Source organism: Oryctolagus cuniculus, chromosome 18 (assembly GCF_964237555.1).
Source record: "Oryctolagus cuniculus chromosome 18, mOryCun1.1, whole genome shotgun sequence".
Classification (NCBI taxonomy): domain Eukaryota; kingdom Metazoa; phylum Chordata; class Mammalia; order Lagomorpha; family Leporidae; genus Oryctolagus; species Oryctolagus cuniculus.
The window spans coordinates 33,005,839-33,076,023 of NC_091449.1; the positions used below are offsets into that span (position 1 = coordinate 33,005,839).

Genomic DNA, 70,185 nt, shown 5'->3' on the forward strand with positions numbered 1-70,185 from the left:
CAGCCCATTCTTGCCAGAGCGCTTGGCGTTCTAGAACCTAGGCCCCCAAACGTGTCTCTCGTTTTCCCCTCTAACTTTCTCATCCACCAAGAATCACTGCAGCTTTGCCAGTGATCCCCTAGGTGTGCCTGTGCCTGGTGTGGGAAAGCGTGATTGATGATGTGGTGCCCTCCCTCTCCCCCTCCTCCTCTCACTCCTCCCCTCCCCCTCCTCCTCAGCGGAGGAGCCTGGCCAGCCCTGCTCAGCAGCGAGGGAGCAGGTGTCCTTGAGCCCAGCAAGGGCAGAGCCCACTTCTGTCCATCGACATCACGGCCGCCCTCCTCCAAGCTGACTTAACGCTTGCTGGGAAAAGGTAGCAGCCCTTCACCTGGCCCCAGAGGCTTCTCCCCTCCTCCATTCAGCAGCCAGGGGTCCCAGGCCACACCCGCACCCTCCAACCTGATCCCTTCAGTAGTGCTCCCCACCTGGGAATACGAGGCTGCTTCCAAAAGTTCAAGGAAAATGAAATTTAAAGATAAGCTTATTTTGGTGCAAAAAAACCCCAAACTCTGAAATGCATAGTTTTTGTTTTTTGTTTTTAGGGGCTGGCGCTGTGGCTTAGTGGGTAAAGCCACTGCCTGCAGCGCCGGCATCCCACATGGGTGCCGTTTCTAGTCCCAGCTGCTCCTCTTCTGATCCAGCTCCCTGCTAATATGCCAGGGAAAGCAGGAGAGGATGGCCCAAGTCCTTGGGCCCCTGCATCCGCGTGGGAGACCCAGAAGAAGCTCCTGGCTCCTGTCTTCAGATTGGCACAGCACCGGCCATTGTAGCCATTTGGGGAGTGAACCAACGGATGGAAGACTGTCTCTGCTTCTGCCTCTGTGTCTGCCTCTGGCTCTCTGTAACTTGGCCTTTCAAATAAATAAATAAATCTTTTTTAAAAAAGATTTTTTTATTTGACAAGCAGAATGACATAGAGATGGAGGCAGAGAAGGAGGGAGAGAGAGAGAGATCTCCCATCCATGGTTCACTCCATAAATGACCTCAACAGCTGGGGCTGGGCCAGGCTGAAGCCAGGAGCTCCAACCAGGTCTCCCCGATGGGTGCCAGGGCCCCAAGTATTTGGGCCATCTGCTGCTTTCCCAGGCATATTAGCAGGGAGCTGGATCAGAAGCGAAGCAGCCAGGACTTGAACCAGGGCCCATATGTGATGCTGGCATTGCAGGCTGCTGTTTAACCCTCTGTGCCACAAGGCCATCTCCCAGGCACAGTGTTTTTCCTAATACACATTTTTCAGAGTTTTCTGAAGACCCATCATAAAGCACAAGCCCTCTGCCCTGTCTGCTGTGGCCTCTGCAGCCGGCCCACCTCCATCCCTGCTGACCTCGCCGCCTCTTCATGCCGTGCTCCCCGCCCTACCCCAAGGTCGAGCCATCCCTGCCTCATTTTCTGCAATCCTGCCCAGCTCCTCCTCCAGGCCTCTAGACCTGCCTCCTTCTCCACCTGCCATGCTCTCTCCCCCAATTCCACCCTGCATGCATCCTTCAGCCTCAGCTCAGGGACCAAATCCTGGGCCCTGGGCAGACCCCATAGACCCTCACCCCTGCCCTGTCTCCACGCCGCCCTCAGCATCTACACCTGGGTGCTCCTGGGTGGGGGCTTCCTCATCAGTCCCCTCCTGCTTCCTCTTTAGGAGCAAGGAGGGGCCCCAGCCCCTGCCACCATCCCAAGGCACGACCCTCCAGAGAGGGTGTGAAGCCCAGTGTAACCTTCTCCCCGCACCTGCTCTCACTGCACGCGGCCCTCCGTCCACCCACTCGCGGCTTTCCCGATTACCATCAATTCCATCATCAAATATTTATCGAGCATAATTCCCCACGTGGCATTTTGCTGCTCACAGGTATACCGTGGTGAGCAGATTGCTGTCCTCGGGGAAGTTACCCGCAGGGCGGGAGAGGCCGAATCTCACGGGCAGACAGATACATGAATGTCGGGCTGTAGCCCGGGGGACAGAGCTACAGAGGACACCGAGAAGCCGGGATGATGGAGGAAGTGGGGGCAGAGTTCCCAGCCCAGCACCAACCTCCCTCTCCCTGCTGGAAGAATCCCAGCTGCTGCGTCTTCCCTCCCGGCTCACACACGCGGAATCTCAGAAGAAATTTCCCTCACCCCCAGCTCAGGGCTGGCTCCAGCCCACGCAAGTGCAGTGCTGCCCCCTTGCCAGGAGGTGCAGGAGACAGCAGGGGCCCGAGTCAGGTCAGAGAGACCCAGGAGGGCCCCCAGGAGCAGACCTGGAGACAGGGCTTCCCGTGCTGGGGTTCCTAAGGGGATGCCCCGGGGACCAACGAGCTTCATGCGGTTTGTCCCCTAAGGTCGTGTGCTGGAACCTTGATCCTCCGTGGTGGTGCTGAGAGGTGAGGGGACCTCTCAGAGTCGGGGCCTGGGGTTGGGGGGATCCGTGAGTCACAGGGGACCCTGCCCTTGGAAGAGGTTAAGGTGAGTGCTTGTGGGGCCTGCATCGGTTCTCAGAGTGAGCTGTTCCAAGAGACCCCGACCCCGAGGCCGCACTGGGCCTGTCCATCCTGAGAAGTGACCTCCTCGTCCCACTCATTCTCCTGCCGTTGGGATGCCGTCCCCCATGAGGCCAAGCCAGAGGCAGCCCTCAGTCTCAAACTGAACCTCCGGGACTGTGGGCTACATACACCTCTCCTTACCACAGTAACAACATGAGCTACCCCAGCGCGCTCCGAGGGTAGCAGAGGTAGAACCCGGGAGGGGCTGGGGAGCCCAGCGCAGGAGCGGGGCAGCTGCCTACTCCCTGGTTGGGGGCTGCCCCAGGGGACATGAACACCAGGCACCCCCTGCCCCAGGATTAGCACCTGCTGACGCCTGAAGCTGGCTGGAGGCTGCACTGGAGGAATGGGATGGGGGCAGGGGGACCCCATCAGTGTGGGGCACTGAGAGTGTCCACTGACGTCGTTAACCCTCAGGCAAACAGCAGAGCCTGGGCCACCTCCTGGTCCAGAGACTGCCCGCACGCGCAGCCTTCCACAGCCGGAAGTGCCTCTTTCTGCTGCCTGCACAGAAAGGCCACGGAGCACCCCCATGCTTATTGAAACGGGGGGGAAAAGGCTTTTGCATTTCAAAACTATTATTGTACTTCACTAGGCTCCCCGGGGCCTCTTGGCCAACATTGAAAGCCAGAGCCTAACCTGATTAATCAACTCTTGATCGCGCAGCCGTGCACCGTGTGGAGAGGAAGACCACCCATACCATCTCCTGTTTACGTCCCTGGGAAGACGGAGGCTCCCCCAGCAAGTGTGGACAGAAAGCTTGTGTCGGCACAGAAGGCAGCAAAGCCAGTACTTCTGGGATTGGGCTGCTGCTCCTCCATTGAGTGGCTGACTCCGAGAGGGGCTCCCGGCCACTCTGCGCATATCCGCATTTACAGCATGTAAGCGGGACATGTGAGGGGGTAGTGGAGCGGCTGTGGGCGCCCTGCTCCCACTCTGTCGCTCCCCCTCTTCGTGGAGGAACGACACAGGACCCTGCGCTGTTCTTTCATCTGCTCGGCCCTCCCCGGGTTTGCTGCTGGTTCTTCCCGGGTTGGCTACCATCCCTTCCACCTCCGTGGAAGGGCAGTTCCCCCTGGCCACATTCCCCACTTCCGCAGGGGAGCGGCACACCGCCGGCCGGCTCTCTGGGGGCTGCACAGGTGTTCCCCTTAGATGTTCCCCTTAGATGTTCCTGGTGCATGCCGTCTCTCTCCTCCTTTATAGTCCTCCTCTGCCAATCCCAACTCGGCTGCCCACACGCCGAGTACGCTGCTCTCCTCCAATCAGGAGCAAGTCCTACAGTTTATTGGCTGAACTGGAGGCAGCTGTGTAGAAGCTGTTTTCTCCTCTCCCAGCGCCATATTGTGGGAGAGCAGATGCATAGAATAAGTCTTAATTCCAGTAACTTAGTCTAGTCCGAGTTGCTCCCCACACCACTCCCCGACTGGGAAGGGAATGCAAAAGAAAACAAATCTGGGAGAAGCGTCAGTGCCGTCAGGAGTCTGGTGCTAGCCCTTGCCTGCTTCCTTTTTCCGTTGGTTCACCCCCTAAATGGCCGCTACGGCCAGCACCCCGCACTTATCCGAAGCCAGGAGCCGGGTGCTTCCTCCTGGTCTCCCATGCAGGTGCAGGGCCCAAGCACTTGGGCCATCCTCCACTGCCTTCCCGGGCCACAGCAGAGAGCTGAACTGGAAGAGGAGCAACCAGGACAGAATCCAGTGCCCCAACGAGGACTAGAACACAGGGTGCCGGCATCGCAGGTGGAGGATTAGCCTAGTGAGCCATGGTGCCGGCCTGAGTATGTCTTTAAAAGGGCGGGGGCACAGTAGGCTGAGCTTCTGCCCATGGAACCAGCATCCCATGTGGGCACCAGTTCGTGTCCCAGCTGCTGCTCTTTCAATCCAGCTCTCTGCTATGGCCTGGGAAAGCAGCGGAGGATGGCCCAAGTGCTTGGACCCCTGCACCCATGTGGCAGACCTAGATGAAGCTCCTGGCTCCTGGCTTCAGATGGCCCTGCTCTGGCTGTTGCAGCCATTTGGGGAGTGAACCAGCAGATGCAAGATATCTCTCTCTAACTCTGCCTTTCAAATAAATAAATCTTTTTTAAAAAGGATTTTATTTATTTATTTGAGAGGTAGAATTACAGAGAGATGGCCACAAGAGCCAGGACTGGGCCAGGCCAAAACCAGAAGCCTGCAACTCCATCTGGGTCTCCCACATGAGTGCAGAGACCCAGGCACTTGGGCCAGCCTCTGCTACTTTCTCCAGCGCATCAGCAGAGAGCTGGGTCGGAAGCCGAGCAGCCAGGACTCAAACTGGCGCTCTAATATGGGCTGCCGGCGTCACAAGCGTAACCTGCTGTGCCACGATGCCTGCCCCCTAACTTCTGTTTCTGGTTCGTGTATGCTTACAGCAAGTTGAGATGTCAACACAGCTCCACGAGGCTCCCGTGGCACATCCATGAACAGGGCAGGCGTTCTAGTGGGCGCTGGGGCAGTAGAGGGAGTCAGTCAGTGGCATACGGTGGAAGACAGAAGGCAAGAATCACCGTGCGAGGAAGCCTCCCCTGGGAAGGTGGCTTTGAGCAAAGCCTTGTCCAGGACGGGGCATGAGATACATAGCTAGGGAGGGAGGAGCGGTTTCCATGCGCTTGGGGTAGCCTCTGCGAACCCACCGATGCTACAGAAACAAGTGGCTGATATGCAGTGAGTGGAAGGTTTGGATGATGAAATGGATGAGGCTGAGGCTTCCAGGAGCCACCTTGCCCCCCAAAAGCCACCACATGGTACATGGGGAGAGCCCAGAATAGAATAAAATAAGCAAAGACAAACAGAGGCCCCTGGATCTAGCCATGCCTGAAGCAGCATCCACCCACACTGTTTCAGTGCTGAGATGACACAGTCCCTGTTTAGGTCACTTGTAACTGGAAGAGTCCTGGACCCCAAGTGCCTAGGGCACCTGAGCTGCTGTGCCCACCGTGGGATTCCCAGGGCACCTGCTGGCCGGTCCTAGGCAAGGGGAACTCCAGCCTCCGAGGGTGAGGCCTGGCATCCATGCCTGCAGAGGTTGCCTGGACAGCTGACAGGTGAGAAGGAACCTCTCAGATTTGCAATTTTCAAGTGTCAGAAGGATATGGTGCCGCTCCTGTGACACCTGGCGTCTCAGACGGACTTGCCCCGTTTCCCATCAACACGTCTGCTGTGGGAGGCGTGGCCTTTGCACTCCTGTGATCTGGAACCCACAGCTGAGAATGAGCTCCAGGCACCCGCTACCGCAGCAAGTCACATCCACGGGACAGACCCTTCTTCAATTACCGCAGCTGTCCACCCGCCCGTTCCACTCGGCAAGTGCTTGGAACAGCTGCGCCGGAAGATGCTGTGGAGACAGAGAAGCACACGCGCCAGCCCCTGAAAGAGTGGATAAGCCAGTGGGCGCGTGGCCCTCCAGCTCTGCTCATTTCTCTGGGTCCCTTGCTAAATGCAAGACAGCAGGTGCCGGGGCCAGAGACCCAAACAAGAGAGAGGGGTAGGAGCCTGTGTCCTACCTGGGTGTGCCCGCTCAACCACCTGAAGACACAGCAGGACCCCAGTTCTTGGAGAGCTTGTGTTCTGCTAGAGGACAAACATAATAAAGAGAAATTATTTTCTTCAAGGATGATTCCTGACGGCAGGTGTTTCACTAGCTGTTAAGACAATGCTTGGGGGCCGGCGCCGTGGCTCACTAGGCTAATCCTCTGCCTTGCGGCACCAGCACACCGGGTTCTAGTCCCGGTCGGGCGCCAGATTCTGTCCCAGTTGCCCCTCTTCCAGGCCAGCTCTCTGCTGTGGCCAGGGAGTGCATGGAGGATGGCCCGGGTCCTTGGGCCCTGCACCCCATGGGAGACCAGGATGGGTACCTGGCTCCTGCCATTGGATCGGCACGGTGCGCCAGCTGCAGCATGCCGGCCGTGGCAGCCATTGGAGGGTGAACCAATGGCAAAGGAAGACCTTTCTCTCTGTCTCTCTCTCTCACTGTCCACTCTGCCCGTCAAAAAAAAAAAAAGACAATGCTTGGGACAGCACATGTAAATGTCTGGATTCAAGTCCCAGCTCTGCTCCCTGTTCCAGCCTCCTGCTGATGCACACCCTGGGAGGCAGCTGGTGATGACTCAAGTACCTGGGTCCCTGCCACCCATGCAGGGACCTGGATGGAGTCCTCAGCTCCTGACTTCAGCCTGGCCCAGCCCCAGCTATTGTGGGCACTTGAGGAGTGAACCAGCAGATGAAAGACAAAAACATCTCTCTCTCCTCTCCTCTCCTCTCCTCTCCTCTCCTCTCCTCTCCTCTCCTCTCCTCCCCTCCCCTCCCCTCCCCTCTGCTGCCCAGGTCTGGAGCAGCAGCCAGCGTGACACCTCTGAGAGCCAGGGTCCCTGCTATGTGGCTGGCACTCATGAGTGACACGAGGAGCGAGCACAGGCGAGGGCAGGTGGGCGGGGCCTGTTCCCGCAGGGCTCAGGGTGGCAAGCTGCCACCTGTGTCTCATCATGTGACACTGCCGTACCAGATTCCCCCTTGGACCCACAACCTTAGCAGACCCCTGAGCAGAGTGATGGACCCAGCCGAGCCCAGGGAAGGGGAGGAGACTGTGCGATTTCTCCAGATAGGAGCAGCGACACTTTTATAAGTAGAAAGCCCGCGAATAAACGCAGTCCAGGGCCGGAAATAAAGAGGCCCGCACATAGGTTGGGGCACAGTGCAGCCGTGAGGGCTGGAGGGGGCATGGTCCTGCAAAGGTGAGGAGCCACGGGGGTGCAGTAGGTGCCTGGGAGGACGGGGGCAGGGGAGGTGGAGGGTCTGGAGATTTAAAGGCAAATGGCGTCCGTGGGGCCCACGAGCCCCAGGAGGTCCTCGGCCCTGAGCCCAGGAGGGGTCTTACCTGGTCTCGGGGGTGCAGCAGCCGTGAGGCCACAGCAAGGGTCCAGTCCCAGGCCTCAGTGGTGCTGCCAGGGGACGGCTGGGAGCACACGAAGGGGGCTCGCTCTCTGCAGCAGCTTCAGGGAAGAGGGTGGAGAAGAACCAGAAAGGCAGGCGTGCCCTTCACCTGCCCAGCTCAGGGTGGATCACGGGAGGAGCTGAGCCCTGCACCTCCTCGGAGGAGAGGAAATCCTGAGCTGCTCGGAGGCCTGCAGAGCCAGGGTCAGGGCCACCCGGGCTGGGGACGCAGCCCCTGCTGCTGCAGCTCCAGGGCCGTCTGGCTGAGCTTTCTGAGCAGGGGGAGGCCGAGGAGGAGCTGGCCGGAGAGTTCAGGGAAAGGCACCTTGGAGAGGCGGTGCAGGGCTGCAGTTAAGAGAACGGGCTGTGCTCTCATAAAGACATCAGCTCCAATCGAGACCCTACCGCTTGCTGTGTGACTATGGGCCGTGCACACAGCCCCTCTGAGCCTGTGTTACCTCACCTGTGTCGTAAGGCTTTTCACAGTACCCAAGCCAAAAATTAAGAGAAATCGATGAGGGTCATACAAGCAAAAGAGAGCAGTGTGTACTGGCTATAGTTATTTTGTTTTAAAGATTTATTTATGTATTTGAAAGAAATGCAGAGAGAAGGAGAGACAGAGAAAATGATCTTCCATCTGCTGGTTCACTCCCCAGATGGCCACAATAGCCAGAATTGGGCCAATCCGGAGCCAGGAGTTTCTTCCAGGTCTCCCACATAGATGCAGGGGCCCAAGAGACTTGGACTTTCCCAGGCACATTAGCAGAGAGCTGGATCCAAAGCGGAGCAGTTGGGACTTGAACTGCTGCCCATATGGGATGTCGGCACTGCAGGCCGTGGCTTAACCCACTGCACCACCGTGTCGGCTCCAGCTATAGTTATTTTTATCATTTTTAAAAAAGATTTATTTATGTGCTTCCTTTGACTCTCCGTCCTTTCATTATGATCAATTGTGAACTGAAATTGATCACTTGGACTGGTGAGATGGCATTGGTACATGCCACCTTGATGGGATTGAATTGGAGTCCCCTGGTATGTTTCTAACTCTACCATTTGGGGCTTGAGCATGTCCCAAATTGTACATCTCTAACCTCTCTTATTCCTACTCTTATGTTTAACAGGGATCACATTTCAGTTAAATTTCAACACTTAAGAATAACTGTGTATTAATTACAGAATTAAACCAGTCATATTAAGTAGAACAGACAAAAAAACTACTAAGAGGGATAATGTATTAAGTTGTTCATTAACAGTCAGGGCTATGCTGATCAAGTCACCATTTCTCATAGTGTCCATTTCACTTCAACAGGTTTCCTTTTTTGTGTTCAGTCAGTTGTCACCGATCAGGGAGAACATATGGTATTTGTCCCTTTGGGATTGGCTTATTTCACTCAGCATGATGTGTTCCAGATTCCTCCATTTTGTTGCAAATGACTGGATTTCACATAAACAAGTCTAGTACCTGCTAATACTAACTGATAGAATAAACAAAGGGGAGAGTGATCCAACATGGGAAGCGAGATACTCAGCAGACTCATAGAATGGTGGATGTCCTAAACAGCACTCTGGCCTCAGAATCAGCCCTAAAGGCATTCTGATCTGGCTGAAAAGCCCATGAGAGTATTTCAGGCATGGAAAGCCAAGACACTCTGGCAAAAAAAAAAAAAAAAAAAAAAAAAAAAAAAAAAAAAAACTAAATGAAAGATCTCTGTGAGTGAGATCCCAGTGGAAAGAACAGGTCTTCAAAGAAGGAGGTACCTTTCTCTGAAGGGAGGAGAGAACCTCCACTTTGACTATGACCTTGTCTAAACAAGATAAGAGTCGGTGAACTCAAAAGGCTTCCATAGCCTTGGAAACTCATGACTGGTGCATAGGGAGATTACTGATGCCATAAACAGGAGTGTCAATTTGTAAAGTCAACAACAGGAGTCACTGTGCACTTACTCCTCATGTAGGATCTCTGTCCTTAATGTGCTGTACATTGAGACTTAATGCTATAATGAGTACTCAAACAGCATATTTCGCTTTGTGTTTCTATGGGGGTGCAAACTGTTGAAATCTTTACTTAATGTATGCTAAACTGATCTTCTGTATATAAAGAGAATGGAAAATGAATCCTCATGTGAATGGAAGGGGAGAGGGAGTGGGAAAGGGGAGGGATGCGGGTGGGAGAGACGATATGGGGGGGAAGCCATTGTAATCCATAAGCCGTACTTTGGAAATTTATATTCATTAAATAAAAAAAAAAGATTTATTTATTTATTTGAAAGGCAGAGTTACAGAGAGGCAGAGGCAGAGAGAAAGAGAGAGAGAGAGACGTCTCCCATCTGCTGGTTTACTCCCCAAATAGCTGCAATGGCCAGAACTGCACTGATCCCAAGCCAGGAGCCAGGAGCCTCTTCTGGGTCTCCCACATGGGTTCAGGGGCCCAAGCACTTGGGCCATCCATCTTCGACTGCTTTCCCAGGCCATAGCAGAGAGCTGGATCAGAAGTGGAGCAGCAGGGACTCCAATCGGCGCCCATATGGGATGCCAGCACTGCAGGCAGCAGCCTTACCCGCTACGTGACAGCACCAGCCCCTCTTTTTTTTATCATTTATTGTACTAGCTCTAGGACTGCGGTGGGGAACATCCAGCCGAGGGGCCTTTTAAGACCCATGAAATCACTGAGTCTGGCCCTGCCAAAGCAACACAGACAGGACTCAAAATTCAGTAAATCTATAGCAGGCTAATTTTTAAGTTGTAATTTTGTACGGCCTGCCGATGATGTCGTAAACATGCAAATGGCCCTGAGCAGGAGACCAGTGCCCACCCCCGCAGGGGAGCTCCTTTGATGCCTTCCTCTGGATACTCACACTAACAGCCCCTGGGATGACAGGGCGGCTTCCCGGCTAGTCGAAGCCCCTGGTCACCTGCTCTGCTCTGGTGTCACTGGGGCACTGGAGCAGCCCCGAGGAAGAGCTAAGGACCTGAGGCTGCTGCCCACAGCCCGCTCGAACTCGCTTGCTCAGCAAGCACGCCACCTTGGAGGTGGGCCCTCCGCCCCAGGCAACCCCTAGACGGCAGCGGCCCCCGCTGACCACCTGCCTGCCAGAGCCAGACCCGCTCATTCGGCAGCTCCATGTGAGGCAACACCTCCTCCAGGCAGCCTTCCTGAGCCAGGTCAGGGCCCTTTCCTTCAGATAGCAACAGAGTGCTTTGTGTAGCCCACTCAGAGGACCTGCCGCACCGCACTGTAATTCAGGGCTGCGTCATGTTTTCTCCTGTGCTTGGGCTACTGGGAGGCTTAGACCCACACTCTCACCTCGCTGCAGCCAACTGTTAGACCTCAATGCTCCGTGGCAGACAGACCCTAGTACTAATCCTATCCCAGTCTTACCTTACCTTCCTGCTCTTATTTATCTTTGCCCCCGATTTATGTTTTGTATAAATTATCACGCGTTCTTTTGCGAAAACAAATGCCATGGAACGAGTTGGCTGGGGAATCGGTTGCAGCCGCAGCTGTTACCTGCTGACCATAGGCAGTGTCCTCGGGGGAGGCCTTGACTGCCGCGGTTCTCCCGCAATGAGAGCGCCCCCCAGCGGTGGCGGTGGGGCGAGCACCTGGGCCAGCTCCTCAGTGCACTGATGCTCTCACGCTCCTGGCTGCACCAGGACCCATCCTGTCTGATCAGGTCACTGTCTATCTGTCACCTGGATGAGGCTGGCACCTTTGAGGCAGAAACAAACCAATAAGCTACTCTAAAAGGAGGCTTGCAGCATGAGCAGGGGGATACTGTCCCTGGTGGCAATCCTGGAGAGCCAGAGCAAGGCGCCCGTCACACTGAGGGGACAAGCTCGCCAACGTCACCAAACCCCGCAGTAGGTGAGGAATGTGGTGGCTTGAGGTCCTGCTGGTAGGAGTCGGGGGAGGGGAAGAGCAGAGTCCACAGGCAAGGCGACAGTGGACTGCCTCCAGTGGGGCCCAGGCCAGAGTGGGTCCTCGATTCCTGAATGGCCCTGGATAAACCTCAGGGGAGTTTGATTATCCTGACACCCATCCCCCTGTGAAGACAATGGCGACAAATCTACACACCCAGCTCCCTAACTCCAGTTCTGTGCCCATCAGGCATCCTCCTGATTTGAGCTGTGATGTGGGTACAGACAGGTAGCCGAGTGATTATTTCCCTTGGCAGTCATATTTTTCATTAATAAACCATTAATACCATTAACAGCCTTTAAAATTTAAAAGCCATTTAATAACTTTCCTGTAACACACACACTCCCTCACTCAGATGCTTCTTGCTACTCTTAACCCTGCATTTACTCTGCAGGGGATAATGAAGACTGCAGATAAAAGCAGACTCCAGGGACTGTGTCTATGGTTCCAACCCCACCCTGTCAGTACATCAGAGCTCAACAGAGTCAAGTCAGTGCTGGAAGGAAGCCAAGAGCCCATGGAAGGTAAGGCCTCAGCTCCAAGTTGCACAGAAGAAGTGCTGGGGCCTGAGAATTATTGGCAAAACTTCTTCCCTTAGAAACCTGAAGGGAGGCCGGCGCCGCTGCTCACTAGGCTAATCCTCCACCTAGTGGCGCCGGCACACTGGGTTCTAGTCCTGATTGGGGCGCTGGATTCTGTCCCGGTTGCCCCTCTTCCAGGCCAGCTCTCTGCTGTGGCCCGGGAGTGCAGTGGAGGATGGCCCAGGTGCTTGGGCCCTGCACCCCATGGGAGACCAGGAAAAGCACCTGGCTCCTGGCTCCTGCCATCGGATCAGCGCGGTGCGCCAGCCGCAGCACGCCGGCCGCAGCGGCCATTGGAGGGTGAACCAACGGCAAAGGAAGACCTTTGTCTCTGTCTCTCTCTCTCACTGTCCAATCTGCCTGTCAAAAAATAAAAAAAAATAAAAAATAAAAAAATAAAAAAAAAGAAACCTGAAGGGAATCCACACATCAGCCTGTAATGGGGCCAACATAGACTAACTACAGCATAGGCCACCTCATTAAACTGGGAAGCTCAACACTGTTTTTATTGTGCAATCACATCTAAGAGTCTTCTAGTAATAAAATTAGGGAAATGAATTTGTTGTTCTTTAAGAAGTGCAGTGTGTGTAGTGGACAAAATCTTTACAAAGATGGAGATCAGTGAGTGTCGAGAACCCTAAAAATCATCCTTGTGCTACAGACTTGCACCCAACCATTTTAGAAAGCAAAAGAAACTGGAGGAGAGGGAAAAATTTCCCTCAAGCTTTGCAGTTCTTTAAACTCTTAGAATATTCTCTCGTCCTGTGTTTCCTACGGCAGGTAGAATTATGAGGGATAATCTCTCAGGCGTCCGTTTGTTTTCTTCTCCTAATTCACTGAAACCTCCATGACTGATAGGTCTGGCCTTTAAAGTCAATATTACACATAAGGATGGAATTCTCATCAGCTCACCTGCTACTCTGGGTCGGGAGGAGGAGGTTCAATATATGAAGGGGAGGGAGAGTGATGGGAAGAGCACCCCACTGCATCCATGGTTTCTCCACATTATTTGATCTCCACAACAATCCCATGAGAAAGGTGTATTTTGCATTTCTACAGGAAAGAAAATTAACATTTGGAGAGGTTAGAAGTCTATCGGAGAGAACATGTGCTTAGAAGTAAGCATATGCTAACGTTGACGCCCTAGCTTAACCCACTGCCCTGCTCTGTAAATGCCATTGGGTTCAGCACCATGGACAGGGGCAGGGCCGCCACCGGTCTTGGCTGAGAGCATGATGGGGGCAGAGAGGGTGGGAAGATGTGGCTACAGGAATGCCAAAATGGATAGGACAGGGACCAGGGCCAAAGAGGGACACAGCTTCATAATCTCATCATGTCTGTTTCAAACCGTGCCACTTTTCTATCCTCCCACCATCCACAAACCACAGACTGCCACCCAGAGCTTGGGTAATGCACAGATAATCAATAGATGGGAAAATTCATAAGAACTCACTGGTAAGGGAACAACTGTAACAGGCAAACTCCAAGACCTCAGGGGTTAACACTACAGACACTTATTTCTCATGTGAAGCCCTGCTCAGGGATTTCCTGGTTGTCCTGATGCTCACCTCCCAGAGTAATTCTGGTACCCGGGCTCCTTTCTTTCTGTGCCCCTGCCTCCTTCTTAACCTAAGCTCACTGGGCTTATCTGCATCAAGCCAGAAGAGGAAAAGTCATACCCAGGGCAATTTTCATGACAACCAGAATTGTCATGTCATTTGGATTACTAAGAAGACACAGAGATACAGTTACGTGCATGGAGACAGATCTCCACATCATGAGAGATTCTAACTCAGCTACCTGGCATGCATCTAGGAGTTTACTTCCAACAGGGGAATGAGGGCTCCAGGTGCAAGAATTCCACTTCAGCTGCTGATAAGCAAGAAGGAAATGTATTAGCGCCAGGAAGCTTAGGGGCAGGTCTGCTTTCAGACACAGCTGGATGCAGACTCCAGTGGCTCCATTGTTGCCCTGGGTTCTCACCCCTCACCTCTGACCTCCTCCATGAAGGAACCACTGTCTAGAGGTGCCCCTCATGGGTACAGGTGTCCACCAGCAGCTCTAGGCAAACCTTCTTACCAACAGCTCCAAGAGTACTTTTTATCAGGAAAATTTCACAATTTATACCTTTAGTCACTAATTGTCCCGGCCCAGGTCCCAAGGCTATCCCTAAACCAATGACGATGACAAAACACGTGGTGTCCCTGATTATCCAGGTCTAGTCAGAAGCCCAGCCCTGAATCTGGGGGTGCATCCCATTCCATCCAATCAGGAACAAGGTGTGGGACACAGCTCCCTCCCCAAGAACAAGGGAAGCACCTGCCCAGGAGAAGCAGGGAACAACAGTACAGAGCAAGCACCGGTGCCAGAATTCTCATACAACAGGCCACGGGAGACCGAGAAGTGTGGGAGCCTGAGCCTGAGGCTCTCCATGGGGCTGTGGGAAGGAGAGACCCGCAGCAGGGTCTCTGCTCACCCAGGTCCCATCCATGGCCCCTGTGAAGTTGGCAGGGCTCCCTGGGCTTCCTTTGTCAGAAGGCCAGTACTTCGCTGCCTTCCCCCAGGCCCTCTCTGCATTTGCCATCAAGCTGGCCATGCCCCGCCCAAAGCCTCGTGCATGGCTGCACTGGCACCAAGAACGGCGGTGGCCGAGACTTCAAACAGAGGTTCCTGCCCTCAAGGCAACAAAAGGTCCTGTGAGCCCCTAAATCAACATTCTGTGTGTATGAACACAATATACGTGAACTCTGTCCACCTAAGAAAAAGGCCATCAAATCACCCAAGGGAACCTCCTAAAAACTGATTGAGAGCCACAGACTGTGGCCCCTGTGGGCATCTGTGTAATGGGCTGGGAGTCCAGTGGTGAAACTGCAGGTGCCACAGCATGGATTCTGGAGAAGCAGGAAGCTATGGGCCAAGGGTACTGAAGTGCACGCTTAGGCCCTTGCTTGGTAGGTGCCATGGAGCACAGGCTGAGTGTTCCAGTGAAGGAAGCAAACATTTTCGCGTTCACACGCACCAGGGAAATGCTGAGCAAGCCGGGTTAGGCAGAATTTCTCTCTGCAGGGCTTCTCAGAGACTTAATACCATCTCCAGAGGGGTTAGAATAAACAGTTTCCCAAATTTACTTCACAAAATTCCTTTTCTGTGGGGGCTGGCACAGTGGCACAGCAGGTTAAGCCACTGCCTATAGCACCAGCATCCCATATGGGCACCAGTTCAAGTCTTGGCTGTTCCACTTCCCATCCATCTCCCTGCTAATGCACACAGGGAAGCAGTGGAAGATGGCCCAAGTGCTTGGGCCCCCGCATCCATGTGGGTGACCCAGAAGAAGCTCCTGGCTCCTGGCTTCGGCCTGGCCCAGCCCTGGCCATTGCAGCCACTTGAGGAGTTAACCAATGAATGGTAAATATCTCTCTCTCTCACTCACTCACTCTCTACCTTTCAAATAAATAAAATAAATCTTTTTGCAAAAGTCCTTTTTTGCATAGTGTTTGGTTTGCTTTGCAGCCTCCTGTTCATTCCTTGAATGTGGATTCATGAATTACCCATTGTCCTCCTGTGCTGTGTGCATTTGTGGTGACGACTTTGTGCAGCTGTGAAGGGGTCTGGAAAATCTCCCGAAAACTTCCAGAAGGGGGCGATACTGAGAACGCCTCTGCTGTGTCAGAGTCAGAGCCGAGGTGTCCAGGAGTATCAGGTGCATGGGCGGGCGCCGTGACCTTGGCCATGGCACTTGGTCCTCCTGAGCCCTCGCCTGCATCCGTAGGAAGGGCAAGTGTGAGATCGTGCAGGGAACACACAGTGTCTGTGCCCGGGAGCGTGCAGCCGTCAGCAGCTGGGGCAGAGGCCGCCCTGTTTGGGTCTGCAGTGCTTCCCCGCTGTGCACTGGTGGTTCTTGGCCCCTCCAGCCGCTACCACCTCCTACTGTGCCCACCAGCTCCCCACTCTGGCCAGCGGCTTGGCTGATGCTCTGGCTTCCTTCAGAAGCTGCTGACCCCTCTTCCCTGCCCTCTGGTGGCAGCAGAGATGGTGGCACTGGAACCAGGACTGCCCAGGCTGGCTGCTTCCCACCTGTGTCCACTGCCTCCTCGGGGGGTTTCTTGGCTCCCACAGGCCACGTGGAAGTGCTTGCTACGGCCCCTGTGCCCCTGCCATTCGCCAGCTGTCCTTAAGGTCACCCTGGGCGACGTGTCACCGAGAGTGAACAAATCCTCCCCGTGTCTGTTCTATCAGAGCTTGTTGCTATCTGCATCTGTCATCGCTGATTGCATTTGAATGGGTTTAGTCTCTATTTTAAATAAAAGATTTATGCCTTAGCTGTCAGAGCCTGCCTTTATTTGAAAATTTAATCTTGTTTCTAGGAGTCTAGATTAGCTTATTAGATTTAGGCATCCCCCATGTATCTCCGGGAGAGGAGTCTGTTCCCTCCTTCACCGTGTGCCTTGCGGTGGAAGCCAGGAGCCACCAGGGTCTCTCCGTCCAGAGAACCAAGAGCCACCAGGGCACAGGGGACACACTGTGGAGCCATGCCTGGACAGAGACCACCCCATGAGACAGCTTGGCTTCTGTGAGATCTGTTATCCAGGGCTGTGGGCTGGGCTCCCGGATCTCAGGGCCAGCTCCCAGGCCTGGAGCCCAGGGGCCTGTGTGGACCCTCCCTCCAAACTGCCCTTCTCTGGAGTACTAAGAGGGCTTCAGCAAAGACCCCCCAGGGGGAGACCACCCTCCCACAAGGGCTACACCCAGAACACCTGTGCTTCCTTCATAGCTCTACTCCCATGTCTCCTGCACCCAGGGCTCTCCCCACTGGTTAGGCCACACAGAGGACGAGGTCTCCTCCCGCTGAGTGGGAGCAGAGATAACATCAGTGCCCGCTGCACGGTGAGGAACTGGCGAAGAAACGGCTGCCAGGTGCTGCCCAGCAGGTGTGGGCTGGGCATGGCCACCTTTGGAGGCAAGGACATGGCTGCTTGGAGTGACTTCTCAAGGTCACAAGCTGACGACCACCTGTCCCACATTCAGATCCCCTCCAGCCCCTGCTTCACCTGGCCTGGTCCCTTCCCCTCTCCCTCTCCCTCCTTCTCTCTGCCTTCGCTTCTTCTGCTCCTTGTCCACTCCCCCCCTCCTCGCCCCCACCCTGTCTCTCTCTCTCTCTCTCTCTCTCTCTCTCTCTCTCTCTCCAGGCCACGGACTGAACGATGTCTCCAGGAAGTTCCCATGAGACTGACTGCTGGAGATAGAGTCTTCAAGCGGTCATTAAGTTTCAGTGAGGAGTATGGACGGGGCCCTGACCCCGTAGCACGGGTGTCCTTATAGGAAGAGAAAGGTCTTGTGCAGCCACCTCCCAGTCCAGAGAAGAGGCTTTGGAATGAAAGCCACCCTGGCTGGCAACTACCTTGACCTTAGACTCCCGGCATCCAGAGCTGCGAAGACAAGAGCCCAAACAGACGAAATTCTCCTTCTCCCTGCTCCCCAGTCTCTCTCTCCCCTCTTCCTCCCTCACCGTCGCCCACGGTGGTCATTGTCTTTCCCTGTGCACTCCCGCCATCTGCTGGTCGGTCTCAGGATAGCAGGCAAGGTGCAGGCTTTGGAGAGGGTCTACTCCTCCAGGACCAGACCATCCTTGTGCACACACTCATGCCAACAGGTGCGCACACCCATGCATTGCCAGACAAGGGTGGGATAAGGGCTGATTATGGCTCCCGTTTGCAAGGCCACAACCGACCCAAGCTTCCCAACCCTCGTCCCACCACTGCACCCAGTGCCTGGCACACAGTAGGAGCTCCCCTTGCGTTCACTGAATGACTATGGCAGGGGTGAGGGCCGACCAGCCCGTGGGCCGTATAAGGCCCCTGAAGTCACCCTGTCTGGCTCTGTCAAGGCAGCGCAGGCAGGACCCGAGGTGCAGGACCTCCGTAGGAGGCTGATTCGCAAACATGATTTTGTTCTGCCCATGAGTGATGTTGCAAATATCCACAGGGTTCTTGCCAGGAAAAGAGGTTTCCCAGGCCCTGGTAAGGGAAGATCCTCCCCTTTGTAGGGTTTAATTGGTCCTCGCGGGGCTCTGAGCTCAGAGGCAGGGGCTTGTCTTCCTCCCGGTGGGTGGGATCCCAGTTCTCATCCACACATGCCAGTGCACCCACGCCCTAGTGAGACTCGCACCCTGCACTCCGTGCTATGCCATCTGGCCTGGAAACTGACTTGGGGAAACAGACTCGGCTCATGCTCATGAGGTCCAGGACAGGCGTGTGGGGAGCGAGGTATCTCTTTGGGTACAGCCCTTACAGAGTGGCCAGGGCCAGGCACCAGCGGGGTGAGCATCACCCCTGCTTCCTTCACTTGAGTGCCCACACAGCTCAGCTCAGAGCTGTGACTGATTTTGTCTTTGTGTAAAATGCTGACCCCATACTCACTGCGGAGGGAATTTTTTTTTTTTTTTTGGTACAAATTTCAATTTGAGAAAACATTGCATTAATGAAAGGAAGGACTCAAACCCATGTATGAATCACAAAAAAACCCAAAGGTGGCAGGTGCCCAAGTGTGCATCTGTGGGTGAGTGGCTGGGCCAGCGGGGGACACACCCGGGGGTCACGGGGTGCACACCAGTGAACCCTCAGAGGAAGGTGAGTGGACCGTGAGGGCGTGGCGCCACACAGAAGGAGCAGAAGCACAGATGCTGTGTGGCTGCACTTCCGTGAGGGTCCCGCAGGAGTCAGACTCATGAAGAGAAGACAGAACAGTGGTAACCAGGGGCCGGGCAAGAGGGGACACAGGGGTCAGTGCCATGGGGACAGAGATGGCGTTCGGTAAAATGAAAATATTCTAGAGATGACGGTGATGGTGTACAACATGGTGTGTGCCACTGACATTAAAATGGACATCCTGTACAGGTGCCAGTTCAGGTCCCGGCTGCTCCACTTCCCACCCAGCTCCCTGCTAATGCACCTGGGAAAGCAGCGGAAGATGGCCCAAGTCTTCGGGCGCCTGCACTCACGTGGGTGATCCCAGTGGGGTGTTCCAGGCTCCTGGCTTCAGTCTGGTACAGCCCTGACCATTGCAGCCACTTGGGTGAACCAGCAGACGGAAGATCTCTCTCTCTTTCAAATAAATAAATCTTGAAAAAGAAAAGTTCTAGGAGAGGCAGGGTGAGCTCCCAGCCAGGGCCCTGGCTCCCAGCTCAATGCAAGGTCCAGTGAAGCTCCCCCTGCCGCCCCTGGTGCTCCCAGGGAGCTCCACTGGGGCCCCGCCCTCCCAGAATCTGCTTCTCCTTGTGGGGGAGGGGGTAGTTACCCCCAGGAGATGGTCCCAGGGAGCCCAGAAACCCGAGCCCTCCAGCCCCCCCTTCCTGCCCACAGAGAGGGCTGCGGGCAGACGGCCAGCTGACAGCTGATGACTTAGACCCATTCAGGCCAAGTCTGTTCTCACACACGCTGACTGTGACAAGGGCTACGCCTGGCTCCATCGGCCACCCCTCCTCCCTCCTCAGTAACTGAAGCCAGCGTTTGAGAGCAGGCCCCCACTCCCTAGCTGCCCTTGCTGGCCAGGGGGTGTCCACAGACCCTCCTTCCGGCCCCAAGCCTGGACGCCAAAGCCACAGGCGCAGCTTCAGAGACTTGTCCTGCTGGAAGCCAGTTCCCCTGTCTTCTCCTTTCATCCTTCCTGCCAGCTGAAAAGGCGGGCGTGATGGCTGGAGCATGTGCTGCCCCATGGGAGGGCAGTGGAGCACAGGGTGGAGGGAACTGGGTCCCTCATCCGCCACTGGCCCACATCTTTGAGAGGTTAGGCTGATACTGTGGCCGCCCTCTGCACAAGACAAGGTGCTGGCCCCTCCGTACAGACTCCTCCCCAGCCCCTCCTGTCCGTGCCGAGATGCCCTCCTAACAGGTCCCCTTTGCACAAGTCCAGAGGCCCAGCCTGAGACTCCCTCCCTTCCCCACTCGGACCTTCCTGGCCATCCCCTGACCCCACCCCACCCCCACATCCTCCTAAGTGAGCGGGGAACACCTGTGGAGCTGAGCCTCTGTGTGCGAACATGGGCCGTTCTGGCCTCTCTGGCCTCAAGTTTCAAAAAGACACAAACAGTTTTTGTAAACCATATGAGGCATGCGACGGACAAAATGAGTGCCCCAAATTCACAGGTTGAACTCTTTTTAAAGATTTGTTTATTTATTTGAAATGCAGTTACAGAATGAGCAAAAGAGACAGTGGGGGCGGGGGTCTTCCATCCTCTGGTTTACTATCCAAATGTCTGCAACAGCTGGGCTAGGCCAGGTCAAAGTCAGGAGCCAGGAGCTTCTTCCGGGTCTCCCATGCAGGTGCAGGGGCCTAAGGACTTGGACCATCTTCCACTGCTTTCCCAGGTGCATTAGCAGGGAGCTGGATCAGAACTGGAGCAGCCGGGAATTGAACTGATGCTCACATGGGATGCTGGTGTCGTAGGCGGTGGATTAACCGGCTGCACCACAATGCCGGCCCCATAGGCTGAAATCTCAACTGCACCCACCCACACACACACACACACACACACAGAGCGATCAGGGGCTGGGGGCTGGGGAGGGAATCAGGCCACGAGGGTGGAGCTATGGTAGGATTAGGGCACTTACAAGAAGGGACTTGAGGGGCCAGCGCTGGGGTTCAGCAGGTTACATCACCAGCATCCAATATTGGAGAAACCAGTTCAAGTCCTGGCTGCTCCACTTCCGAACCAGCTCCCTCCTAATGAGCCTGGGAAAGCAGTGGAAGATGGCCCAAGTGTTTGGGCCCCTGCACCCACGTGGGAGACCTGGAAGAGGCTCCTGGCTCCTGGCTTTGGCCTGGCCCAGCCCTGGACATTGTGACTATTTGGGGAGAGAATCAGCAGAGGGAAGATCTCTCTGTCTTCCCCCCTCCCCCCATCACTTTGCCTTCCAAATAAATAAATAAAACCTTTAAGTAAAGAGAGACGATGAGAGCCTACTTCCTCTCCCTGTGCACCACCCCTCCCCTTCCCCACCGAGAGAGGGAAGAAGCCCTCACCAGCGCCCAGCCATGCTGGCTCCTGACCTTGCACTTCCCAGGACTGTCTGCAGCCAGAGCGGCCTGCACTAAGACGAGGTGCCTGCCTGGATTCTCTGGCAGGTGAGCGGCCCCATTCAAGGCAAGAGCACCAACCTCCCCTCCCCAGGTCTCGCTGGGATGCTGGGCCTTGTCTTCTGTTCCCACCACCTTCTACACACCTCAGATTTGGAAACCACCCCAGACACGTGGGCACCCAGCAACAGAGTTGGGAGGGCCATGAAGGCACGCTGGCTGCTGTGCCCTTGCCTGGCAGGTGCTGGGGCGGAGAGGGGACAGGCATTCTCCCAGCACCCTCAGACATGAGGCCAAGCACCTCCACACCCCTCCCCTGTCTGCAGACCCCAGCAGACTGGCTCCCCCCACTCCCCTAGCAAGCCATGCTCCCGTGTCAGCGGCTCAGCCCCTCAGGTCTGTCCCCGCTGCTCCTGGGGGCAGAGCAGAGGGACACACAGATGGCAACACCCCAGGGGGCCGACAGCAGGTGGCTCTGGCCTGTCCTGGGCTTCCCAAGACAGACTTCTCCACCTGCTGTGAGATCTGCAACAGAACCTTCCAACAAACGTCTCTCGTTCGGATTAGCCAGAGCTGGTTGTTAAGGGCTCATAATTGATTCAGCTGACAACGCAGCCAGGCCTAAGGAAGGGAGACTGGGAGGGTCCAGGCCCAGCAGAACTCAAGGCCATGAGCCTGGGACCCCCTCCCCCCGGGACAAGGCCTACCTCCCCAGCCCTCCTGGTCCTTCCTGGAACAACATTTCCTAACACATTACTCAAGTTCATTTCTGGAGTCCCATCCTCTCCCTCCCCTCTTGGACTTGCCCAGGCCACATGCTGTCCAGCGGCCACTACGCAGCCCAGCCTAGCAGGTGAGGCCTCCCACCTGGCACCTGGCACACCGTGCACCATGCACCGTGCACAGTGACCCATAGCACCTGCTGTGGGTCAGGACCAAGCACCCTCTGCCCCAGCTCAGGGACTCAGCCCCCACTCCTGCTGCCTGTCCCACGGGGACCCCCAGCAAGGCTTCTACCTCCCCCAGACTCACTAGCCCTGCCTTTAGAGCTATCCAGGCGGCAGGAAGTCTGCCAAAGGGTGTGGCAGCTTGGGGACGTGCGGGGGTTAAGACAGAGACAACTGGGGCCAGACCACTGCCAGCCCTCAAAGCCAGGTGGCCAATACGGGCATTTCCTGTTGGGGAACAGGGGATTGGGGGCAGCGCTGAAGACGCCCAGTGGGGGAGCAGGACCCCAGCCAGAGCAGGGCAGGGTGGGGAAGGGGCTGTGCACTGCAGCCTTGGGGTGGGAGCGCCTTGGAAACATGGCCTCAGGAGTCACCTGCGGAGCTGTGCTTCCCGCAAAGGCAGCTGGCGAATGCCCAGGCCCGGTGCCTCCCGGCCACAGAGCTTTTTCTGGCTCCTGCTGCCCTCAACAAGGGAGGAGCCAGCAGCAGTCAAAGTCCCCTTCCAGTCACAAGGCCCTCGGCTGCCCTCCCTCAGCTGTGCAGGCGGAGCCAGTCTGCGTCTGTCGTCCTCACCGATTCTGTGTCCAGAAACTTTGGTGGCCGGCACCGCGGCTCACTAGGCTAATCCTCCGCCTTGCGGCGCCGGCACACCGGGTTCTAGTCCCGGTCGGGGTGCTGGATTCTGTCCCGGTTGCCCCTCTTCCGGGCCAGCTCTCTGCTGTGGCCAGGGAGTGCAGTGGAGGATGGCCCAAGTGCTTGGGCCCTGCACCCACATGGGAGACCAGGAGAAGCACCTGGCTCCTGGCTTCACATCAGCACGGTGCAGCGGCCATTGGAGGGTGAACCAACAGCAAAAGGAAGACCTTTGTCTCTGTCTCTCTCTCTCACTGTCCACTCTGCCTGTCAAAAAAAAAAAAATAGAAAGAAAAGAAAAAAGAAACCTTGGTGCGGAGTGAGGAAGTGAGGCGCCCCTCAGGCAGGCGTCACGCTTAGCCACAGATCTCACGGGTAAGGAAATGAGGCCGAGAGGACAGCAGTCACGTCCGAGGGCAGCCAGGTACTGAGACGCAGAGCAGTGGTGGCCTGGCTCTGCCGTGCACGACACCCCAGAAAGGAACAGGGCTGGGCCATCTCTGCCACCACTGAGCCTGGTCCCTGTGGCCAACATGTTCTCTCTCTCTCTCTCTCTCTCTCTCACTTGCTGTCTCTCCCTGGCATCCCACCAGGCCTCCATGGTTCCCAAGCACTGACAGCACCTCCCCTCTTCCCATGCAGCCCATCGGGACATGAGGGCAGTGATGGCGACACCCGTACCCTCCCACCTGGGGCCCCTGTCACCCTCCCGGGGGCCTCCTGCGGGAGAGACAGCTGCTGGGATCATCTACTGTGGCGCTGCTGGAGCCTCCTGCCGTCGCCGGCCGCCCCGAGGCACGCGTGTGCAGCTCCTCCGCCTTCTGCATCGGCGCGACTGCCACCATGCTGTGATTAGTTAATCACTAAGTACATGGGGCTTTTAATTAACTGCCAGCCCTGTTCGGGCAGCTGTTCTACGAACCACCTCTGATGGGGGCTTCCCCCAGTCTGGGCTGACGGAACGTGGCAGTCATGCAGTTGCTGCACGGATGTCCTGGTGTCACGGGGATGGCAGCTGCCGCCGCTGCACCCAGAGAAAAGCCACCGGCCACCAAAAAGCAGCAGAGGTGGCAGCTGTCAGGGAGGGGGAGGGGCACCAGGTATGTAAGGGTGAGTGTGGTGTTGATGCAGGAGCATGAACTCAACGCAAGCAAGCAGAAGAGACCTGGAGGGGTCGCACAACCAGAAGACAGGGCTTCAGGAATGGCTGGATCCAGGCATGCTCAGGAAATGGCCAGAGCAGACGGGTCTGGGACCAACAGAAGAGCAGCCTTCACAGCCTCAACAACTCACTGGGTTCAGGGAGCATTCGTGAGATAGTGACGTCATCACTTCCCCACGGACACTTCCTTGGCTGCCCTCAGAGGTGGTTATTCTCACCGGCCTTGAGACCTCTGAACACTGCTGGCCCTGTTTCTACTCCCGCCTGCCCACCTTCAACTTTCACCATGTGGCCACCTGTCAGTGCTGTCCCCTAGACCGTGACATTCCTACGTCAGCACTCCTGACACTGGCCTTGATGCTTCTTTGCTGGGAGGCTCTCCTGCGCACGGCCAGACACGTGGGCACCTCCCGGGCCTGTGCCCCCAGGTGGCCATCACAACCAAACATGGCCCCAGACACTGCTCAGTGTTAGCTGTGCCGAGGGGAGAGCAGTGCCCACTGCCTGGGGATTTTGCTGATGCTTCCTGGGAGAAAATGAGAGAGGGAGGAGAAGAAAGAAAGGGTGGTGGGGACAGCGGCCGAAGGATCAGCTGCACCTGGGCTCTGTGCACTGCAGAGGGAACAGAGGACCACCAGGGCCATGGGGGCTCCTCTGACCCCACTCCCAGACCTGGGGCTGGAGGTGAGCAGGTGCTAGGAGCAGGAACTGGGGGCAAAGGGGCTCAGAGGTAGGAGCCCAACCCTGTGTTCTCCCCACTGCCCACACAGCTGTGTCCCACGATAATGCCAGACCAGAGGACCATTTTATGGGACACTCTTTATATACCCATAGAGAGATCTTCCATCTAATGGTTCACTCCCCAAATGCCCACCAGCCAGGAACCCGATCCCGTTCTCCCCTGTGAGTACTTGAGCCATCACCTGCTGCCTCCCAGGGCGCACATTGGCAGAAAGCTGGGTCAGCAGTGGAGCCAGGACTTGAACTCAGGGTCGCAGACGTCCTGAATAACATCTTAACCACTGTGCCGAACGCCCACCCCCAGGGTAAGACGCTCTGATCCAGGTAGACACTGTGTGACAGTCACACCCGGGTATGCACCTGTCATTTATGTGCCCTGAGAACACTCACGCTTTCTGCTAGTGTGAAATGTCACACAGCACTGCTAACCAGCGCCCCCTACTGTGCAGAACGAGAACTCATTTCTTCCACCCAACTGGAACCGGCTGGCCAGTCTCCTCCCACCTTCTCTGTGCGCTGCCCCCACCCCAGGGAGCACGCCTCCTGAGTCAGCCTCTCTGGATTCGCACACAGGTGAGGCACTTGTCTATATAGCTTTACGCTCCTGACCGTTCATGGGTTGACTGCGGGACCGTCCTTTGCCTTCCCCGGCCTCAGTCTCACCATCCGAGCAATGGGGGGAACAATACCCATCTTCCTGGGAAGCAGGTGGTAGAACCTCAGCGAGCAACGTCAGCTCTTGGAGCTTGGATTTCTGCAAGCACCGGGTGGGGGCAGCCTTCTCTCCTTCGCAGATGCATGGGGAGAACTGGGTGAGAAAGATGCAGGGACACAGAATACACGGCCTGGCACGGGAGCGGTCAGCACTCGGCCACCTCAGATCACACCGGAAGCCTTCCCTCTGGTTTCAGTGGCCAGCAGCCATGACACCTGTCAGCCCAGACCCCTCACGCCCACCTCTACGCACGCGGACTCCACCTCCCGGACAGGGAGCTTCCCGTATCTAGCGCCATACATTGTCAGGTCCAATCCTTTCCGGCAGCTTCCCCTGTCCCCAAGAAGGGGGTGTGTGGTTACCCTAGGTTAATTTTCAGTGGTCAGAACGAGGCTGGGACGCGCCCACCCCCAGGCTGCAGGCGAGGAGCAGCACTGCTCAGACCTGCACACCCCGCCCTGGTCCAGGTGCCCGGCGCCTGGGCTCAGCCACCCTCTGCGCCCTGGGCTCGGCCTGCGAGGCCGGGAGTGCAGGGAAGTGAGTGCCGCGGCCTGAGCTGAAGCCCTGATTCTCACCTCGCTGCTCAGCGTGGCTGCTGAGGACCTGCTGGAGCAGGGGTGGGGCAGGCCAAGGCTGCACCCCAGTGCCACGCCCACTCTGGGGCATCCTAGCCCGCGTGTGTCTTCCCAGCTACCGCCTACTTAGCCGCTAAGCACATCCTCCGGAATTCTCATTGAACGCTCACAATCGCTTGGAGTAGGAGCATTGGCTGTGCGAGGCGGGAGGAGAGAACCCAGCCCGCGGGTGTGGCACGCGCCTGTGGACTGGGACCCGGCAGCTGTGAAGCCGCCCGGGGCGGAGCTACAAAGCCCCGCCCACAGCCCAGAACTTCACCGGGGCAGGGGGTCCCAGTCTCCCCCCTCCCCGCCCTCCCAGGAAAGCAGCCCGGGGAGCCCCTCTGCCCAGTGTGAGAACACGGGAATACAACCTTGGGCGGAAGCTTAGCTATTCCACACCCAGCCGGCCTCCGTGCAGGAGCAGAGGTGGGCAAGGGAGAGGCGGCGGGAAGACCTGGAGCCCGCTCAGCCGCCTGCCGGCCAGGTGTGTTCTCGCCATTAACCGTGTGATCTCGCTCACCCCGGTCTGCACGGCCCTCGGATCTGTCTGCAGAGGTCCCCATCATCCCGACACTGCCCAGCCCACAGAGCCCCACCCTCTGCCTGGCACCGCTGTCGGCTCACCCCCAAATGCTTTCGTGTGTGAAGACAGGAACCTCTCTTCCAGCCATCTCTGCTACCGGCTTCATTTCACAGAGGAGAGAACTGGGACCAGAGAGGTGTGGTGTCCTGCCCAAGGGCACACAGCTGGCATATGGCAGGTTATCCTCCAGGGCCTGGCTCAGGCTCACAGCTGTGCAAAGCCCTCCCTGTCTCACAAGCACCTCCAACACCACCCACAGACGAGGCGAGGCTGGCATTACTGCCCCTTTACAGAGGAGGAGCCGGGGCCTGTGAGAACTGGCATCCTGTGGTCCTACAATCACCGAAAAAGAAGCAGATGGAGTCAGTCCCTTGGTGCCCAGCCCTGCACTCTGCCCACGGCTGTGCCCAGCCTCCCTGGAAGCCCCTCATCACAGAGGTCTCCCCCAGCCTTCTAGTCCCCCGGGGGAACACAGAGGGCCCTCCCGCATGTCCCCACCCAGCAGCCCACCCTGCCCCCCTCCCAGCGGCAGAGCAGTGAGATCCTGGCGCCTCCCCTGCAGCGAGGCCCGAGCCTCACCCAGCCCAGGCATGGGCTAAAACCCCGAGCCGATGACTGCCGCCAAGGAGGGTAGACTGGGGGGTCAGACAGTGCAGGTCCAGCTCCCGCACAGGGAAACCGGACAGCCTAGGGCCAGAGGGGCTCTGTGCCTTTGAGCTTTGGGCTCCTAACCTAAGAATTTTAAACTCTCCAGATCAGAGGAGGAGTTAACTTTGTCTCTATAGCTTTGTGCATGGTCAGAATTGTGACCTAGGGCAGGGACCACAAGCCCCCATATCTTCAGCAGACAGGCAGGCTACACAGGTGGCTGCCCCCTGGCCAGGGAGGGTCTGGGCCACACTCATTATCCCTTGGGGTGGGGGGTGGGGGTGGGGTGGGTGTCAGGGGCTGCTCAGGCCCATCATAACAGACCACTGGTTTATTTAACCAAATCGGAAATCTGGGAGTGTGTGTGTGTATGTATGTGTGTGTATGTTTGTCTTAGAGAGAGAGAGAGTGTGTGTGTGTGTGTGAGAGAGAGATGCTATGATTTCTAAAACACATTGCAGACTGAACGGAATACATCTATTGGCCAAATTCCACTTGTGTGGGTTTGCAAGCCCTGATGGAGGGCTGGTCCCTTCTGAGTTGAAAGGCAAGACTCAGGCAGGCAAGCTGCAAGACCATGCTCATGCAGCAAAGGGAGACGGCCGGGAGGGCGCATCCTGGGTCTCCAGCTCCCCATCAGCCAGGGCTGCCACCTTCGCAGGCTTGTGTGTCACCCCAGAGGACCACGCAGCCACCTGGGGGCCCGGCAGGGCAAAGCAAGGACGTTCCCAGGGCGAAGGCAACCGCAGGGCTGTGACTATGTAAATCACCGCACATCCATCCTGCAGCCTAATTGAGACATTTGCTTGCAATGTCCTCGAAAACTAGGGCAGATGTGGCGTTCGGAGGTCAGAGCCGCCCGCCTCGGACTCCCTGCTGTGACTGGGGACTGATGGCTTTTGCTCAGAAACTTGGAGTAGCCACGGGGAAGCCAGTTCCTGCTAATAAGATTATGTATATTTTAAGCGATTTCTATGCATCGCAATGATACTGGGTACTAAAATGCCAGGAGCTCGGACAAAATGAGCAGACAGCTGGCCACCTCTGCAGGGACGGTGCGGCAGCACGTGGGTGGAAAACCCCAGATTTCACCCCCAGGGACCCTCCACGCCTGAGCTGGCTTCACACCTGGCTCCCCACCGGAGGGCACAGCAGCTGGAGCCCTGGTTTCCAATTTCTCTCTTTCAGGACCCCACAGTGTTGGGAGACAGATGAGTTGGATCCCCGGCTGTGCTGGTTCCCCGTCACGTGAGCTTGAACAAACAACCTCCCCGTTCTCTGCCTCAGTTTCTTCTCCTGTCGTCCATCCAGCTGTTCCTGCTGTGGAGTAGGTCAGAGGAGATAGCGGCTGCACACAGTCTCTGGGTCTGAGCAGGGCCGGGAGAGTTTTGTCCAATCAGCATTTGTTTTCCTATTTGCTTCTGCTTGATTTCACTTAAAAATCAGGATTTCTGGCTTTTCTCTCTCTTCAAACAAAATCAAGAGATCTGACCACATCAGCTCACCTGCCCACCTGGCCAGAATCACCTGCCATTTGGGAAATGGTGGGGATGGCCAGTGCCCCACAGCCCTCACACACACCTCCTATCCCGCACTCAGCCAGCTCACTCCTTTGTGTCACCTGCCTCGCACCTGAACCTGACCATCCTGAGCTGGTGCAGGAGATAGGAAAAGTCTTGGAGAACGCACGCAGCGCCCAAGCCTCATCATCAGTAATGGAATGCCTGGGTCTCCCACTTTTTCTGCTTTGACCTTGAAGGGTCTCTTGGGCTCCCTGGGCTTTGGGCTCCTTCTCATCTGTAAATTAGGGTAAGTGCAGGGTGACCTCCATGGGCAGCTCAGAAATGGGGAGGGAGGTAGCCTGGAGGTGCTGAGGACGCCCCTCCTCCCAAACCCACAGCTTCCGTGCGGGTCAAACAGGGCTGCAGGCTCAGCACTCCCCCACCCCCACCCCATCATGCACCAGACACCATCCCAGAGCATGCTCTGCAGCCCCACCCCAAACTCCGCCTTCTTTGGATGGGCAGTTAGGCCCTGACTGGGCACCACCCCCACCCCAGTAAAGGATGACCTGGAATCTCGGAAAATTGCAAAGCGTATTTTCTCCTGAGCTTGCCCACACCCCGCCTGAGTGCACATCCCCTTCCTCTTTGAATGAATCTTAGCTTCCGCTCCCCTTCAGTCTCCTCCTTGAATTCTTTCATGAGTGAGGGGCAAGGGCCTAGGAACAAATCTAGCAAGGGGTCCTCTCTCTCTCTCTCTCTCTCTCTCTCCCACTTCTCTCCCTCCCTCTCCTTCCTCTCTCTCCCTCTCCCCCTCCTCTCTCCCTCTCTCTACTCTCCCTTCTCTCTCTCTACCCCCCTCTCCCCCTCTCTCCCTCTATCTCTCTCCCTCCCTCCCTCTCTCCCCCCTCTCCCTCCTCTATCTCCCTCTCCCCCCCTCTTCCCCCCCCCCCTTCCCCTCGCTGACACTCTGAGGCCTTGGCAGACCCAGCTTGCTGAGCTCTGTTCCATCCCAAACCATCTTCTGTAGGTTTTGCCCCAAGGAGATGGGAAGCCTCTTGCAGGCAGGGACTGACTCTGTGTACCTCGGCCGTGCTTTGCTCTGTGCCCAAGGACCCCTCCCCGTCAGCATGCCTTGGTGCTACTTCCCACCCACCCCACTCCGTGATGTCTGAAGCCAGGCAGGATTGCCTTTGCCCTTTTCAAAAATGGCGGTGGTCAGCTGAAAGATGGAGCGGATACTGTGTGCTCACAAGCGTAGAGTTCTGGTGGCCCAGTTCCTACCCCAGCCCCTAGCAGGCCCTCCAGTGGCTGCCCGTGGGGCTTTCCAGAAACACGCGGCTGTGGTTCTCCCCTGCAGATCTTGGGTGAAGAAGACTGAGACCAGCCCTGTGTGTATTTTCCACTCACCCACCTGTTCACCTGCCCACTTAGCCTCACCTCCCTCCCCCAGAGCCCCCGCTGGATGGGAACAGGTCATGTGATTGTTGGCAGACACAAGGGGTCTGTTTGTTTGGGATGTCACCAAACACGCAGCTTCAAGTGAGACACTCAGGAACGTGTCATTGACTTTTGACATGTTAACAGAGACAGTGTGGAAGTGGGGTTCTTTTGTAGCAAGGGCTGTTGGAGGAAATCGGGATCCAAAGTTGCTCCAACATGTTTTTAAAGATTTACTCACGTATTTGAGAGGCAGAGTTACAGAGAGAGAGGGAGAAACAGACAGAAAGAGACAGAGAGGTCTTCCATCTGCTGGTTCACTCTCCAAATGGCCACAATGGCCGGGGCTGTGCCAGGGTGAGGCCAGGAAGGAGCCAAGTGCTTCATCCGGGTCTCCCATGTGAGAGGCAGGAGTCCAAGCACTTGGGTCATCTTTCCTTGTTTTTCCAGGCACATTAGCAGGGAGCTGAATCAAAAGTGGAGCAGCCAGGACTCAAACAGGAATTCATATGCAATGCTGGCATCACAGGTGGCAACTTAACCTGCTGTGCCATATGCTGCCCTCCAACTCCAATGTTTTTTAAATGACAGAGTTGTATTTTTTGTGGTGTACAACATGATGTTTTGATGTATGAATTCATTGGGGAATGACTAAATCAAACTAATTAGCATATATGTTACATATCAATTAACATATCATTACAATATTTTTAATGTCCAGTTTTTAGCAAAAAAAATCACAAGATGTTCTTAGAAACAGGAAAATGTGACACATTCCCAGGAAAACAGCGATCAACAGAAATCATCTCTGAGTGTCCTCCATGTTGTATTTAGACCAGGACTTCAAATAGCTCTTACAAACACCTTCAAAGGATGGAAATAAGCATTATTTAATCTTTTAAGCAAATTAAGACAATAATGAGTCAGCAAAGATGGATTCTAAATAACGTGATAGATAATATAAAGACAGGGGAAATTCTAGAGTGGACAAGTGTGATTGAAATAGAGAATTTACCAGAAAGGCTCACCAGCAGCTTGCATGTGGCAGAGGGAAGAATGAGTGAACCTGAAGCCAGAGTGATAGACACGGACAGCCGAGAGAAAAGGACTGAAGATAAGGTACAGAGCTCAAAGACCAGTGGACAGCTCGGAGCACGCCAGCAAACCCACAGTGGGAGTCCCAGAAGTAGAAAGAGCAGAGAAAGAAACAGAGAAGATAGTAGAAGAAACATGGCCAGAGCCGTCTAGACTCTGATGAGAACATTAGATATTATATCCAAGAGACTCGATGAGTTTAAAGGAGGATAAACACAAAGAGATACACACCAAGACACAGCACAGGCAAACATCGAAAAAGACAAAAATCAGAAAGAAATCAGCACAAGAGAAATGGCTCCTTAGTACAGGGAGCAACCGGAGGATGACTTCCCAGATAAATCAGTGCAGGCAGAAGGCAGAGAAATGACACCAAGTGCCGAAAAACCATTGACCAAGAATTCTACTATTCAATAAATCTCCCTCTCCAAAAATGACAATATAGTAAAAACATTGCGCCATAAACAAATACAACATAATTCATTGCTAAAATCTTGCAAATATATTGTAAAATAAGTGAATCCAGACATAGACGACTGTGTGAATGACTCAGTTTACATAAAATTCAAAAAGGAGCAGGTGTGGCGATGTGGTTAAACCACTGCTTGGGAAGCCGACGTCCCCTATTGGAGGGCTCGGGACTAAGTACACCTCTGCTGCTGTGCATGCTGGGAGGCAGCAGGTGGTGGTGCAAGTGCTTGGGCCCCTGCACCCACGTGGGAAACCCAGAGGAAGCTCCTGGCTCCTGAGTTCAGCATGGCCCAGCCCTGACCGTTGCAGCCATTTGGGGAGTGAACCACACATGGACAATATCATTCATTCTCTGACTCTCTCTCTCTCTCTCTGTCACTCCAACTTTCAAATTAATTAATTAATTAATTACTATATTTTTTAAAGATGCCATGAACTGGGTGGCTTATAAACAACAGTTATTTTTCACAGCTCTGAGGCTGGGAATTCCAAGATCAAGACGCTGACAGGTGCAGTGCCTGGTGAGACCTGTTTCCTGGTCTTCTTGGTGTCCTCACATGGTGGTGGTGGCGGGGGTGGGGGTGCTGGAGAGCTGCCCGTGGTCTCACTGACGTCATGGTTCCTCCCTCATGATGCCATCCCCTCCCAAGGCCCCACATCAGAGCCAGCACCCTGGAGGGCAGGATGTCAACACACAGGCAAGCATGCAGAGCACAGCAGCCCAGCTGAAGCCGACATCCGGTTTAGCTCAGTACTCAGTGTGACCATTCACCACCTGCCCGATTCCACGGCCATGGCCACAGCCTTCCTAGACTCACTATAGTTTTTGTGATACCTTGCAAAGTAATCTGCTGCTGACTTGTCCTTCTAGCCCATAGGTTTTAGGAAAGCTAAGCCTGTTTCTATCTTGCCTCGGGTCCCCAGCACAGTGCGAGGTGCATAGCAGGTGTCTGATAATTCCTTGCTGAATGCATACATACGCATACAGTAATTGAGCTGATAACAACGTCCTTCTAGGGGCCGGCATTGCCGTACAGAGGTTATACCTCTGCCTGCAACATCAACATCCCATATGAGCACCAGTACAAATCCCGGCTGCTCCACTTCCAATCCAACTTCCTGCTCACGCACCTGGGGAAGCAGCAGAGGATGATCCAAGTACTGGGGCCCCTGCCACCCATGTGGGAGACTGGGTAGAGCTCCAGGCTCCCGGCTTTGAGCTAGCTCAGCCCAGCTGTTGTGGCCATTTGAGCAGTGAACCAGCAGATAGAAGATCTCTCTCTCTCTCTCTCTTTCTGTAACTCTGCTTTTCAAGTAAATAAATGAATCTTAAAAAAAAAAAAAAAAAAAAAAACACTTCTGGCTGGTGCTGTGGCTCACTTGGCTAATCCTCCTGCAGCGCCAGCACTCCAGGTTCTAGTCCCGGTCGGGGCGCCGGATTCTGTCCCGGTTGCTCCTCTTCCAGGCCAGCTCTCTGCTGTGGCCCAGGAGGGCAGTGGAGGATGGCCCAAGTGCTTGGGTCCTGCACCCGCATGGGAGAAGAGGAGGAAGCACCTGGCTCCAGGCTTCGGATCGCGCAGTGCGCCGGCCGTGGCAGCCATTTGGGGGCTGAACCAACGGAAAAGGAAGACCTTTCTCTCTTTCTCTCTGTCTCTCTCACTGTCTAACTCTGCCTGTCCAAAAAAAAAAAAAAAAAAAAAAAAAACAACAACAACAACAAAAAAAACACTTCACTTTAATTGAGATATGCCGTGGGAAACAAGGATGCTAAGTAAGGAATTTGGATTTTTTTGTGAAGCAATAGGGAGCACTGAGAAAGGGAGACACTTGAGCTGAGATTTTATGGCAAGATCTCTGCAGCAGTAGAGATAAGAGGCCATAGAGGAGGTGTGACGGGGGCAGTGGCAGTGGGGGAGCATGGGAGGCGTCCTGTGTCCCCCCTGCACGGTGACCTCACAATCACTCCCACATCACCCGCCCTTCAGTCGCAGCTGCTCTGCTCACTCTGCTCTTTGTGTTCACACCTGAAGGTCACACCTCCCCTCCCAGGCCAGCGAGCTGTGACAGAGGCATCGAGACAGCCAGAGAGCCCCAGCCCCCAGGATGTCAGAGGAGCCGGTGAACCCCAAGAGCCTCATGCCCACTGAGTGGAAGTCCCTGTGGAAGACAGCGGAGGAGCGGCGCATGTCCGACCTCACTCGGGTGCTGGAGTGGCTGGAGCGCAGGCAAGGGAGGAGGAAGCAGACTCCGCAGGTGGGTGTGGCCGTGGGAAGTCTCAGGACTCCTGCAGAAGCGGGGAACGTGAGAACCCAGTGCCCCTGAAACAGACCACGCGAGGGGTGCTAAGTACGGAGGTGGCTGGTGGGAAGGGGTTGAGAGGCGGTGCATAGGACCCAGAAGTCTGTGTTAGCAACGAGATGGTACATAGGACCTGGAAGTCTGTTTGCTGTCACTCATCAAAGATGGGCTCCCAGGTCCTTGATTGCAAAACTGACGAGGTGCAGAGAGAAGATTTGCCTCGCAGTGGGTCAGGGGTACAGAATTCACAGGTGCAAGTTTTCTGATGTCTAAGAAGAAAGCAGCAAAGGGAAGTTTAAGCCATGAGGACTGTCACCTGCGTCAGCATTCTAGAGGGGTTGAGGGGCAGTGGTTTCCAGGGTGTCCCTACTGGGAGGATGGGACTCCTCCCACCATCTCCAGCCACCTCCCTCTATAGTGGCCCCAGAGTCAGGGGCCACTTCAGTTCCTGTTACCACTGTCCCCACCCAGGATCCTACCAACACACCTCCTCCCTTCCACCCTGCATCCAAGCCGGTTCCAATCTTCCTCCCGGAGCTACAGCCACGGCTCTGCAAAGTGGTGTCCTCTACAGAGGATGCCCCTGAACTTGACTCCTCGAACCCCACGTGAAAGGGGTGAGCGATGGCCTTGCTGATGATGGCGCTCAGCACACAGCCCAGACTTACCGTGGGCCAGGCCCCCAGCCAGGCTCCAAGGCAGGCACCCCGGTTACTTCCTGAAGGGAAAGGAGACTGAATGACCAAAAGTCATTTTCCTAAGGTCACAGGGTTATGAAAGGACAGGGCAAGGTTCAAAGTCAGATTTTCCTGATTCCCAAGTTCACGGGCAGGGTTGGCCAATTCCCCAAAGCCACCACTACTTGCTCAGCAGTGTCCAAGTCAGCAGGAAAGCTCTGTAGCCCATCACAGCCCAGCAGAAAAATCACAGCCAGAAAGGCCCCTGGGAGGCTGCGAGGAATTCCTCCCGGGCTGAGGAGGGGTCCCACATGGAGGGGGTAGAGAATTAGTGATGGATTCTGAAGTCGAGAAGGACCAGACCAGGCCTGAGGGGTGGGAGGCTGCTCTGGGGACAGGGACAGGGACCCCAGAAGACCCCCGCAGGCAGCAGGTAGTGGAGGGCACTGCAGCACTTAGACTGTGGGCTAAGGCTGGGGGTGCAGGGGTGCGGTCCACTCACCAGGGTGGGAGAGGGTGGGAGGAGCCGACAGGAGCACCTGCAGGGCTCACCTCACCTGTCTTTTCAGAAACAAAAGAGCAAGAAGGAGACGTCCCCCAAAGCAGGTGGAAAGGAACAGAAGAAGGGCAAAGGCATCTCGAGACAAAAGGGAGGCCCCGGCAAGGTGAGCGCCCCAGCCAGCCCACCCGGTCCCCACTCCTCTAGCACAGGGCTTAGAAATACACTGCCCCCTCCACCCCCCATGCAGCCAACCCATGCCCTCCCCCGGCGCTGTCCATCTTCCGCGCCACGAGCCGTGACATCATGGCAGTCAGTTTCCTCTGGGCACCTGCTACCTCTTTCCTCTCCCACCGTTCTACCCTCTCAGCCATCTAGGGAGAAAGGCCACAGGCCCCACACCCAACTGCCTGCAAGAGCTGGGCTGGGCCCCTCGTGGCCTCCCTCTGAGACACACCAGGGTGTGGGGTGGGGCAGGGGGGCAGGAGCACGCGAGCCCCTCAAAGGCAACCTCCGCCCCCACCGCCAGGGGCCTAGAGCAGGTCTCCTCTTGCTCACCGTTGCCTGCCTTTCAGCAAAACCTTGAGGGGGCTCCGTTTGGGGGGGGGGGCAGGCAGGCCTAGGATCAGGCTCTAACTTCTCCTCTCCCTCCAAGACCTCGAAGCAAAATTCCACAAGGGAGGAGAGCTCCGTGGCCACCCGAAGACTCCTCAGCGTGGACCAGAAGGGAAGACATCTCAGCACCTTCTCCAAGGACAGTACCAGGAAATCTGGTAAGGGACCTGCCTTGGCCTGGGACACCAGCCTCCTCCATCCTGCCTGGGGGGCTGTAGCATCCAGATAAATCTAACCACAGTCAGAGACCCGAGTCAGAGACTGCCCCCCACCCCCCATGGAGGCTCCTCAGGGGTCACACCTGGCCAGCCAGGGATCCGCCCACCCCTGGGTGCTGTCTTCCCCGGAAGCCCCGTGCATCCCAGGTTCCCCAAGCCAGTTCTGCCACACTGATCTCACGGCTTCCGTGTTAGGTAACTTTTCCAGATACTGTGGTAAGGTCTGTTACAGGTGGTACCACCCCCACTGGTCTGGAACCTGCAAGGGGGTGCTCACACCTAGGAAGAGATGGGCTTAGGCTGTGCCAGACCCTTGGGTCCAGAGACCTGCCCAGTCTGGCTCCACTACTGTGGAAGCTCAGAGTTGGTCAGTCCCCGTCAAGTCACCTCTGGACTCTTCATCCATAAAATGGGACAATAGCGTAACCAGCCTCAAGGTCAAATAACGGGGTTGTGGCCGAATGAGATACATGAAGCCCTCAGCCTGACACGAAAGAGGTGCTCGAAAAATGCCAGTGCCTCCCTCTAAGCCAAGATGCCGCCCGATTCTGGGTGGGCGGAGCCACGGCGCAGGAAGTGCAGAGGCATTGCTTGTGAGTGGCCTCCTGAGATCAGAGAAAGCTGGAATCCATTTAGCTCGCGGGAAAAGCAGACAAGAGTCTTTGAGCCTGAGTTGCCAGCTCTTGTCTACAAAATTGCCCCCCTTGTGCCCAATAAAAAAATCCTATTTTCCCTCTTTTCATTTAATACAATGAAGTCGTTGTAACCAAACTGTAGCCACTTGCCTGTCAAATTTAAATATAATTGGCAGCGCAGGATCCTGGACTGAATCCTAGAACAGCCCTACAGTAGAAAACCTGGCAGCATCCACACAAGCTCTGGAACGCTCCAGAGTTCATTTCGTAGTTGACAAACGGGCCGTGGCCTTACACGGAGTGAACGTCCAGGGAAACTGAGTCACGGGAAGCAGGGATGCTTCTTATTCTCTGTGCAGTTCTTCTGTAAATCCATCTTTTTTTTTTTTTTCAAAATAAAAAAGCTTATTCAAATAAAACCCTATTGGCGTATGCCCTCTGGGAAGCCCCATGCCTTTTCCACATGTTCTGTGACCCCCAGTGCCATGGCGGGCTCCCAAGTCCTGGGCCTCGCGGGTCCTGGAGCTGCTGGGGGTCTCACCTCCAGCACTGCACACCGCTCCCTGCTCCCTGCCCACCCAGGCCCACGATGGCCCCACTGCCCTCGTTTCTCTGGGAGCCTCTCCCAGGAAGACTCGCTGGGTGTAGCCAGAGCTTCCTGAACATTTCAGGAGAGCAGAGGGCACCCCCCCCCCCCCGCAACCTGGTCTTCAAGGTCCTTTGTCCACTGCCCTCTGGGAGATTTTCCCAGGCTGCCCGTTCCCTGTGGGACGTCATCTCTCGTGGTTTTCTCAACTCAAATGCAGGGACCAGCATGAGACAAGCCAGGCACTCAGGGCACAGAAGTTAAGGAGGTGCCCTCTCACTCAGCTGTCCATGCTGCAGCTTCTTGAGCCTGAGAGCGAGTGCTTCCTTAAATCTGTGTCCAGAGCACCCCGCTTCCACACCCCTGCCCGCTCCCCCCCCCCCCGCTCTCTTCTTCCTCTCTCTACCCCCTTCCCTCTCCTCGGCTTTCCTCACCCCACCCACTCCTGTCAACTCTAACTTGGCAAGATCTCTGTTTCATTGGTCTCATTCTGCATTCAATGCAAGTCTATCAAGATATTTGTCTAAAGGTCTTTGCTTCCCTAAAAGAAACTCAGACCAGTGGATGAAGTAATTGTTTTCGTCTCCGTGCACAAGGCTGCGGGGAGGGCAGGCTGACTTGACAGCTGTTGCATTTTTTGCTGCCCCTTCTCCTCCCCACCACCCAAGAGTGAGTGAGGGAGAAGCCTTGTTTCTCCTAATGGAATACAACCAGCGGTCACTTGGGGGCAGACAAGGGGCCAGCTCAAGGGCAGCAGCACATTGCAGAGGCATCTAGGAACCTCCAGAGTGTCCAGGTGTGGCACCCAGGGCTGAGTGTGGGTACAGCCAGGGGACCTTCCTGTGCAGGCTGGCAAGAGGCATAAGGTGAGTGGCGAGGGTATGGGTTAGGAGACAAGTTCAAGTCAAAGCAGCCCCTAGGGCGAGCGTGGAGGCTTACACACCCAGCTCGCCGTGCTAACTCGGATTGAGTCAGGCTTGGCACACCCAGTGTGGCTCCTGTTGTGTGCACCATCTCCAGAATGGCATTAGCAGTGTAGCAGCTCTAGAGAGAGCCAGAGATCCCTACCACCGCCCACCTTGCAGGACCAGTTCCGATTCCTAGCCCCCGCCTCTTTAATATTTTAAGTCTCCTTTTCTTCCTCTTCATTTTCACTACCATTATCGTGGTTTAACCCCGATTCTCTTCCACCATAGCAGCATCCAACGGCTTCCAGCCTCCATGGCTGCCACATGGGGCTTCATAACTTATTTTTTCTTTGAAGTGAATTTCTTCGTGGCACCACTAGAGGAAGTTAACAAAGCTCTAATAACTGACCCTAAAGAAATAGAGATTTATGAAATGACTGACAAAGAATTCAGAATAATCTTCTTAAAAGAGGCCAGTGAACTACAAGAAAATAGAAAACTAAATCAAATTAAGAAGACAATACTTAAAATTTAAAATGCAACAAATAAACAGAAACCATTAAAACTCCCACGCAAAAATCAAGAATGTGAAAAACACAGTTTGTACTGAAAATTTTAATAAGGTGCTTCAATAGTAGGCTTCATCAGACAGAAGAATCTGAGTTCAAAGACAAGTCGATTAAAATTACCCAGCAAGGATGTAAAATGAAACAAAAGGATGAGAACGGATAAAGACAGCCTTCAGGACTTGTGAGAAATCGTCCAGTGAAGCCATTATTGCACCATGGGCATCTGAGAAGGAGAAGAAAATAAGAGAGAGAGAGAGAGAGAGAGAGAGAGAGAGAGAGAGAGAAAGGAAGGAAGGAAGGAAGGAAGGAAGGAAGGAAGGAAGGGAGGGAGGGAGGGAGGGAGGGAGGAAGGAAGGAAGGAAGGAAGGAAGGAAGGAAGGAAGGAAGGAACTGGAAGGAAGGAAGGAACGAACTGGAAGTCTACTTAAACAAATGATTATGGAAAACTCCCCAAGTCAGGGAAGGATTATGGATATCCAGATTTGTGAGGCCTAAAATACCACAAAAAGTTTGGACACAAAAGCATCTATACAGAGGCCATTACAATTCAATTGTCAAAAATAAAAGAATTTTGAAAGCATCAGAAAATCAACACATCACATACAAAGGAACTTCTTAAAGTCTATCATCAGATTTCTCAGCAGAAATCTTGCAGGTCTGTGGTATCATGGCCTAGCAGGCAAAGCCAAAGCCTATGGGACACTGGCGTATCATACAGGTGCCATTTTGAAGCCCAGCTGCTCCACTTTTCATCCAGCTCCCTGTTAATGCACCTGGGAAAGCAGTGGAAGATGGCCCAAGTCCTTGGGCCCCTTCATCTGCATGGGAGACCCAGATGAAATTCCTGGCTCCGGGATCTGGCCTGGCCTAGTCCCAGGCATTGCAGCCTTTTGGAGTGTGTTAGGTTAGGGATAGCTCAGGGTTCTGGCCTTTCATATCCCCAGAAAGGAGAGAGAAGAGATGGAGCCGACCTCAACAGAGACAGGTTGCTTTACTGAAGCAAAGAGGTAGTGACAGTCTCTTCAGAGACAGTGCACAGGGTGGGCCACAGGGCTGGGGTTTTATCTGGTCTGGTTGCCAAAGAAACTTGCACCAGGGGCTCTCCAGAAGCCTTGGAGGCCTTTCACTTATCTAGTTCTCATTTTGCAGGTGGAGAAAGAAAGAGAGAGAGAGAGGGAGGGAGAGAGACCATGAGCGGATCTCCCACAGTGGGGGGAAGAGGGGTGGGGGGAAGGGGTAACATGCCCTTTTAGGGTGTGAAGTAGTGTGGATGGAAGATTTTCTCCTCTCTCTCTCTCTCCTTCTCTTCTCTGTATCTCCGATTCTCAAAGAAATGTGTTTTTTTTTTGAAAAAAATAAGTCTTGCAGGCCTGAAAACAGTAGGAAGATATATTTAAAATATAAGAAGAAAAAAATCCTGCCAGCCAAGAATAGTGCACCCCATCAAACTGTACTGCAGAGATGAAGGGATGAGAGCAACATTCCAGAACAAGCCAGAGCCGAGAGGCCTCATCACTGCTCGACCTGCCTTCCGAGAAATACTGAACATAGCTTCTCAAGCTGAAACAAGAGGACACAGAAGTGTGCGAATGTATGAAACTTACTGGTAAAAGGAAAATATATAGTCAAACTCAGCACTCTAATATTGTAATGGTGGTGTGCAAATAACTTTCAAATCTACTATAGATGTTTAAAAATAAATATATTTAAAAAAACTATAATAACTTCATGGATGCACACTATAAAATATGTAAATTATAGCAGTGGTAACATAAAAAGAGGGGAGAAGTAAAATTGTAGACTTTTTGTATATGATCAAAGTTAACTTGTACCAGCTTAGAACAGGATTTCATAACTATGTGAAATTTCATGTAAGTCTCATGGTGACCACTGAGGAAAATCCTGTAATAGACATACAAAAAACTAAGAAATGAATCGAAGCATACCACCACAGAAAGTCATTAAAGCACAAAGACAACAGGACAAATAGGAACAAGGAAACACCCATGAAACAAGTAAAGTGGCAGGAGTAAGCTCTTGCCTATCAGTAATTACTTTAAGCAAAAGTGGATTAAATTCTTTAATTAAACCAGATATGGTAGCTGAGCGCATATAGGGATGAAATCCAACTATGTTCTGTTCCCAAGAAAATCCATCTTTAGGGACACATATGGGCTGATAGTAAATTGATGAAAAAAGAGATCCCATTCAAATGAGAACCAAAGGAAAGCAGGGGTGGCTATGCTTCTATCAGACAGAATAGTTGTATCCAACAAGCAAGGTCATTGTATCACAGTAATGAGGCAATTCATCAAGAGGAAATTACAATTATAAATATTTATGCACCTAACATCAACATAAACATTGATGCACCTAAATACGCAAAACAAAAAATAACAACTGAGAGGAGTAATAAATGGCAAAGCAATACTAACGGGAACCTTTAATATCCAGCTTTCAGAAAAAGATAGATCATCAACTAGACAGCAGATTTGAACAGTGTAGACCAAATGGACCTAATAGAAATGTGCATATACAGCACCCCCATCCAACAGCAGCAGCATACGCATGCGTACCAAGCACACCTGGAGCACTCTTCAAGATACAGCCTCGGTCCATGCATTAAACCACCACCTGCCACACTAGCATCCCGTTTGAGTGCCGGTTCAAGTCACAGCTGCTCCACTTCCAATCCAGCTCCCTGCTAATGCACCTGGGAAAAGCAGCAGAAGACGACCAAGTCCTTGGGCCCTGCACCCACGTGAGAGACACAAATGAAGCTCCTGGCTCGTGTCTTCAACCTGGCCTAGCCCTGGCTGTTGCAGCCACTTGAAGAGTGAACCAGCAGATAGAAAATCTCTCTCTCTCTTCCTTTCAAATAAATAAATTTTAAGGAAAAAAAAAAGAGCCTTTATGTTAGACTACAAAACAAATCTGAACAAAGTCAAAAAGATTGAAATCACATCCAATATCTTTTCTGATCACAATATCATGAAAGCAAGAGTAGGAGGTTAAAAAATATGTGGAAATTAGGCAACACACTCCTAGACAGCCACTGGAAGTCAAACCAGAAAGCGAAACATGAATCAAAAAATATCTTGAAAATAAAAATGGAAATACAAGATCCCAATCTTTAGGAGACATGGCAAAAGCATTTCGAAGAGGATACTTTTTATCTTTCCTCTTAGGTGCCTATGCTAAGAGAAGAGGGACGTGGATGTTCGGCCTAGCAGATAAGATGCCTGCTTCCCACAGTGGAGTACCTGGGTTCAATTCCCAGCCCCAGCTCCTGACTCCGGATTCTTGTCAGTGCAGACTCTGGGTGGCAGCAGCGATGGATGGAGCAACTGGATTCCTACTGTGGATTCCATGTGCAGACGAGACTGAGTCCTTGGCTCCCAGCTTCAGCCCTGGCCAAGGCATGACCATTGTAGGCATTTGGGCAATGAACCAGTGGATAGGAATTCTCATTCTCTGCCTCTCAGCTAACCATATATTTTTTAGAAAAGAAGTTCAAATAAGTAACCTAACTTTGCAACTCAAGGAACCAGAAAAAGAACAAACCAAGCCCAAAGTTGCTAGAAGGAAAGAAACAATAGAGATTAGAAAATAAACCAATGTACTAGAGGCTAGAAAAAGAATAGAAAAAAATCAACTGATCAAGAAATAAGCAAGATGGATAAATGTTCAGCTAGACTAACTGGGAAAGAAGAGAGAGGACTTAAATAAAATGAAAGAGGAAGTATTACACTAGGAGGCAGGCACTGTGGTGTGGCAGGTCAAGTTATCACTTTTGACAACACTGGCATCCCCTATCATAGTGCTGGTTCGAGTTCTGGCCGCTCTGCTACCCATCAAGCTCCCCGCTAATGCACCTGGGAAGGCAGCAGTGGATGATGGCTCAGGAACTTGGGCACCTGCCACCCATGTGGGAGACACAGATGCTGTTCCTGGCTTCCGGCTTCAGCCTGGCCCAGCCCTGACTGTTGCAGACATTTGGAGAATGAACCAGTGAATGGAAGATCTCAATCTTCCTCCCTCCCTCTCTCTCTCTCTCTCTGTGTGTGTGTGTGTGTGTGTGTGTGTGTGTTTCTCTTTCTCCCCCTCCCTCCCTCTCCTTTCTAATGTTCTGGCTTTTAAATACATTTTTAAATGAATAAATCAATAAAGGAAATATTATAGCAGATACCACAGAAGTACAAAGAATCATCAAAGATGAGACCTCACAATCAAGTAAGAATAAATCGGATAACCTAGAAGAAATGGATACATCTTCAGACATACATAACCTTCCAAGACTGAATCATGAACACACAGAAAATCTGAACAGACTGACACAAAGTAAGTGTATTGAATTAGTAATTTTAAAAAGCTCTTACCAAAGAAAAGCCTCATGCTGTCACTGGTGAATTCTAGTGAATATTTAAATACAAGAGAGCTTCAAAAAATTGTGGAAAATGAAATTAAAAGAGATTGTGTATTTTCCAAGAACTTTTTGAAGCCCTGTCACAAGAATTAATACCAATCATTTTAAATTTTTTTTCTAAATAATTGAAAAAGGAACACTTAGTTGTGGGATACAAAATAATATAGAAAAATCATTGTGTTAGCAGACTCATAGAATGGAAAAAGCCCTAAACAGCACTCTGGCCTCAGAATCAGCCCTTAAGGCATTCAGATCTGGCTAAAAAGCCCATGAGAGTTTCTCAGGCATGGAAATCCAAGACACTGTGGCAAAAAAAAAATAAAAAATAAAAAAATAAAAAAAATAACAACAACACCTAAATGAAAGATCTCTGTGAGTGACATCCCAGCAGAAAGAACAGGCCATCAAAGAAGGCAGTACCTTTCTCTGAAGGGAGGTGAGAACTTCCACTTTGACCATGGCCTTGTCTAAATAAGATCAGAGTTGGTGAACTCAAGAGGCTTCCATAGCCTAGGCAGCTCATGACAAGAGCCTCGGGTGATTACTGACATCATAAATAAGAGTGTCAATTGTTAAATCAACAACGGGAGTCACTGTGCACCTACTCCCCATGTAGAACCTCTGCTCTTAATGTGTTGTACTATGAGAATTAATGGTAAAACTACTACTCAATCAGTACTCTATACTTTGTGTGTCTTTGTGGGGCAATCTGTTGAAATCTTTACTTAGTATATACTAAGTTGATCTTCTGTATATAAAGATAATTGAAAATGAATCATGATGAAGAATGGGATGGGAGAGGGAGTGGAGATGGGATGGTTGTGGGTGGGAGATTATGGAGGGGAAAGCTGCTATAATTCAAAAGTTGTACTTCAGAAATTTATATTTATTAAATAAAAGTTGAAAAGAAAAAAATAAAGAAAATACTTGCTAATAAAAAAAGAAAAATTATTGTGTTTTTTATACTAACGCCAAACTCTCTGAGAAGGAAATAAGAAAAGCAGTTCCATACACAATAGCATCAGCAACAATGGAATACTTAGGAATAAATGTTCCCAAGGAGGCACAAAATTTGTACACTAAAAACTATAAGACTTTGATGAAGGAAATTGAAGAAGACACAATAAATGGAAAGATATTCTGTGTTCACATACTGAAAGAATTCATACTGTCAAAATGTCCAAAACAAAGCTGTAAGTCCAATGTACTTCTTACCAAAATCCCAGTGGTATTTGTCAATGGAATGAAAAAAAAAAAATCTAGGGGCCGGTGCTGAGGCCTAGCAGGTAAAGCCACCACCTGCAGTGCCAGCATCCCACATGGACACCGGTTCGAGACCTGGCTGTTCCACTTCTGATCCAGCTCTCTGCTATGACCTGGGAAAACAGCAGAAGAATGCCCAAGTGCTTGGGCCCCTGCACCCACGTGGGAGACCTGGAAGAAGCTCCTGGCTCCTGGCTTAGGATAGGTGTAGCTCCAGCTGTTGCAGCCAATTGGGGAGTGAACCAGCAGATGGAAGACCTCTCTCTCTCTCTCTCTGCCTCTCCTTCTCTCTCTGTGTAACTCTGATTTTAAAATAAATAAATAGAGGCTGGCGCCACAGCTCAATAGGCTGATCCTCCGCCTGCGGCGCCAGCACTCTGGGTTCTAGTCCTGGTTGGGGCGCCAGATTCTGCCTGGTTGCTCCTCTTCCAGTCCAGCTCTCTGCTGTGGCCTGGGAAGGCAGTGAAGGATGGCCCAAGTGCTTGGTCCCTGCACCCACATGGGAGACCAGGAGGAAGCACCTGGCTCCTGGCTTCGGATCGTCACTGCACACTGGCCACAGCGGCCATTTGGGGGGTGAATCAACAGAAGGAAGACCTTTCTCTCTGACCATCTCTCTCACTGTCTAACTCTGCCTGTCCAAAAAAATAAATAAATAAATTTGCATATGACCACAGATGATCTCACATAGTCACAACAATCTTGGGTCCGGCGCTGTGGTGTAGCCAGTAAAGCCACCACCTGCAGTGCTGGCATCCCATATGTGCACCAGCTCGAGTCTTGGCTGCTGCACTTCCTATCCAGCTCTCTGCTATGGCCTGGGAAAGCAGCGGAGGCTGGCCCAAGTCCTTGGGCCCTTGAACCCACGTGGGAGACCCAGAAGAAGCTCCTGGCTCCTGGCTTTGGATCGGTGCAGCTCCAGTCGTTGCAGCCATTTGGGGAGTGAACCATCGGATGGAAGACCTCTCTCTCTCTCTGCCTCTGCCTCTGCCTCTCTGTAACTCTGCCTTTCAAATAAATAAATAATCTTTAAAAAAAACAATCTTGAGGAATAACAAAGTTGGAGAAGTTACATCTCGTTATTTAAATTTATATCGCAAAGCCACGGGAATGCAAACAACATGATATTGGCATAAAAACAGACACAGAATGACAGAACAGAGAGAGACCTAAGATACAAACCCATGCAGATCCAGTCAGCTGTTACACAATGAGTTCGTATTTGGAAAGTACGGTCTGTTCCCTAGGCGTTGGTTTAAACGGGATACCCATACAAGAGAATTCAATGGGACCTCCATCTCATACCACTCACAAAGATTGAATGGATCGAAGATGTAAGTGTATGCCCTCAGACTGTAAAACTTCTTTAAAAAAAAAAAAAAAAACATGAGGGAAACTCCTTGACATTGATCTTGGATCATCATTGATCTTAGACATCACATCAAAAGCACAGGCAACAAATGCAGAATTTAGCAATTGCAACACAGGGAAGCTCTGCACAGCAAAGGAAGCAGGCAACAAAATGAAGAGGCAACCTGTGGAATGGGAGAAAAGATTTTCAAATCATACATCTGAGGAAAGGCTAATTACCCAGATACATAGAGAACTCTTACAGCTCACTGGCAAATAATTAAATAAATAGAAATAATCTGAGTGAAAACTGGATAAAGGTATTTTTCAAAAGATAACCGATAAATAGGTACATGAAAGGTGCTCAACCTCCCTAATTATCAGGGAAATGCAAATCAACCCTATGCTAAGATATTACCTCACACCTTTCAAAGATAACATGGGAAATTATTATAATATAATAATATTTCCAAAGTGTTGGCAAGGATGTGGAGAAGAGGGAGCCCTTGTATGCTGTTGGTGGGGATTAAAGTGGGAATTGTCATTATAGAGTTTCCTTTAAAAATTTAAAATAGAACTACCTTATGATCTAGCAACGCCACTTCCGAGTTTGTTTCTGAAAGAAATGAAATCAGTATCTCAGAGAGGTCTCCGCACTCTCATGTTCATTGCATTATTATTCACAATAACCAAGGTAGGGAAACAAACTAAGTGTCCATCACCAGTGGAGTGAATGAAGACAGAATAACCGGAGAGGGAGAGGGAGAGGGAGGGCAGGGGCAGGGGGAGGGGCAGGGGCAGAGGCAGAGGGAGGGGGAGGGGAGGGGAGGGGTAGAGGGAGAGTGAGAGGCAGAGGGAGAGGCAGAGGCAGAGGGAGGGGGAAGGGGAGGGGTAGAGGGAGAGTGAGAGTGAGAGGCAGAGGGAGAGGCAGAGAGAGAGGGAGGGAGAGGCGGAGGGGGAGGGGGAGGGGGAGAGAGAGGGGACACTATTCAGCCGTAATAAAAAAAAATGTCCTGCCATTTTCAACAGCACAGATATTACTGGAGGGCATGAAGTAAAGTGAAGTGAGACAGAGAAAGACAAACACTGAATGAATCACTTTCATATGGAATCTAAAATCAGACTCAAGTAGAGCTAGGATAGTGGCTCCAGGGGTTGGGGTGGGCAGAAGAGTAGCTTCCAGGGTTCCATGTATGGCTTGGTGACAGTCTTTAACAAAGACCCCTGCATTGTACAAGGGGTCTTCCAAAAGGTCATGAAAAATCATGTTATAAAAAAAAACTGTGAACGGATTTCCAATATCTTTTGCATCAAAATAGGTCTGTCTTTTCGTTCCACTTTCCACGTGAACTTTTTGAAGTACCCTTGTATGCTTGAAACTTGCTAAGAGCATAGGTCTTACTGTTCTCACAAGACAGGTGCACAAAATGGACGAGTTGATGAATGGTAATTGTCGCAATCATTTCACAACAGATGTGTGTATCAGATCATTGCCCAGGACACGTTAGTTGGTTCATATAATTTATGTTCTCAAATGCACCCCAGTAAAGCTGGAAAAAGATTAATAAAGTAACCTTCTCACAGCAGCATAGAATCAGGCCTTGCTTTTCATTAGCGCTACCTGGCCAGTTCAGTCTTCCCGCTGACACGTGTGCATCGTTTCCGCTGAATGTGACTAGCAACACCGTGGAGCTTCACCCCGCCATCATGGTATTTTCCTGATTGAGTGCATCGCTCCCTTGCTCCCTCTCGCCTCTTTTCCTCTTTTTAGTTCTGAGCAGGTTCTGTGATCCTTCTATTGTCTTCCTCAGTTTGTTAGCTGTATGTTTTGTGACCGTTTCAGGGTTTACAGGACGCACCTTTAGCTTCCGAGACACTTACAAGTGTGTGTTTCCATGCTCCGGTTGTCACACATTCTAGCTCTCCACAGTGCACTATTATGTTTGCCTGAAACGACTATCTTTTATGCTTGCCCAGATATTTAACACTCCCAGGGCTCTTCCTTCCTTTGTGTAAATTCGGGTTTCCGTTGAGTCATTTTCATTCTGCCTAGAGGTCTTCTTTGAACGTATCATGTGGTGTGGGATTATTGGTGCTAAATTAAAACTTCTGTGTGTCCTAACAGACGTTCTCTCGCTCTTACTCCTGAGCGGCAGCTTTGTGGAGTGCAGCACTGCAGACTCACCCTCTGCTCTGCCGTCTCCTGACTCACCTTTCGCTGGAAGGTTGGCTGCCCCCCTCTTCACGTCTCTGTAACGTCTCCTTTTCCTCCGCTCTCTTTCAGTACTTTGTCAGCAATGTGGTTATGATGCGTCTTAACGCCTTTCCTGCCTGTTTCTCATGCTTGGGGTTGGAGTTTGTAGCTCTCTTCAATCTTGGAGATTTTTTTTTCCTTAGCATTGATTCAGTCCTCCTTTGTCCTCCTTCTTCTGGGCACCCCAATTACACACACTCAAAATCCCACAGTGCAGCTCTCTTTCAGTCTTTCTCTTTGCATAGTTTTTCATGTTCACTCTTTTTCTCTCATGCAAGGCCTAAGCTGCTGTTGATCCCATCCCCTATACTTTCCATTTCAGACATTGTGCTTTCCATCTCTAAAACCTCAGTAGTGCCGGTCGCTTTTGATCTGCTGTGCCTCTCCTCGATACGCTCAGGCCTGGGCGAGCTCCCAGCATATTTAGGACAGGTGTGTCAGGGCACCGGCCGACTACTTCCTTCGGGTGCAGTCTCCTTGCCTGCAGGTGTGATTGGCACTCAGTGGGGAGGAGCCTTTCCACAGCTCTGCAGCCTTCTCCTGTTCTTACTGCAGCCTGGAAGGTCGGCTTACACTGTGTCTCCCCTCTCTCTCCCCTCCCCTTCTCTGACTGCTGGGCTCCCCTCCTTGGCAGCCCCTCCCAGCCATGAGCAGGGGTGGGCACGGGCTCCCTCTTCTCTTTCCCCTCACACAGGGATCACTGCCCTGTGTTGCCTGCTGCCCAAGGCCTGCAAACCATGGCTTTGTGTGATGTATCCAGTTAGCCAGCTGGTTAAGGCAGAAGGACGAGTCTGGTCCCTGTCACCCCAGGTTAGCCGACACCAGAAATCTCCTATCAGTTTTTCTACAGCACAACCCGGATTGAATGCAAATGGTTGGTCATTTGAAACTTTTCCAAGAAATTACCAGGTTGGGTTTGAACTTTAGAAAGTTCAGTCCAGCTGTGGCCCTGGGGAAGCTGGGGAAAGTGGGTTCCCTTGGTTTTCTCTGCTGCAGATGCCAGGCCAGAGGGCTAGAGAATCCTAAGCCACCTTGTCCCCATGTGTGCAGAGGCAGAGCCTGGAGTCCCAAACACGGCCCACTGGAAACCCAGCTTCTCTGCTCAGTCACAGACCCAGGATTAGGCTCCTTCTTATCCAGGAGGATGGCCAGGACAAGCCCCCAGGCAGAGACATGACGAGCTGACTGCTAGGACACCTTGGGCACATGGCCCAAGCTCTCTCACCTTCACACTTCTCAATGCATAGGCTGTGGCTGTGAGACTGTGCTGACCCCTCCCCTTCCCCAACTTCAGAAAGCCCTTGAGCCCCGCCTGGCACACAGGTCACTCAACAAATGTTAGCTACCGCTGGGCTCTTTCCTACACGAGGCCCGCCTTGACCCAGAAGGGAGGTGTCTGGGGGGAGCGGGAGTGTGTTTGCGTCGATGAGAACTGCTGTGGTGCTCCTGGAACACAGCCCTCCTCTCCACCACGGCTAAAGCGCCCTGGTCCCGACTCCCCGCTAGGGACCGGCTGCCAGCCCAGAGCACCCTGCCCAACATAAAGGGTCCTAATGCAGCCTCGGGCTCTGTGTGAGACCCTGGGCAAGTCACGGCTTCCCTCCAGACCACTGTTCCTCCTCTGGACGACGTCAGGGAATCTAGACTCATTCCTCCTAGGCCTGTCCCAAAAACCCTCTTGAAGTTTGCTGTTGAAATCTTGCAAGGTTGCAGCCAGAAAGACCAACTTCCTTAAGGAGGAAAGTGCATCAGACTGGTGTCTGCCTGGAAGGGGAACAGCACCTGCAGACTGCGGAGAGTGAAGAGCCAGAGCCCCTCACCCCTGTCCCTGCCCACATACGTATGGGTCCCTATCAGAACACAGAAAAGAGATTTGGAAATACTCAAGGGCTTTCTTGGCTCTGTCTTCCTTCATCTGCAGAAAATGCTCTGGCAGGGAGCAAAAACATCAAATTAGAAAACAGCGATTTGGGGCTGGCACTGTGGTGCAGTGGGTAAAGCTGCCGTCTGCAGTGCCGGCATCCCATATGGGTGCCAGTTCAAGTCCCAGCTGCTCCACTTCTGATACAGCTCTCTGCTGTAGTGTGGGAACACAGTGGAAGATGGCCCAAGTCCTTGGGCCCCTGCACCCACGTGGGAGACCCGGAGGAAACTCCTGGCTTCTGGCTTCAGATGGGTGCAGCTCCGGCTGTTGAGGCCAATTGGGGAGTGAACCAGTGGATGGAAGACCTCTCTCTCTTTCACTCTTCCTCTCTTTGCCTCTCTGTAACTATGCCTTTCAAATAAATAAATGAATATTAAAAAAAAACAGTGATTTAAGAGAGAAATCTAGAGGCATGCTTACATCTGGGAAATCTAGAAGTGTTGAAAACAAAAGGACAGGCAGCGATAACAAGAAAACATGAGCAGGGGGTGGGGATTGAGGCCCAAATAAACTCATGGGTAAAGAAGGGATTTTTTTTTTTTCAAATTAATTAATTAATTTGAAAGGTATGGTTACAGAGAGAGACAGAGGTCTCCCATCTGCTGGTTCACTCCCCAAATGGCCACAATGGCCAGGGCTGGCCAGGCTAAAGCCAGGAGCCAAGAGCTTCATGCAGGGGCCCAAACATGTGGGCCATCTTCTGCTGCTTTCCCAGGTGCATTAGCAGGGAGCTGGATTGGAAGTGGAGCAGCCGGGAGGTGAGCTGGTGCCCATGTGGGATACCGGCATTGCAGGTGGTGGCTTTACCAGCTACTCCACAACACCAGCCCCAGGAGGGATATTTTTAAACATTAAAGAGGACAAGTAATAACCATAAACAAACATGCACCCCAAAAATGGAGTGGCTAACTAAATAGATGAGGCAATAATATGTACAATGCGAGGAAGCTCTGTTAAAGTATAGTTACGGCAAGAAATCGATCATTTAGACGGGAACAAGAAGCACGTGGGAGAATGCAGCATGCAATTAGCAAACTACAGCTTTTACATCTGAATGGGAAACCTAGGTTTGCAGACCTAACCTTCGCAGAGCAAATAGTCCGCATGCTGCTTCAGCTGTTACAGAGGATACGAAGGACGGAGATTTCAGTGTTAACCGAACAATCACCGTAACCTACTGGGAGATTATTGCACAAAGAAGTCGGCCGATCTCACAACAACATAGATGTAAAGAAATCTAAAAAAAAAAAAAAAGTTAGCAAACATGCAGCAGGTATGGAAATGCAGCAAACATTCCAGTGTCCAAAAGAGATAGTACATGAGGACCAAGAGAGATTGACTGCATCAATGAGGATAGTTCACTGTCTGGATACCTAACATCTGAACTTACCACATCAACCAGTGGAAGGAACGGGCTATGTGATCATGTCTTAGATGATTCAAAAGCAATAAATGGAATCCGGGATTTACTACTAATAAAACCTCCGCGTGAATTAGGAATTAAATTGTTAAGGTGTCATAAAACATAAGCCAGAAATAGAGGCCAAACACTCTAATGATGCACTGCTAAGGTCATTTCAGTTCAATGAGCACAGGAGCACAATGAGGCACCACCACCCTCATCATTAACATTGTCTAGACTGGTAAAGCTGCCACCTGCAGTGCCAGCCTCCCATATGGATGCAGGTTCGAGTCTCGGCTGCTCCTCTTCCCATCCAGCTCTCTGCTATGGCCTGGGAAAGCAGTAGAAGATGGCTCAAGTGCTTGGGCCCCTGCATCCACATGGGAAGACCCAGAGGAGCTCCTGACTCCTGGCTTCAGATCAGCGCAGCTCTGGCGGCCATTTGGGGAGTGAACCAGCAGATGGAAGACCACCCTCCCCCCTGCCTCTCCTTCTCTCTCTGTATAACTCTGAGCTCCAAATAAATAAATCTTTTAAAAAATTGCTTTAAATTGTTAAATGCAGGATGTCCCAAGAATATAGAATTTGTATAAATGTTAAAAAAGAAGATGTTTTCATTTTTCCCTGATAGTGTAAATTCTAGTTAAAAGACTAAGGAATAAGCCACTGTGGTGTTGTTACACTAGACAAATACCTTTTAAAAGGCAAGAGGTTTTTCTCTATCCTCATTGTGCCCATTAGAAATGGAACACATAAAAATATTCCATTCTCATAAGTAAAAATCTGAAAAATACTTGGGGAAAAAGTTAATTTAAAAAATGAGGTCTCCAAGCCCTAGCTCCAGCAGTATTTCATTAGTAGAAACCCTCATATTGGGGTCACAGCATACCCTACTTCATGTTTGTGTCTTTACACCTGCTGTTCCCCCTACCTGTCATGCTGTTCCCTGCACTCCTCTTCTCCTTTTTTCCATCTGATAAACTACTGTCTTGTGAAACTCAGCTTGAGGGGGGCGCACCATGGCACAGCTGGTTAAGCCACCACCTGCAGCACCGCATCCCATGTGGGCACCGGTTAGATTCCTGGTTGCTCCGCTTCTTACCCAGCTCCCTGCTAATGCACCTGGGAAAGCAGCAGAAGATGACCCAAGTACCTGGGCCCCTGCCACCCATGTAGGAGACCCAGATGGAGTTCCAGGCTCCTGGCTTTGGCCTGGCTCAGCCCTCACCATTGAGAACAGCTAGGGAGGGAATTAGTGGATGGAGGGCCTTTCTCTCTCTCTCTCTCTCTCTCTCTCTCTCTCTCTCTAACTCTGCCCTTCAAATAGAATAACTAAAGCTTAAAAAGCAAAACAAAACTCAGCCAGAAGCTGAGGCTTATCTCTGATCCCCCCCCCCCCACTTCCCACCTCGGGCAGGGCGAGGAGAGGACTGAGGGAAGACAGTCAGGGGGAGGAGGGGTGAGGGGAGTTGGCAGAGGCAGGGGGACAGGAGGGAGGGGCAAGGAAGAAAGAACTCAACACTGCTAACAAGGAGGATGGACAGAAGCCTTGAAAGCATTCTTCCTAGGGGACTTCAAAAATTCAAGGAAAATGAAATTAAAGTGTTTATTTTGATGCAAGAAAAACAGCTTTGAAACCCACACATATGAGGGGTTTTCAAAAATTTCATGGAAATGCATATTACACAAAACTATGCATGGGTTTCAAAAGGGTTTTTTTTTGTCACCAAAGTAAACTTACCTTTTCATTCTACTTTCCGCGATCCTGTGGTGCCCCGTTTGCATCTGAGGTCGGGTATGGTTTGCAGCCCCCATGCCCTTCCAGCCCACCCTGCTCCCCCACCTGCCATGGTCTCACTCCCCCGGGAATTCTGTGCAATTTCAGACTTAGACATTAAGGACAACATCTCCCTGGAGTCCACCCAGCGGCAAAACCCATTCCGTCGGCAGAGCAGCATCTTGGACCCCATGTTACAGGAGAGCATCTTTAACAACCGGAGGATGTCCCTCATAAGAGACTGGACGAGCAAGACCCCCGACTCCACTTACGAACGCAAGCTCAAGAGCCTCATGGAAAAGGGCAATGAGCCGAAGGTGGAGTCCATGAAAATGCTGAAGCCGGAGGAGGTGCTGAGCTGCCGGTGCGTAGCCCCGTGGGGCAGGCGAGGGGCATCCTGGGGGCGGCAGGCTGTGGGCACTGCACGCTTTGAGCAGAGCCCAGGAATGTAGAAGGGTGGGGATCCCACTGCCGAAGCCTGCAGTTTCCCAGCAGCCTCAGCTGCCAACAGGCACCAGGCAGTCAGTTTCCCCTGCCCCCCACCCCCACCCCAACTCCAAGCTGCCCTCTCCCCAGCCCACTGCTACCCATGACTACAGAGATGTAACTGACAAAGCTCAGACCCTGTAGAGAGGAGGATCCCGGAAGACAGAAGACGGAACTGTCCTCATAAAGTTCAGTCAGCTCTGTAGGTTTAAGACAACCTCAAATGCCTGCCAGCCGTCACCAAGCCCTGCTCTTCTCCCAGACTGGCCAAGAGAGGGCGGTGTGGAATGGCTAACCAGCTGGAAGATGGGCAGGCTGGGTGCCCAACAACTGCCTTACCAGCCGGCCCTGTGGCTGGGTAGAATTTGGCTGTGACTTTCAGATTGCTTCTAATCGACCCAGGCCCATACACAGCTGGCTCCATGGTGGAGAGATTTAGACAGGAATCCTACTCTCCAAGGTAGGGGGCTGTATTCAAAGAAATGGCATCTATGAAACCATTAGAAAATTACGCAGGAAAAACACAAGCTCAGCTCATCCAGGTCTTCAGGAGCGTCCCTGGACGCTGGGAGACCCCAAGGCTATGCTGCTCAGCGAGGAAGGGGTTTATGTTGGCTGGAACTGGTGGGGAAAAGGCAGTCCAGGTGTGCGCTCTGGGGCGGGGGTCGGAGCTGCCCATAAGAGCAGGGAGGCAGTGGGAAGTAGGAAGGCAACACAGCCTGAAGCCTCTCTCCCGGCATCTAGCCAAGGAACCGACCAGCGGGCGTCCAGCGTGGAGCCCTCCCCCACCCATCCCAAAGCCAGGACGGGAGAAGGTCAGGGTTGCTGTGGCCAGGAAGGCAGGACCCTCTCCACCTCGTGGTTCACCTGGTATCAAGTCGGATGTTGAGGGCGAGTCGGCATGAGGAGGGCTGGGGGCCGGGGGAGGCTGGGGAGGTTCTGCACAGATGGCCTCTCCTTTGATCGTTTAAACATTGTTACAAGAGAATCTCTCTTCCAACTCCCTGGCTCTGGCTCTTCCCCCTGCCCTGGGTGTCATCCCAGGTGCACACAACGATCCATCCCCAGAGTGCACCAGCCCACGTGTGCACAACAATCCATCCCCAGAATGCGCCAGCCGCGCTGTGCCTTTTCCTCCTCCCCGATGACACTTTAACTGGGGCAATGTAATCTAGAGTCTTTGGACAGGGGTGGCCCATCCTCTGCCGAGCCAGCTCCCTGTGGGTGGAATTTGCCTTTTCCTCCTGTCCAGAATCCCAAAGCAAACTCTTTATATCCTCAGCTTTTGTTTGCATTGACTCCTTTTTTAAATGATATTTATTTATTTTTATAGAAGTATTTATTTGAAAGGCAGAGTTACAGAGAGATAGAGGCAGAGAGAGAGAGAGAGGTTTCTTTCATCTGCTGGCTCACTCCTCAGATGGCCTCAACAGCCGGAGCTGGGCCAATCCAAAGCCAGGAGCCAGGAATCTCCATAAGGTCTCCCACACAGGTACAGGGGCCCAAGGACTTGGGCCATCTTCCACTGCTTTCCCAGGCCATAGCAGAGAGCTGGATTGGAAGTGGAATAGCTAGGACTTGAACCAGTGCCCATATGGGATGCTGGCATGGCAGGCGGCAACTTTACCTGCTACGCCACAGTGCTGGCCCCTGCATTGACTTCTTGATTGGAGCTGAGTACAACCCAAGTGGGGTTGGAGCCAAAGAGGTGAAACTTTCTTCCCAGGAGAGGGGCCAGGAGGGGCACCTGACGAGTGGATTTTTAGAGGAGTTATGCCGCCGTAAGCTCCCATGTCCTGGGAGTCTCTGTCAGCTCCACAAAGATCTGGAGAGCCCATCCCCCATGGAGGTCCCGTGTGGACTCCTGCTTTCTGCCACACTCGTGCCGTGACGCTGGACGCACTGCTACTCCACCTGCCACTGACTTCTCTGGTCTTCTCTTGCCCAGGTACCTGAGGTTGTCCAAGAACAACATCCGGACCTTGCTGAAGCTGTGCCGAGATGCAGGGCTGAACGTGGACATCCACCCCCACATGGTGGAGGGGGAGATAGATACGAGGAAGGTCTTCACGCGGACCCCCAGCATAGCCCTCTGAGGAGCTCTGCCCTCCGCCCACTGCCTTCAGACCCCTCCCGCCCTCGCACCCTTGACCACCAGGCGCCAGCCCCTGGCCTGCCGCAGCTGGGCCTCAAGGCTCAGCGCAGCCCCTCCCAGAGGGTGACAATGAGAAGGCATGACTGCATGAGTCACCGTGCTGCCCTAGGTTTGTCCTCGATGCCCAGGGCAGCAGCCACGCACAGGTGTGGGGCTGCTCCCTGCCACAAGACAGGAAGCCCCAGAGGAGGGGAGGGAGTGGAGACTTCAGGGAGGACAGGGGGTTGGGGGGGACGACTGGGGGACACACGCACCTGACTCCCCAAGGCCAGCCTGCATGTCTATGGGGGAGCGGGCCCTCCTGTGTGTGACATGAGGGGCTCCCCGGGGAGTGCCCACAGTGGAATTAAGGAAACGGACCCCCCAGGGGCGAGCTGGGACCCTGCCAGCAGGAGCCTCAGCATCTATAAGCCAAGGATCTCACTTTTCATGCAGAGAAACCTCTTTGTGGGGGGCGGGGGGAGGAAGGGCCTCACTCAGAGCCACACAGATGAGAAATGGCAGGGCTGGGATGAAAACAGGTCCTTGCCTTCCTCTCCTGTTCCACGTTCTTGTAAGATAGGAAGAACGGCCAATCCCACAGGGCTGTGCAGAGATGCGGGAGCCTTGGAGGCTACAGCCAGCCGAGGCCCGTCTAGTCCCCCCCAGCGCTCCGAATCCCAGCGGCCCCCGACTGCCTGTGTGGTTCTAGGGGAGGCACTTCACTTTCTGTGCCACTGCTCCCTCATCTGTCCAGCGGACCTCACGGTGGCACCTGTGGAGCTGGGTACCCCAAAGAGCAAACGGGCCGACAACAAGTGACACTCTAAACCTGGTGGCTGAGATTTCAGAATTCGAGGGAAAGAGAGGGAGGGACAGGAAGGGGAGGGGAAAGGGGAAGAGAGAGAGAGAGAGAGAGAGAGAGAGAGAGAGAAGAAGAAGAAGAAGAAGAAGAAGGAGGAGGAGGAGGAGGAGGAGGAGGAGGAGGAGGAGGAGGAGGAGGAGGAGGAGGAGGAGGAAGGCAGGGAGGAAGGAAAGGAGGGAGGGAAGGAGGAAAGCCAGGAGCTGGTCCCAGGACCCCTGGAGTGTACCAGGAGCAGACAAGCCACTGCCTCCCTAGAGTGGACCCTCAGGGTCGGGGCGTGCCCACTCTGAGCCTGACCTGTTGAAAGGCTGCTGATGCCAAACCCACAGCTCCTGACAGTAAGCTCAGAATTCCAGGGGTCCCTGAGCCCCCCGGAGCTGGTACGCCCTAGGGGCCAGGACTCTTGGAAGAGCCTTGCTCGCAGCCGCAGTTCCGGTGCAGCACTGCTGCCCTGGTGTCCCTGTCCGGCTCCGTACCTGTGCTCCGTCAGCCCCCTCGTCCTGTGTCCACGTCCCATGTCCCTGCCCTCCGGCAACTCCTCCACGGGGACTGCTCTTGCCCCCGAGTGTCACTGCCCTGGGAGTCAGACCCCATGCCCACGTCACCCCAGTCCAGCCCACTGCAGAGGCGCAGTCACCACCGAGGGGAGACAGCGCCACCCAGAGGTGCGGGCAGGCCTAGAAGCAAGAGCCGGAGGGTGCACACTCAGGAAAGATGGACAAAAAGGACAGGCGCCAAAGAAGCGAGGTGGGCAGCAGACAGACGGCCTGAGAAGTTAAATGTCAGGTGCGCTGACCACAGCGGCGTCCCACCGTCCATCTTCCCTTTCCCTCCGTGATTCAGCTACGCCATCTCCCCCATCATCTCCCTGCCGCCTCCCTGTTGAAATGGATGATCAAGGGCGGACCTGGTTGAGCTCTGCTAATGAGGCATGAGGCCAGTGGCTGAATTTCTTTCTTGTCGTAAGTACTGGCTTCAAGGTGACAAAAGATGTGATTTATTCATTCATTTCCTCTCCCTCCACCAATCATATTATACGGCTGGCTTGCCGACGTCCCCTTGTGGTCCACTGAGGCCCCTGGGTCCTTTCCTGCAGAGCTGGAGTCATCTATCAGGCCCTTCCACCAAGTGTGCAGGACGGTGGCCGGGGAGAGGGAAGCTCAGCCCCTCTGACGTCACAGAGGAGCGGGGGAGGGGCCGCTTCCAGGCTGTCACCAGGAATCCTCCAAGTGCTCAAAGGGATGTGATCTCCACACTCCCCGGTCTGCACTGTGCCTGCCCCCAACTCTTCCAGATCCACGCATTCCCCCTCCTCCCCGACCTCTCCAGACAGCTGGAGAGAGCACAGGCTGGTCACATCCGCTCAGTCCCTGGCTATTAAGTGCCCACCAGACACCAGGGGCGAGCCAGGCCTGGGCCCGCCCACATGGCGCGGATGCTGTCGAAGGCAGAGGAGTAAGTGGCTGATCGGAGCACAGAGAGAGGCAGAGGAAGGGGATCGTGCCCTGGGCTGTGAGCAGGGACAGCAAAGCTGCTTGCAGGAGGGGCCGTCCAATGTGGAACATTCAAATAGGAGTTCCCCGGGTCTCTGGGTGGAAGAAACAAGGCCCAGGGCTCAGAGCCTGGAGACACCTGGAGACAGCTCGGCCTGTGGGGGAACCTGCAGGCAGCTCCGTCCCAGTGGAGGGGACAGCAGTAGGGCCGTGGCCGCTATGCCATGCACAAAGTGCGTCAAAGCTGCCCTCCAGAAGGCGTCATTCACTCACTTAGCAAACGCTTGCTGAGCTTCTACTATGTGCCAGCAGCTGCTTAATGACTGGGGGTGGAGCAGGGGGGAAGAGCAGGTGCATCCTTGCTTTCGTGGCCATGTATTCCTGTGGGAGAGCTCCACACGCGGCTCCGCAAAAGGCAAAAAGACTGAGCAAGTGACCGGAGGACGACAGCAGGACGGGCGGCAGAAAATGACTGGACAGGGAGGAGAGCAGCTTGACCTGAGCACGGGTGGCCGGGTGCTGGCCTCCCTGGGGAGACGGCTCAGTGGATTATCTGCTGGGTGAGGAAGAGGCGGCCCTGTGCAGACCTAGGAGTCACTGCCTGGAGCAGGGCAGAGCCACCACAGAGGCCGTGAACCGGCCCTTAGGAAGGTCAGTGTGGCAGAGGGGGGAGGGGGAGAGTCCGGGGATGACCCAGGCCCTGGAGGCCGTGGTCTGTGGTGAGGACCTCGCTCCCGTCACGACAGGTGGGGGTGATCCTGAGAGGAGAGGCTCCTCTGGCTTCTGAGAGCACAAAGTATTCTGGGAGCTAAGGAGGTGCATCAGTCAGCTACGGCTGTGTAACAAAGAACACCAAAACCATTTAAACAATGCAGTATCAAAAAAAAAAAAAAAAAAAAAAAACAAACACAGTGTTCCATGAGTATACAGGTCCAATCAAGGTGTTCTGCTGACTATGGCCAGGCTTGGCTGACCCACGCTGCACTTATGTTTGGTCAGCAGCCAGTGAGCTGGGGCCAGCTGTCTGGGCCCTGCTCTATGCTCCTCCTCCTCCATGGACCAGCCCAGGCTTGTGCTCAGGGTGCTGGTGGCAGCCTAGGCTCAGAGCTGTCCCTTAGCCACTCCCACCTCCTCCTCCTCTCTAGAGGCGCAAGCAAGGAAGGCCCAAGGTCAGCTCAGGGTCACGGTGGAGAGACAGACGTTACCTGCAGAAGGAAGGAGCTGTGGAGGCACACGGCAAAGGGCCCCCCAGCGCAGGGAGCAGAGTGGACCGAGGCCAGCTTTACAACCCACCTGCTCCCCAAGAAGTTGGGGGCTTCAGAGAGGGTGACGGCGGCAGGGGCCGAGCGTTGAGGACAAGTTTTGGGGGGAGCACTCGGCAGGAAGTAGGCATGCGGACGAGCACTCGGGGTTCCCCTGGAAGAATTCTAGGGTTCTAGATGCTGTGCAGGGCTGTCACGTGAGAGCCCATCAAGCACCAAGAGTGCAGCGTCCACGAAGCTGTGCTGGGGTCAGGGGGCAAGGGGCGGAGCAAGGCCACAGCCAGGACGTGTCCGTCTCCCAGGGCTGCTAGCACCGCAGACCACATTAAACTGGAGAGGCTGGTCGTCCCACACTTCTGGAGACTGGAAGTCCAAAGTCAAGGTGCTGGCCAGGCCCTGTCCCTCCAAAACCTGTAGGTGACGTCCTCTCCACGTCCCTCCCAGCTCGCTCTGGCCTGGGCGCTCCTCGGTGTGAAGCAGCTTCTGTCTCCCCCTGGCTGTCTTCCCCCTGTGGCTCTGTCCCGCCACTCACACGAAACGAGGGCCTACCCGAATGACCTTGGCTCGCCCTGAATCCATCCTCAAAGACCCCTGTTTCCAGTCAGGCCACAGGCCCAGGTACCCGTCCAACCCAACACCTCGGAAGGTCAAAGGTGAGGAGGCAAAGGCGCAGACGGGCAGAGAGCACCGCTCAGGTCCCAATGAGGTTGTGGCAGAGCTGGCACCAGGACCCGCACACCGGACAGCCACCCTGACCAGGCCCTGCAGCCCACAGCTACCCCCACTGCCCGTGTCTGCTTACAGGAAACGCTGGAGCTGGCGCCCTTGGCTGGTGGCCCCAGGAGGCCCTCACCTCGCCCTCCATTGTTACTGTCCAACTTGGGGCCTCTGGGTGATTCTCCCCTGCACCCCAGAGGGCCCTGCTCCTGGACTTGCTCATCCTCCTGCAAATCCTTTGCACAAAGCACTCCAGCCCCAGGCCATGCCCCCCTGGGGAGTGGGGGGACTGACTGTTGGCATCTCAGATCCTCCAGGAGGCACCTAAGCCAGGCCGCGGCTTACCCAGGGAGCGGGAGGGGGGACGTGCACACATCACAGAGGCCTGCTCCACTGGCAGCTCACGGAGGCGCTCGCTGGGGCCCAGCGGGCCTGCAAGCGTGGACTGCACAGGCACGCGAGCCTCACACTCAGCCCCGCTAGGTTCTGTCCCAGTGAGCCCCAGTGAGCCCTGAGACACAGAGACGGCACTGAAGGAGGTCGTGGTCGCCAGCCCGCCCCCGGCATCAGCACTCTGCGAACTGTCTCAGGTCCTGACGTCACCGTGGGAACAGTACAATTACACTGCACGTCCAAAAGGAGTGAGTGCCAGACACAGAAGCAGACACCCACCTCTGCCAGCCACGGATTCGCACATGCGCAGTCCCTGGTTTAGGACCCAGGTGACACTGCAGTGCGGCGAGGAAAAGCTGGTTTCCCAATAAATCAGGCTGGTCGATTAAATATCCATATAGTATTGACCCTCTGCCTCCCACCGCAAGCAAAAATCAATCCTGATGGATGCAGTGTGTGGGAGTTTCCAGAAGAAACACAAGAAGAATCTCCGTGACCTTGGGGTGGGCCAAAAACTTTTAAACAGAACACAGAGAAGATCCAGTAATAATGCTATTTATGATCAGTAATGTATTGAATTTATTACTCACTTAAAAATAACTCATACATTATTAGATTTATGTATTATCCTAAAGTTTAGAATTTTGCTCACCGGAAGACATCCCTAAGAGGTGGGAAGAGTTGAGTGACAGGAGTGAGAGAAGAGGTCTCTCCTGACAACAGGCACACATCTGACAAAAGATTCTTAGCCAGATGATGGGCTTTTTAAAAAAATATTCATTTAGTTATTGGAAAGGCATAACAGTAGGGAGAGGGATAGACAGAGAGATCATCCATCCAACAGTACACTCCCCAAATGGCCACAACGTCCAGGGCTGGCTCAGGCTGAAGTCAGTAACCCAGAACTCCATCCAGGTGTCCCAAGTGGGTGGCTGGGGCCCAATTATTTGGGCCACCATTTGCTGTCTCCCAGGCGCGTTAGTAGGAAGCTGGATTGGAAGCAGAGCAGCCAGGACTCGAACTGGCGCCCAGTAAGTGGTTTTGGCATTGCAGGTGGTGGCTTAACCCATTGTGCCACAACCCCAGCCTTAGAAACATATTCTTAAAATCCTATAAATCCATTAGTAAAAGAGAGGTCAAGAGAAAACTGGGGCCAGCACCACAGCTCACTAGGCTAATCCTCCGCCTGCAGAGCCAGCACTATGGGTTCTAGTCCCGGTTGGGGTGCTGGATTCTGTCCTGGTTGCTCCTCTTCCTGTCCAGCTCTCTGCTGTGGCCCGGGAGTGCAGTGGAGGATGGCCCAGGTCCTTGGGCCCTGCACCCGCATGGGAGACCAGGAAGAAGCACCTGGCTCCTGGCTTTGGATTGGCGCAGCATGCCGGCCGTAGCGGCCATTTGGGAGGTAAACCAACAGAAAGGAAGACCTTTCTCTCTCTCTCTCTCTCTCAATGTCTCACTCTGCCTGTCAAAAAAAAAAAAAAAAAGAGAGAGAGAGAGAGAGAAATGGGCATCAGTCTTGTGTAGGAGAAACCACGTGTCCAGTGAAGACAAGACATTTTGCTAGTCACCAGGATATGCAAATTACAGAACACGACACAGCCCCACTACACACCCACTAGGTTGGTTACCAAGGGGACGGTACCAGTTGTTGGTGAGAAGGTGGAGCAACCAGAAATGTCTTACACGGCCACTGGACTGTGAATTGGCACACCCAGTTAGGAAAGCAGGCAACGTTGGCTATATGCCCACCCTCTGGTCCAGCCTTTCCTTCTTGTGCACAGTGGAACTTGACACACACGTGCACCAGCAGACGTGTGTGTGATGTTCACGGCCGTTTTGCTCAGTATCACCAAAAGCGCACACTGAGCGCTCTCTCCATCAACCGCAGGCAGGATAACTGGTGGTGTGTTTAGATAAAGCCACAGTGCATAAAAACAAGGATGAACAAACCACATGGGCAACCCCTACCAGCCGTATCATGCAAAAATAGCCAGACGCAAGAAGAAAACCTCACACAGCTCTCTACCGTCTTCTGCGAGACCCAACCTGTCCAGGATGGCAACAGCTCTGGGGGCCAGCGGGGGCGACCGCAGGGCTGCTGGCTGGCGGGAGCTTCGGAAGCCTTTTATGGCTATAGGTCACACTTAAAAGTAAACTTTCAAGAAGTCTAAGATGCTTTTGTAACCAATTTCCGGTTTATTTTGTTAAAAACAACTGGAGTCTCAAAAGCCCAAGCTGTCCAGCCCTCTCCCCTCGCGGAATCAGGACTCCAGCCTCAGCCCTCTGGGGCCTGGTCCTCGACCTCCGGGGGTGTGGAGTCTGCACCACGGGGTGGCCCTGCCTGCCCCCTCCTCGGGGGAAGACATTTTCCCCTTTGCCTTAACCTCCCTCCCAGCGTTAGTTTCTTCCCTGCGCCACCAGGGGGCGCTCGGTCACAGCGGAAGACCGGCGGCGCCCATGCCAGTCCCACCTGGCCGCCGGCTGAGCCCCCAGACCCTCTGAGGGGGCCTCCAGCCAGACTCCTAAGCACGTGGGCACCAGCCCAGCGGAGGGCCCCTAGTCATTCCACATTTCTGAGGTTCTCTGGGGTCAAGAATGCAACTGAAGACAACAATGAAATATCAGTTCATAGGTGTTAGGTTGGGAAATAGCAGGGGAATGCTGGTCCTGGCACAGACACAGACCCAAAGCGAGCCCTGTGCCTAGCTGGCAGGTGTGCCAGCTGGCTGGGGGGAGGAGCAATATTGGTTAAGTTACCCGCAGACATAGCAGTGGCCAGCAACCCCACTCCTACATCTCTATTCCAAAGACCTTGTAGCACGGGAAACCTTGGAGGAAGCTCGCCCAGAGTGGACAGGGGTGGCTGAGTGCTGGAGTCCACCTGGGTCTGCCAGGTGCCCGGCCAGCGTGATGAGTAGAAAAAACTGGAACACGGGAGAAGGCGCGACACGCCAGCCGCGACGTGGACGCAGCCTATGCACACACAGCCACGCTCCACTTACCAGAGTGCACGGTAAAGAGTCAAGGCAGAAGAGGGGAAGGCAGGAAAGAAGGTGAGGGAAGGGCGGGGGGAGTAGGAAAGAGGTGGAAGAGAACGCACGTGTCTGGGGTACTGCGAAAAGGTGACTGCCAAGAGCAAGCGCCCTTGCCTTGTTCTTCTTGGCCCTCATGTTGGCTGAGGGCCTCCTGTGGGTGCGGCCATGTGGGCCAGGGATGCAATCAGGAACAAAACAGCCCAGAGGGTTCCTGCTTTCTCTAACTTGCAACCTCGTTCCACCAACCAGCGTGTAAAAGAAACCGCACTTGGTGTTCCCAAACCGAGTGCCAAGAAACCTGATTCTGCATCCCTGTCCCGGGACCTCACACAGGATCGCACTGGGGTGCACGGGACTCCCTGTCTCGGGTGCCAGTCTGTACCGGGCACTGCTGGATTCTGCAGGTCACAGCCCACAGAAGCCCCCGCCTCAAAAAAAAAGTCGCCTTGAAGATGGCTGGCCAGACTGGGCCTGCAGGAAGCTGGAGCCCCCCCCACACACACACCCCGCCGCTGCAACCCCGCCTCCCAGGGAGGGGCTGTGCACCTGCAGGGCCGGCCCACAACTAGGATGGGCAACCGCTCACACTCACACCGCCGCTGCCATCCGCCTTCTCCTGGGGCCCCTGCCTGCCCCTCATCCCAGACCAAAGCGGGAGGACCCTCTGCAGGCTCCCGCTGCCCCCCACCCCCGGCAGGTAAAAGTCCCCCAGTGGCAGGTGCATCAGCACCAAGCTCCCTTCCTCTGTGAAAGCAGGAGAAATGCAGGGGCCCCCACGTCAGGAAGTCTCAGGCTTCTGGGTTTTTCTGCAAGAGCACAAACAAAACACAAAATCACAGTGGCCAGCTCTGACTCTGGACTCTTAATGCCCCAACGTTCTACACAGATGAATGTGTCTTCCAGCCACACTGCAGGCCTCCGACGGATGGTGTGTTGTCGATGGCACCATGAACGCCACAACAGTGCCGGCTCCGCCTGGCTTTGCACAAAAGGAGAATTCGTGTGTGTCCATAGGCGTTGTGTGTGTATGTTGGTGTGTGTGATGCCAAGGGATTTCTGGAATCAGCCCAGCCATGTCCTGGCTTAGTACCTCTTCTCGAGTTGTGCATTTTAGGAGCAGGGTCTGGCTGACCCTCCCAGGGTCGGGCCCCCATCCCAGGCCTGGGGAGGACAGGGCACTCTGGGGAGTGGCAGGTCCACGAGGGCCTTCCGCAGTGACAGACAGCTCCCAACAGGGAATGGGACGTGGATTGTCTATTGCCGGGTAATAATTTTTCCCCAAATAACAAGAAACACCTGTCATCTCCCATAGTTTATGTGTAGGGAATGCTAGAAGGTTCTGGCTCAGGGTTTCTCAACGGTGGCAGCCAAGCTGTCAGCCAGAGCTGTATTTGCCTCATGGGTCCATCTGCAGACCGGCCCAGCCCCCAGAGGGTCCACCTGTGGCCCAGCTCGGCCTCGTCGCTGGCTCCTTGGTGCTGGCTATTGGCTGAAGCTCTTCACAGTGGCCTGTCCACGGGGCTGCTTGAGGATCCTGACAACATGGCGCGGGCTGCCGCAGACAAGCAGTGCAAGAGGAAACCAAGGCCTGGGCAGACACACACCAGCACTTCGCGCACAGCTCTGCCCCCGTCAACAGGAAGAAGGCAAAACACAAGGTGTGGAAACCAGGGCGACATATCACGGGAGGCCATCGTGGGGCCTGGCCTCTCTGGGCACCATTAGAGTTAGAGTGAGCGCAGAGACCCGGCAGGCGGGGTAGCAGAGGCTGAGCACAGTGACCATGCCAGGAAGACAGAGCAAGAATGTCACCGTTGATTAGGTACCACTCGGCTGCAAACCCTCCCAGGAACGGGGCTGGGGGGGGAGGGGGACACAGAGGGAAAGGCAGCCAGTAACCCTGCCTGCGAAAGGGGGCCTCCTGGAGGTGGTGACGTTTGAGCCAGACCATGAAGGCAAGGAGAGAGTGAGAAGCACATTCTAGACAAAGGCAAGAGAAGAACATGCGTGGCGGCTCTGCTGAGTAGTGAATGAGCCCGGGATGGGAGAGAAAGCCTTTGGAATGTCCCAAACCCTGCCTGCCTGGGGGGAGGCAGGGGAGAGGGAAGGAGGGACCTGAGCCCAGAACCACAGTCTCTAGGTGCCGAGGTCGCTGTGTGCGGAGGACCTGTCTCCCTGGGAGGACAAGTCATGGGCCGGCTCTTGCAGCTGCGCCCACCCTGGCTGAGAGTCAGGGTGCAGGGCCGTGGGCCACTGTGTTTCCCAGGGTCACTGCGCCCTGGCCAGACCCACCACACCACACCCCTGTCTGGGATTGGTGCCAGTCAGTCGGAGCTCTCCCACTCTATGTGGCCATCCCCAAGCTACTCCTCCCACAGGCACGTGAGCGCACACACACACATGCACACACAGGCACAGGAGTGTACACACAGGCATGTGAGCACCCACACACACGCAGACACAGGCACACACACATACACGTACACACAGGCACGTGAGTGTACACACGCACACACACAGGCACATGAGCGCACACACACGCACACACAGGTACGTGAGTGCATGCACACACAGGCACAGACACGTGAGCGCACACGCGCGCACACACACACACACATTCCCCCGCCGTGAGCCGGCTGGGACATTAGCTGCAGCAGGCCCCGCTGGGCTACAGCTTCGCCTGCGGCCTTGGCCTCCCCCAGGATGCATTAGGCAGGCTCGGCTGGTCAGAGCGGCAGCCTGCGGAGAGGCAGGCCCCGGGGGCTCCAGTCCCGGAGGGGAGGGGCCGCAGGGCCCAGCTGCAGAGGCAACAAAGGGGTGAGCGCGGGGGTGACAGGGTGGTACAACAGGAAGGGGCAGGGAGAAGGAAGGGGGGCAGCAGGGGAAGAAGGAGGAGGAAATCCAGGAGCGGCCGGCGACACTGCCACCAAGCTACCTTCTAAAGAAGAGCCCAGAATCACATCCCTGCCCCATGGGCACAGCCCAGTGCCGGTGCCAATTACCAAGGCCCCTGGCGTGCAGGATCCCAGCAGCTGAGAAATCACCACCCCCCCAGACCCAGGCAGAAGAGGAGGGGATGCAACTCTGCCCACCCCTGGCCCACACTGGGGCCCTCCCAGAACACCAGCCCGCCAGCCCCACAGGAAGCCAGTTCTCAGACCCACAATGCAGCTCTTCCCCCCAACAACACCCCCACCTGCTTTCCCAGGCGCATTAGCAAGGAGCAGCCAGGACTCAAACTGGTGCCCACTTGCGATGCCGGCATTGCAGGAGGGTTAACCCACTGCACCACAGCGCCGACCCCTTAAGTACATTTTTTGCAATAACTAAGTGTGAAATACACTGTGAAGAAAAGAATGTCATAGAGGGGCCGGCGCTGTGACGCAGTGGATTAACGCCCTGGCCTGAAGCGCCGGCATCCCATATGGGCGCCGGTTCAAGACCCAGCTGCTCCACTTCCTGTCCAGCTCTCTGCTGTGGCCTGGGAAAGCAGTAGAAGATGGTCCAAGTGCTTGGGCCCTGGCTCCCAGGAAGAAGCTCCTGGCTCCTGGCTTTGGATTAGCACAGCGCTGGATGTTGCAGTCAATTTGGAGAGTGAACCATTAGATGGAAGACCCCTCTCGCTCTCTCTCTCTCTCTCTGCCTCTCCTCTCTCTGTGTAACTCTGACTTTCAAATAAATACATAAATATTTTTAAAAAAAAAGAATGTCATAGAAAGTAATTGGTGGGGGTGGGGGTGGGGGTGGAGGCTTCAGAGGTTAGGACATCTGAAGGGCTGCTTCAGGCTCCACGGCAACAAGTGTCAGGCTCGATTAATAATGTCTGCCGTGGCCACTGGATTCAGAAGGAGTGCTACACCTGCCAGACACTTGCTGACCTGGCTCACGGCCTCAGCAGGGGCACGGCTCTCCAAGGAAGAACCAGATGCGATTCTAATTCTCCTGGGCTTCCCCGTAAGGCAGAGTGGATGAATGCCGGCAGCAGACGCCACGGTAGAAGGCAGCTTGTTAGCGTTGTCACAGAGAGGGAGGGGGCAGAGCAGGAAGTGGTGGAGGCTGCTAGCGAGGTCCCCTGGCCCGGGACCTGGGAGCTTGTGGAAAAGAAGGCCTCCCTGTTGAAGAGGAGAAGGCACTGGCATTGGAGAGCGCTGCCGCATCTTCCGCTGTGGCCTCAGAGGGAGGAGTCAGCTGTTGCGATCCACCCCCTCCCCCAAATCCATAGCAAGTGCAGGCACCACCAGCCACCTGCAGATACTCCTGCGCCTCCTCCCAGAGCACCAGCCTTGCCTCAGAGCCCTGTGAGGCCTGCATCTCCTCCATCGGCCTCCCTACACCCACATCCCAGGAGGCAACGCTGGCTCCCCACCGCCGCTGCTGCAGGGCAGGCTGCTCCACCCCCACCGGAGACAGAACGGCGTCGCTGAGAGGCCACGGCTGGGCCTGGCGAAACACGGTTAGGGCGGCCTGCACGGCCCCTTCACTGCATTCACCACCAACCAGCACTTCTGCAGCCCCTACTTCGTGGTGGCCGTGGAGAATCGTCTCTGGCCCGCTCACTACCAACTCCCCGTAGCTGGCACAGAGTGGGCCCCTCAACAAGCATTTGTTGAATGAATGAACTGCGGCAGAAAAGAAAGAGCTGGGATCATGGGAAGGGAGGGGGAGCTTGGCCCTGCCCCCAGGGACCCCTGACCCCTTGCGTGTTGTAGGGTGCCTGCCAGAGGCCGATGGCAAGGTGGCAGCGGTGTCACCTGAGCCCTGCTCCCTCACCTCGTCTTCAGTGAGAAGAGATCAGGATGCCAACGAGGCGGTCAAGTGCACCTAGCGTCCGTGTGTGGGACTTGGTGGGGGTGGGCTGGTCTCAGGAGGCTCCTGGGGGTCCAAGTGGCCAGGACCAGTAGACTTTGCAGAAGGGGAGAAGAGACTCTGGAGGAGGGGACAGCAAGACAGGATCACGGGGACCATCAGGCTCCTGCGAGGTGTGGGCACTGGGGACAGAAAAGATGAGCTCCCAGGACGCCGTGTTGCTACGCTGGGAGTTGAGCATGTGGACCATGGGAAGTGACCGTGAACCTTCCAGAAAAGTGGCCCTGAGCTGGTTGTCTGGGTCTTCAGGGTGATGGGCAGAAGACGTAGCCATGGCCTCCTGGAGGTCAGATCGCGTAGACAAGGGGAGAAGGGCCGCGGGCAGCCAGCCGTGGACAACGCCTATAGGCCGTGGATTTCTGAACGTGCCTCCTCAAAGGAGATGGCCGCCTGTTAGTCCTCCAAACAGCCCATCTTCTCCTGATCAAGACTCCGGCGCAGACACAATGGCCACAAAAGTGGGTTTTGTGTCCCGGCTGTCTGGTCTCCCGTCCCCGTCCCCCCGCCTGGCGATGTCGCGTCTCCTTTCTTGGCCAGACAAAGCCCATCCCAAGACCCCCGCGTCGGCGGCGGAGCTTACATCTGTCCCTTCTCACCTGCGCGTTCTCCCATCTGCGCCTTCACGAAATCTTTCATCCCGTCCGCATTGTGAGCGTTCAAAGTCAGGAGAGAGACCTTGATCTGAATGCCTTCCCCCACCTTCTCCCGAGATGAGTTGTTAACAGGAACCCAAGTGTCTGTTGAACCTAAAATACTTTTTTTTTTTTTTGAAAAAAAAAAAAAAACATTTCAAGGTAACTTACGGCACGCACTTTAAGAAGCGAGGACTCAGCGTGTCCCCGGCAGCTTCCTCCTTGAAGCTCTGGTGTACCGGGCGGTGGGAGGCATCCAATCAGACAGGCCGCCGCTGAGGGCCAGGGGAGGAGGGCTGCGGGTTTTTATTTCAGATTCGAGCTAAGACGGGGAATGGAAGACAGGAGAAAGCGTGCGTGCGCGAGGGTGTGTGTGTGTGTGTGCGCACCCGCGCACGCGGGGGCGGCCGGGATAATGAGTTGCACTAATTCATACAATTCCATTTTGGCCATCACACACGGCTCCCTTTTCTCTGGAAACCTACTTTGAAAAAAAAAAATCCCGTTCTCATAAGTCGTATACTTCCCCTAGGAGGGCAGGCCTTCTAAAAATACTCCCCATTCCTTATAACTCAAAAGCAAATTATGTATGTTAAGGCAGCTTCGTTATCCCGGCCCCGCCGGGCCGGCCGGGGAATGGAGCCTTCCAGAAGGCCCCACTGCCAACGGCAGAGTCCGAGGAGGCACCAGTTCTCGCGAGGCAGGGCCTTTCGCCAAGTGCTCCGGGGTCCAAAGAACATTTAGGGGTCCACAAGGAGAAGTTCTCTTCTATTTTCACAGATAGTCGTGGCCCAGCACTGACCTAGGCATGGGCCGTACGGTGGGGAAGAGGCCAGTCTGCCGTCTCATGGAGCAAGGAGACCCCGACGCCGCACCGAAACGCAAGAGCGTGTGGCTGAGCCGCCGCCGGCCATGACCGCTGGAAGGCGCGCACTCGGCCTTCCCTGTCCGTAGGGTCCGTGGGATCCACAGCCGCGGGTCCAACCGACTGTGGATCGGCCACGCTCGGAGAAGAAATTGCACCTGCTCTGAACACATACCAACTTCTTTTCCTCTCGGCATGATTCCCTGAGCAACACGGCCTAACAACTCTTTACATCACGTGCACGTTGTAATAGGGATTAGAAATCGCCCAGGGAGGACCTACGTGCGTAGCAGAGCGTGCAGAGACTATGTGCATCCGCGGATGTGGTGCCGACTGGGGGTGCTGGACCCGGTCTCCTGAGAGACCCTGACAGGGGACCCTATTTGACATCCTGCAGGCTATATAT

General features: G+C 54.1%; 1 protein-coding gene and 1 long non-coding RNA gene across 3 annotated transcripts in view; both read left to right on the top strand.

Annotated features, from left to right (window-relative positions):
• Positions 1-6,269, top strand: part of LOC108178970 (uncharacterized) — a 13,035-nt gene extending 6,766 nt beyond the window's left edge. For both annotated transcript variants that reach the window (XR_007914652.2, XR_007914653.2), the window contains one exon: positions 1-6,269. This exon is cut by the window's left edge. This is a non-coding gene — a long non-coding RNA (uncharacterized lncRNA).
• A 27,355-nt stretch (positions 6,270-33,624) lies between these two features.
• On the top strand, positions 33,625-55,783 carry C18H16orf78 (chromosome 18 C16orf78 homolog). Its single transcript, XM_008275059.3, has 5 exons — positions 33,625-33,883; positions 35,175-35,270; positions 35,760-35,877; positions 53,140-53,395; positions 55,466-55,783. The coding sequence occupies exons 1-5, from the start codon at positions 33,734-33,736 to the stop codon at positions 55,611-55,613; spliced, it is 768 nt and encodes a 255-aa protein (XP_008273281.2). The 5' UTR covers positions 33,625-33,733; the 3' UTR covers positions 55,614-55,783.
• Positions 55,784-70,185: the final 14,402 nt, after the last annotated feature.

Coding starts and splice junctions, on each gene's coding strand:
- C18H16orf78 (XM_008275059.3), top strand. CDS start 33,734: ATGTCAGAGGAGCCGGTGAACCCCAAGAGCCTCATGCCCACTGAGTGG. Junction 33,884..35,174: donor GGAGGAAGCAGACTCCGCAG/GTGGGTGTGGCC, acceptor CTGTCTTTTCAG/AAACAAAAGAGCAAGAAGGA. Junction 53,396..55,465: donor GAGGAGGTGCTGAGCTGCCG/GTGCGTAGCCCC, acceptor TCTCTTGCCCAG/GTACCTGAGGTTGTCCAAGA.